We start from the raw sequence: 72,089 nt of genomic DNA, 5'->3' as shown, positions 1-72,089 counted from the left end.
TGCCATGGGAGAGAGTGTATCACAATTGTTGTGGATGATCCACACCCTAGAAGATTATGGGCTTTCGTATAAGGGAGTGCAAGTGCTGTGTGACAACATCAGCACAATAAACCTAACGAAAAATCCAGTCCATCATTCAAGGACCAAACACATTGAAGTGCCTCAATCATTAGAGTTGAAGAGACATAAATTGAGATATGTTGAGTCAAAATCAAACCTAGCTGATATTTTTACCAAACCTCTTCCGAAAAATAAATTTAGTCATTTAAGGAGAGAATTGGGAATGTGTTTGGCTCAATAGGCCATTAGGACTTCATCATGATCGATAAGGACATTAAAACGACAAGAGGAATTGGGAAATTAACTTGGGCAACTTGGGGACATCTCACACAAACTATAAGGTTTAACAAATTATTTTTGTTTGCTAGAAATGGGGTGAGATGCTAGGATCAGCCGAATTATTCAAAATGTATCATGCATCCCTTGAATAATTAGGTTGAAGAGACATAAATTGAGTATGGGGAAGACCATTACATAATTCATGTGTATTTGGTTCCTAGATCTTACTCATATATTCCAACCAAGGAAACTTGGTTGGACCTTTACCTAGAATTTATCTAACTTTGGTTAATGTGTTGATTTATATCTTTGATCGATACCTTTCATGTTTTTGATTGAAACTAGGACAAGTCCTTGAAATAATGATAGCAATTTGGTTATATTTTGACAAACTTGAAACTGAACATAACAAGGTCGAAAATTTCAGTTTTCAAGCCTTGAGTTGTCTGTTTTTCTAAATGTCTGAAACTTTTGGGCTATAAATAATTTCAGACCATAATCTTTAGAAAATAGTTATGCTTGTAGATTCTTCAGGTTATAGGTACTGAATTTGAAAGTTTTACTAGAGAAACTTCTACGAATTATCGAACACCTCTACGAATTTCAGTTACTGAAATTACTGGAGAATCTTCAGTATCAGACACTGATCGATCTACAGCCCGATCAGGAGAAGGTGGATCAGTCTGTCGACCGATCCAAAAATCTCTCCAGACCCTCCTGTTTGTAATCTGATCGGTCTAGGGACCGATCAGGTTCGTTTTGTACGCCAGGAAGCCTACTGATCGGTCCAGGGACCGATCAGGTCAGTCTGGTACGCAGAGAGGGCTATTAATCATTTTCTGATTGGTCTACAGACTGATCAGGAGGTTCCCTGATCGGTCCAGAGACAGATCAGGAGGTTCCTTGATCGGACTGGTGACCGATCAGGAAGTTTCTGATATCTCCTGATCGGACAGCCGTCCGATCACTTCAACACCTGGACCCTAGCCGATCTCTCTTAAATCTTCCCGATCCTTTCTCTTCTCCTTTCACGCTGAAGCCCTAGCCGACACTTTCCTACACCTCAACTCTTCTCTTCTCTTTGCACGCCAAAGCCCTAGCTAAAGCCCTAACCAAAAGATACTTCAATGGCACCAAGGTAACTCCATACTTCCCTAGAACTACTCACCTTGGCATTTCAGTTTCATTTCTCACCGTATCTGTGCATTTTGTTTTGGCTTTCGGTTGTTGGTGGCTCCGGTGCTCACTTATTTACCCCATTGTATCACATTGTTAAACCTTAGGAAGAAACAAGTGGGTGAAGGAACCTCTAAGTCGCCTGAGAAGTCTAAGACTAAGGCTCCCTCCCGACCTCAACCATCTGTCTCCGGGAGATTCCCAAACCACCATTTTGAACAAGCCTTTAAACAACGAAACTTCAAATTGCTCCCTTGTAGGTCTGTGGATCGAAAATTCATGGACGAATTTTGTCCATCTATGTCAGAAATCATTGCCTATTACAAACTTGATTCATTTGTCTATTTAGAATGAGATATCAATTATGACTTAGTATCTGAGTTTTATAACAATCTTCATCAAACTAATGATGTAAGTTATAAAACAAAAGTTGCTAAGCAGACTCTTGATTTCAGTTTCTCAGCCTTCTTTGATTATCTAGCTTGTCGTAGGTGTTCAGGAAATGTCTTTTCCATATATCCTGACTTACCAGACCCCTTATCTTCACCCTTTGATGTCTCATCTGACTCCATTTATGAGTATTTCTTCGGACATCCTAGACCGGGTGGGCTAGATGAATTAGATGTTGATTTTTCTACTTTTGCAGCCTTGAGATTATCTGCCCCAGATTACATTCTCTTTAAGATTGTCACAAACTGCCTTCTGCCAATCACATCTAAACCCTTGTCTGAGATCCGACCATATCATTGCTTGATGCTTTATGGATTGCGTCGGCGTCTCGACTTTGACATCATGTCTAGCATCTATTCTTCGATCATCTCCTATAGTGAGCCAAACAGCTTCACTGTTTATATGCCTTATGGGCATATAATTACAGATTGGCTCGAGACCCTTCAAATTGATATCTCCAAGGGTAGAATAGTCAAGATGGTCAGGCAAGACTGCAGACTTGGGAAACGGGCATTTTCCAAGTCTGGTATCATAGGACAGAATGGGGAGGTTCGGTGGAAGGATGGGAGAGCACTAGGTGAGTTACCACGGGCACCTCCACGACAGGTTGCGGCTGTTCCTGTTGCTGCTCCTCCTCCTGCTGCTGCTGACGATGGAGAGGCAGATCCTGATCTGCGCTGGCAGATCGCCGAGCTGGAGAGCCGCATTGATCAGCATGATGAGGTGTTGGTTGCTGAGCTCCACGGGCTGCGCGTTCGGATTGACCAGCGCTACGATGATCTACGCAGTCAGCAGTTGGCGACACATCAGGTGATTATGGGATGGATGGCCAGATACCCACCTCCGCAGTATTTCCCGGGCTATCCATCCTCGAGCAGCGGCATGCCACCTCAGGGACCCACTCCTCCAGCTGATGATGCTGATGCTCCTCATGATGAGGAGGTTGATTGATACACATTGTTCTATGCTGTCATTTTGATTATCTATGTTTTGGATGTTGTTTGTTGGATACTTATGTCTGACCTGGATACTTGCTGATTTCATATATTTATGCTGCTCATTTTCTTATTTTTCTTTATGTTTCACTTCCTATTGGCTATTAATATGCTGTTCATATGCCATGTCTTGTATGTCTCTTATTTCTTTATCACTGTCTTATAATACACTTAGAGGGCATTCTAGGTGGATTAAGAAAAAGACAGTATGGGTTAAGGTGGAGTCATTTAACGTTTTCTTACCTAATTCGCACCTTTTCGGTATTTGACAAAGGGGGAGAAGATAACTAAGTTTAGAGATAAATGAAAGTTTGGCTTTAGGGGGAGGATCTTGATTCCCCTATCCTTACATGGTGTTGTATCTATCTTAGGGGGAGGATCTTGATTCCCCTAAAATTAGGGAAATATGAACATTTCTGATCTAAACTTAAATCGTGTTGTCAAACAATAAAAAGGGGGAGATTGTTAATACAGTATGACCTGGCTGTTGTTTTGATGTTGACACTGATTTAAGTCTGTATCAGATATTAATTAAACTCAGACTGATTAATGATCAAGGTTGATCATGTGGAGAGGAAAAGTTCAAGTACGGATACTTGGCACACGAAGTCGGAGAGGGCTCGGTAGCTCATTCTCCGGACTAGGTCAAAGAGGGCTCGGTAGCTCGTTCTCTGGACCGGACGAAGTCGGAGAGGGCTCGGTAGTTTGTTCTCCAGACTAGGTCAGAGAGGGCTCGGTAGCTCGTTTTCTGACCCGGACGTGGAAGTCGGAGAGGGCTCGGTAGCTCATTCTCCGGACTAGGTCAGAGAGGGCTCGGTAGCTCGTTCTCTGGACTAGACGAAGTCAAAGAGGGCTAGGCAGCTCGTTCTCTAGACTAGGTCAGAGAGGGCTCGGTAGCTCGTTCTCCAGACTATGTCAGAGAGGGCTCGGTAGCTCGTTCTCTGGACCAGGAAGACGTTAGGGTTTAGGGCTGGGAAGCTCTAAAACCAACAGAGGCATTGGATCGGTCTGTTGATCGATCCGGATACTTGTTATCTCGATCGGGTCCGTCGACCGATCCAGGATACCAGTTATCTAATCGGTCTCGTGACCGATCGGAACTACACAAGAGTTTCAGGTTATCTCGACGGCCCGTGACCGATCAGTAAGAAGCGATGTGATTCTTAACAATAGGGGGATCGGTCTGTGGACCGATCCACCTATAGGCTGATCGGTCCACAGACCGATCAGCATCATCCCAGACCAATCAGGATGTGTCCTGATCGGTCCAGAGGGCTATGGATAGGTCTGTTGACCGATCCACAACGATGTCGTTTGTCTTCTGCTGTTTCTCTGCGATTTCTGATTCATCTAACCATATGCTGTAAGCTTTTTGAGTTACAGGTTGCAGGTGTCGTGCCAATGCTTAAATTCAAATTAAGCTCCATCAGAAGAATAAGACCAAGTGCTCTTTCTGCTGTGTTTCGCTGCAAATGGTGCAATTGGAGCGTCAACGTTCACTAGTTGTGATCAATTGGCAACAGCTTGACTCTTGCTTATTGGTTCGAGCTCAGAGACACCAGTGAAGACCATGGATGGTATTGGTGTGAGTTCAGAGAATCAGATGAGGAGGAAGAGTGATTGGCGACGCCTGAGTTGGTCGCAGTGATTCGATACAGGTGACAGTGATTCGGCTCTGGCTGAAGACAGTGAGAAAGCAGAGGAATAAGAAGAAGGAAGAAGAGAGGTTTGGTAGAGGATTTTCAAAAACTCTCTGTCGATCAAGCAAGAGTGATGTGTTTTTGAGCTCTTGGCTGAGAAACTTCTTCTGTCTTTGCGCTTTGCTTTCATCGTGGCTGTAAGTTTATTGTTCATTCCTTTTAGCCACTAAACTCTGGAAGTCTTGTGCTTCATTTCAAATCTTTTCTGAGACTTTGTGGAGAGGTTACTCCACCGAGAAGGAGAAATACTTAGCCGGAATCTATCCGGGGTGTGACCTACCGAAAGATCACGGGATCGTCCACCTTACGGATGCGCCGAGGAGTAGGGGCAAGTTATCCCCGAACCTCGTACATCCTTGTTGTGTTAGTGGTGGGTTGTTTCTTTTCCTTGCATCAGTTTTCCTTTTGCTTATTTCCGCTGTGCTAACAAACTTTTGTGAGGAGATTAATTGAGTTTTTAGAGGAGGCTATTCACACCCCCCCTCTCTAGCCATCCGAAGGTCCTAACACAACAACACCTTCCCCCTATCCCCCTATCCCCGCTTCAGGCGACATTAGAAAGGATCCGATTTTATGCAAGACCTTAGAGAGGTTGTAAGGTCTGAAGTTTAATCTAACTGAGCTGCTTCTAGAAGGATTGTTATACATCTTTGAGCGTAGTCCTACGGACCTTGGGCTAAGCTCCACTTTTGGTAGGTAATGTTTTCTCTCTCCTTCGATTATTTATGACATCTTTTCTTATGATCTTTACTTATTTTTATAGCGGAGGCTATTGCCCCAACATTTCTTTTCAAGAATGCCCGAATAAAGGAGGATGTTCTAAACCAACTAGGTGAGGCCTTGCTAAAGGAGTGCAAGGTTGAGAAAGCCTCGTACCCTACTAGCTGCCTTCCCCTCATAGAAACCTCCTCCTCTTAGTCCTTTGACTCGAACACTCCCCTCACGTTTAAGCGTAAAAGGCCCCAATTGAAAACTCTGGATTTACCCGAGCAACCCTTGGATGAGAGGACTTCAATTGATATGACCAAGGTTTTTTCCGCTCGAGGAAAAGAGTCCATGACAGTGAGACATCATCGATCTAAGCTTGTTATGAAGTCAGCCATCTCTATACCCGCACCCTTTGCAGCTGCACAGGATTTTGATCCGGTTGAGACAATACCGGACCCTTTATCTGCTTATCCGGCATCGGCCAAGGTTCCTAGAGTCCCTCCCATCTTAGTGGGGTGTTCTTCACCAAAGTTTGTTATGAGGTCGGCCAGTTCTACACCCGTGCCTTCTAGGGTACCGCGGGATTCTGAGCCGGTCAAGACAATACCATAATCTTATCCATCTGCTCATTCGGCATCACCAAAGGTTTCTGGTACACCTCCCTCAAGGCCTAGTTCTCTAACTGACTCTCATCATTATTTCAAACAATCCTGTGTATTACCATCTCAACAAGAGATGGGGGTCATTGCCCAATCCTCCTACGCGGTATTGAAGATAATAGTCCACTAGCCGAATCTTAGGTAAAAGCATGAAGATAGTCAAAAGGGTCCATAGTCAAAAGGGCCCAACCCTTGGATGAGAGGACTTCAATTGATATGACCAAGGTTTTTTCCGCTCGAGGAAAAGAGTCCATGACAGTGAGACATCATCGATCTAAGCTTGTTATGAAGTCAGCCATCTCTATACCCGCACCCTTTGCAGCTGCACAGGATTTTGATCCGGTTGAGACAATACCGGACCCTTTATCTGCTTATCCGGCATCGGCCAAGGTTCCTAGAGTCCCTCCCATCTTAGTGGGGTGTTCTTCACCAAAGTTTGTTATGAGGTCGGCCAGTTCTACACCCGTGCCTTCTAGGGTACCGCAGGATTCTGAGCCGGTCAAGACAATACCATAATCTTATCCATCTGCTCATTCGGCATCACCAAAGGTTTCTGGTACACCTCCCTCAAGGCCTAGTTCTCTAACTGACTCTCATCATTATTTCAAACAATCCTGTGTATTACCATCTCAACAAGAGATGGGGGTCATTGCCCAATCCTCCTACGCGGTATTGAAGATAATAGTCCACTAGCCGAATCTTAGGTAAAAGCATGAAGATAGTCAAAAGGGTCCATAGTGTTAGCATGCATAGATGAGCACGCTTAGAATGTTACGCGGTAAGCTCCTAACTTAGCCTACCTTATGAATTAAGATCTTATTGCTATTCTTTTTAGCTTTACTCTTTTGGGCTGAACTTAAGTCAATTGGTTGTGGACTTGGTGCAAGATAACAAAATGTTGAGAGAACAGGTGGAAGAGTTAGAAGCTACCATGTCCGCTCTAGACACTGAGACAGCTAACTTACAAGAAGAGGTAAAGGCTCAGGTCGGGCTTCTGTTAAGTATGGGGCAGACCCTGAAGGAATTTCAACAACTGGTGGAGTTTCAATAGGTGGATAGGAAAAAATTAAAAATCTTGTTGTAGACCAGTGAAACCAAGCTCTGAACAGAAAGTGCTATAAAGGCCAAGGTCACTTCTGACCTGGCTCAAAAAACTGCTCTGCTAGAGGAGTTGAGACTTTCTCATGCTTCCGGATCCTCTAAATTAGCCAAGGAATTATCATCCAAGGACTTATTGATATTAGAACAATAAGGAGAATTGGACACACAAGAAGCCCAATTGGAATCGATGCAGGCCGAGTTAGACTACAAAATCTGAGCTGGCGACTTGCAAGGCTAGAGAGGACGGGCTTTGAGGTTAAATGGAGGGCTTATCTCGACTCCCGTGAATGTGGTCAAAATTCACCAAGCATATTTCAAAAACACTCACCCTTACGGTCAAAGGAGCTGGCCAACAATTATGGGAGGGCACTTATCTATCAGCAGAACTTCCTCCACGAGTCATAAATCATCAACAACTTCTCAAAGAGCTCCCGAAAGACCTCTTGAACATATTTGACTAAGTGTATGACAATACTTTTCATGTTGTGTAATCATTGAAGGAAACAAAAATTAAATATCAAGATACGCATGGAACCTTGTTAAATAGCACATGTTTTCTTGTATATCTTCGAAATTATCAGTATTTCTTGTAAAATAGATTCCAAGTGTGTTCTTCATGAAATATGTATTAGTTTGCATAATAAACTAGACATGCTAATAATGTTGAGCAGAATAATTAAGCCGAGCGAATGAATTGTATTATAAGGGGTCTCCAGGCTAAATAATATGCTAGATAAGATACTGACACCGAGCGGAATAGTGAGGTCAGACGACCATAACCTTTTAATAAATTTATGAGATAATCTCTGAATGAATTCTTCATAATTAATTACAAGACTGAATAATAAATTGGGCAAGATGATGATGCTGAGTGGAGTAACCATGCTGGCTAATATATGGAACCCTTATAATTAGAATCCATACGGCAGCTCAAAGTTTGGAATATAGAGGCGCGAGAGCATGCTCACTTATAACCTTGCCGGAGGCTCGGGAGTCTAGAATATAAGGCACGAGTGCATGCTCACTTATAACCCGACCGGTGGCTCAGGAGTCTAGAATATAAAGGCACGAGAGCATGCTTGCCTATAACCCAACCGAAGGCTCAAGAGTCTAGAATTTAAAGGCGCAAGAGCATGTTCGCTTATAACCCGGCCGGATGCTCGGGAGTCTGAAATTTAAAAGTGTGAGAGTATGCTCGTTTATAACTCAGCTGGATGCTCGGGAGTCTGGAATTTAAAGGTGCGAGAGCATGCTCACTTATAACCTGGTCGGATGCTCAGGAGTCTGAAATTTAAAAGCACGAGAGCATGCTCACTTATAACTCGGTTAGATGCTAGGGAGTCTAGAATTTGAAGGCACGAGAGTATACTCACTTATAACTCGTTTAGATGCTCTGGAGTATGGAATTTAAAAGAATGAGAGCATGCTCGCTTATAACCAGGTTAGATGCTCGGGAGTTTGGAATTTAAATGCGTGAGAGCATGCTAGCTTATAACCTGGTTGGAAGCTCGGGAGTCTGAAATTTGAAGGTGCGAGAGCATGCTCACTTATAACCTAGTCGGATGCTTGGGAATTTGGAGTTTAAAGTTTAAAGGCGTGAGAGCATGCTCTCTTATAACCAGGTCGGATGCTCAAGAGTCTAAAATTTGAAGAGGCGAGAGCATGCTTGCTTAATACCCGACCGGATGCTCGGAAATCTGGAATTTAAAGGCACGAGAGCATGCTCACTTATAATCCAACCGAATGCTCTAGAGTCTAGAATTGGCTAAGACTTTTTAAGCTAAAATCGCCTGCACTTTCATTGAGTAAAAAATATTTAAAGTACTACATTGATGCATTACAAGCGTATTGTTAAGTCCTATAAGGCTGTAGGTGGTTGGCACTCCGAGACCGCTCTAAATTTTTCCCATCCGCATCCTAGAGATAGTAGGAGCTCAAGGTCATCTTTTGCACCACCTTATATGGTCTTCCCCACTGTGGCTCCAACTTGTTAACATTCCCGACCAACTTAACCCGCTTTCAGACCAGATCGCCAACTTGAAAAAAATTTGAGGATAACCCTTCTATTATAATTTTATCTCATCTTTTGGTGGTATGCCATCAGTCGAGCTGCCACTTTGTTTCTAACTTCTTCTATCAGATCGAGCTCCATAAGGCACCAGCTGGCATTGTCCTCATCGTATAGGTGCCTTCGATCTAATTCCACACCAGTCTTGATCGGGACCATTGCTCGACCACCATAAACTAGATGGAAAGAGGCTATACTTATCACTTCTTGTGGGATTGTATGATATTCCCATAGTACGCTAGGTATTTCGTCGACCCAGGTTCCTCCAAAGTGATCTAATTTGGTTTTAAGTCCTCTGATGATTTCTCTGTTCATCACTTCTGCCTGGCTATTACTCTATGGGGCAACCACATATGTGAATGCATGTGTGATACCATAGGTCGAACACCATTCTCAGATTTTTCTGCCCTGGAATTGTCTTCCATTATCTGATACCAATTTGTGTGGAATTCCGAACCTATAAATAATATGCTACCATAAGAATTAAATAAGCATATGCTTGGTTATCTTGGCCAATGGCTCTGCCTCCACCCATTTTAAAAAATAATCTACCGCCACTAGCAAGAATCTTTTTTGAGCAAGTGCTATGGGAAAAGGCCTCACTATATCCATACCTTACTGATCGAATGAGCAGGAGATAATAGAGATTTTTAGCAACTCTGTGGGATGATGCGGGATATTTTGATACTTTTGATATATAATCAGGTTTTTACTAATCGAGCTACATCAGATTACAGAGTAGGCTAAAAATATCTAGCCAGTAATATTTTTCGAGTGAGAGACTGATTGCCTATATGACTTCCACAGGAACCTTAATGCACTTCTTGTAAAATGTATTACACATCGCCCAATCCTATGCATTTGAGTAAAGGACATGAGAAAGCATGTTTATAAAGATGGTTCTCGATCATAGTGAACCGACCGACTCTTTTATTGATCATGCGCCCTTGCTCTCCCTTTGCTGGTAAGACGCTCTACTGGAGAAATAAAATGATTGGTCTTCTCCAATCACTCTATAATTTAAGGTCGGCCTGTCATTTAATGCAAGCCACTAATAGTATTTATTCTATAGGTTTGTCTAGGGTCCATGGAACTATGGAGGAAGCCAATTTGGCCTATATTCTGCTTCATTATTGGTAGCCCAATAATTTAGCTAAACGTATAATTGCATTCTGTCCTCCCTGAGTGATATCATAAGAATACCTATTCCGCTGCCCTGCTAAGTATATGATTCATCCACGTATATCTTCCAAGTTTTCTCAAGCTCAGGGTTTTGCACCTCTGTTATAAAATTAGCTAATACTTGATCCTTGATGGCCGCTTGGGGTTGATATTACATGTCATACTCACTGAGCTTTGTTGTCCACTTGATCAGCCTCCCGGAAGCTTCAGGATTTACAAGCACCTGACCCAAGGTGCTATTGGTTAGCACGATGATCGGATGAGATAAAAATTAAGGACACGACCTTTGAGCAGCTAAAACCAGTCCGTATGCTAATTTCTCGAGTGTGGTGTAGCGAGACTCAGCTTCTCTTAATAAATGGCTAAAGAAATACACAGGTTACTGTTCATTCCCCTCTTGCCTTACCAATACTGTCCCAACAGCATGCTCATTAGCAGACAAGTAAACCCACAAAGATTCTCCTACTATTGGCTTAGCTAATATAGGCAGGGTAGATAAATAACTCTTTAGCTCTTCGAACGCCTTATCGCAGTTAGCGTCCCACTGAAAATTAGTTGCTTGATAGAGAATCTCAAGGAAAGGTAAGCTCCGATCGATCAATATTGAAATGAAATCTAATAATGTTGTGATTCACCCGATCAGCCTCTGTGCCTCCTTTAAATTACGTTGGAGAGTCATATCTTGTAGCGCTTGGACCTTGTTGGGATTGGCTTCAATTCCTCATTCTATAACTATGTAAACCAGGAAGCATCCACTCTTAGCTCTGAATAGACATTTGTTAGGGTTGAGTTTAAGCCCATACTGCCTTACAGTTTTACAGCTTTCTTTTATACATGTGCACAGATTCGCAGCTTGGAGGGACTTGATGAGGATATCATCTACGTAAACCTCCATATTCCACCCAATTTGCTTCTAGAATACTTTATTCATGAGTCTTTGGTAAGTTACTCCTATATTCTTTAGTCCGAATGGCAAAACATTATAACACTAAGTGCCTTCAGCAATTATGAAGCTAACTTTTTCTTGGTCATCCTTAGAGAGTGGGACTTGATGATACCCTTGATACGCATCCATCGTATAGATCAACTCACAACCGGAAGTGGTGTCTACCACTTCATTGATGCGAGGTAAGGATAATAATTCTTGGGATAAGCCTTATTAAGGTCTCGAAAGTTGATGCAAACTCGCCACTTATTTTCAGAGTTGGATACCAGGACCACATTAGCCAACTAGCTAGAAAATTGAACCCACGAATATATCTAGCATCAAGTAATTTGTCTACTTCTGCCCGGATGATCTTATTCTTATCGATCCCAAAATCTCGCTTTCTTTGCTTGATCGAACAAGCATATGAATAAACATAGAGTACATGCTCCATGACCATTGGTGATATACCTATCACTTCTTTGGGCATCAAGGCAAAAACATCGCTATTATGCGCCAAGCATTTAACCACAGCTCATCTTTAAGTTTAGGACCCAGGTATGTAGCTATTTGGGTGGTGGCCTCTAGATGCCCGAATTGAATCTGCACCTCTTCTTTTTCTTCATAAACTAAGGTAGGGGTGCTTCTCGAATAGTGATAACCTCTATCCGTTGCATCTTTCGAGTGAAGTTGGCTTCAGTTTTGATTATATCCACATAGCACTTGTGTGCTGCTAGTTGATTCCCTTTAACTTCTCTGACCTGATCATCCACAGGGAATTTTAATTTCTAGTAGAAAGTTGAGACGATTGCTCAAAATTCAATTAGGGCTAATCGACCCAAAATAACGTTGGTTGCTGAGGGTGTATCTGTTAGAATTTAAGGGATGTCCTAAGGCAATCACCTTACGATTTTTTCTATTTATTTAATAAGTATAGATTCACTATTTGAGTACATATTATATATTTGATTATCTTAAACTCATTTACTGAATGCCCATAATATAATTCATAGCATGAGAGAATTTGTGATTGAATCACAACTAGTGATTATCTCTACATGTGCAATTATGAATATATTGAAATGTTTCTAGTCATCAAATTGATGCATTCAGATATCATCAATTCTATAAGACTAGCATAGATTATACTCCTTGGTTCAGCCAAGCAGCTATTTTCTCACTGGCCGGAGACATTGGGATGTCGAGAGTTAAACGTGGATGCTGGTTATGGTAACTAGTTCATTGGAGTGACTCGCTGTAAGACTTCATATGATTCTCTACATATATATAGATATGTCTGTGAAGTTCTTATTGCAGTACAAGTGCAAATTTCCTTCGACTTGAGGTATACAAGTCATCTTGGTCATGGAGACTTATACTTTGACATCTTAAGCAAGCATCTCATTGAGGTGTCGACCCGGGATGATTGGGTATAAGTTGAAGTGTCCAAAGGTATTTAGATAACCCATAGAGGATTCACTGCTTCTTGCTAAGAGATGTATACCCTATGACCACTTGTTAGGATTATTAGTCAAAGTCTTTAGCCAAAGTATCATATGTTAAGAGTGCGGGACTCTTATACACATGTACGTGTAATTTGAATCCGCAGAACGAGAGAGTATTACTTGGACTAGGTGTGACGTAATCAGCCTAGTGGAGACAAGACACATAGACAATGTCCTGAACCAAGTGGGTATAAGATGACTGAAAGAAATAATGCACGACTCACTATAGCTGCTGAAGGGTTTAGAATTAATTCTAAGATCAATTATGATTTTCTGGCTAATTGGGGATCATGATATATTACTAAGTGTCACTCATGATCATTCTATAATTAAATAGTTAATTATGGATGACCAAGATAAATCGGGAATCTATTGGATCACACGAACTAACAAGCCTCTAAAAGACGTAAAATAAGTTAAAGAATAAGATTCTTAGATTAAGAGATAAATGTTTAGTTGAACCATACATAAGACAAATATGCAAATATTTGTCACAATGGAAGCACTGATGGGTCACATCTCTTATGGAAGAGTTAGAGCATATTTGGTTTAATCATGAATTAGTCATGAACTAACTTAGTTTAGTTGTGAACCAAACCAAGAGGTTAATGAGCTAATTTTTGGTCAAGGGATAATGGGTTGTGATCCGGTGATAAGGACGGGGGACCCTCGTGGGCAGAAGGTCAACAGCACATAGAGGTCAAAGGTCAGGAGATTCAACCCTGAGACATAACCGACCGGACGAAGAAAGCGACCGACCGGACATTTCTGGCCTACCGACCGGATGAAGTAGGCCGACCGGCCTGGAATCCCTCGTGGAATAAAAGACAACCCGACTAGAGGTCGGGTTTCCGATGCTCAAGGTAAAATGGATTCAGGGCCGATCGGGCTATCCGTTCGGTTGGGGCACAAGACAACAAAGTCAGGCAGGAGCAATCTCATCCGAGCATACGATCGAGGCAGAGTGATATGCCCGCCAAGCGGCCTAACCGCTCGGCCCGGAACAGACAAGAAGCATAAGAGGACAAAGGAGGCAGGGGATAACATCATCCTCGAGACATCTGTCGCCGACAAACAGCAGAGTTGGCGGTCGAGCCGTACACAGGATCATATGGTGGAAGCTTCCACCGTCACATCCAGGATATGCTCGGACGATTGCGGAATGATGCCAAAGGTACTTTTCTGTCACAGGCTCGTTAAGGTATGTTTGGGGAAGCGTGCACGCATCGGAAAGCGTGCCCGCGCTTCCCCGGGGTCCTATATAAGGACCCCAGACGTCGACGAAGGTATGCGTAAATCTTTACTGTAGCCACATTACGCTGCCTCTCTCGTTGCCTTACTTGAGCGTTGGAGGGTCGTCACCGGGAAACCCCTCCAGGCTCGGCTTCTTTGCAGGTTCGCTGGAGAAGCTACGCCACCAGTCGGAGACAGCGGAGCGTGCCACGTCCCCAGCGTTCGTCGACTCAGCGCTCGGACAGGATCAAATTAGCGCCATTTGTGGGAACACACCTGAATCGGAGTCGAGAAGATGGAAGAAGCTGGACGTCAACTTCTGGTAACGCTCTCTCCCGAAGAGCTTGAAGCACTCGTCCAAGCGCGAGCATCAAATATCGTGGAGCGGCAGCAAAAAGCTCAGGCCGAGCGGGCAGCGCAGCAAGCGACATCAGCCTCGGGGGGCCGAGCACCGCCCGAAGACAGGCAGGAGCAGCTCTCAATATGGGGGCAAAACAAGGGGTCGGCCGGCACTCAGATGGGGGCGCCGCCCGCCCCAATACCTTTTTATCGGGCTCTGTTCCAGACGCCCTCGGAGGTAGCGCAAGCTAATCAAGACAAGGGATCTTCATCGGACGAAGCACCCGTCCAGGACGTCAGAAAAGGAAAGGCGCCTTGAACGGACGCGTCACCTGAGCAAATCAACCGACAGTTTTCAGACGCTATTCTTCGCGATCCGCTGCCAAAGCATTATGTGCCCCCTGCGATCGGGGAGTACAACGGGACAACCGACCCAGACGACCACCTGGGTAAGTTCGACAGCACTGCCACTCTGCATCAATACACAGATGGAGTGAAGTGTCGAGTATTCCTCACCACGCTGTCGGGATCGGCGCATCGGTGGTTTCGGAGACTGTCGGACGGATCCATCACAAGTTTCAAGGAATTCCGAACGGCGTTCCTCCATCATTTTGCAAGCAGCAGACGCCATTAGAAGACACGCGTCAACCTGTTTGCCATCAAGCAAGGCGCGAGGGAGCCGCTCCGAGCGTACATTCAGCGCTTCAGCCAGGTGGCCATGGACATTCCAACGGTCACCTCGGAAACAATGATGAACACGTTCACGCAAGGGCTCGTGGACGGTGACTTCTTCCTCTCGCTCATCCGGAAGTCGCCTCGGGATTACGACCACATGCTACACAAGGCCAACGAATACATCAATATGGAGGAAGCCCAGGCGGTGAGGAGGAAAGAAGCCCTGAGTGACCAACCAGCTTCCGCCGAGCAGAAGCAGCCCATCAGTCACTAGTCACCCAGAGGACCGCGAGCCGAAGCCGCCCGTCCTCATCAGCACACTCGGCCGCACGTCGTCCAGCAAGTCGCGGCTGATCGGCCCAAGCCCAGGGGGAAGGTATGGACCCCGATGTTTTGTTCACTCCATCAGTCGGCTACTCACAACACCCGCGACTGTCGGAGCCTCCCCCCCATCGCTCATCCCACGCCGAGGAGTTACCGCCGCCGATCGCCTTCACCAGATAGGCAACATCGACAATGGAGCCCCGTTCAAAGGATAGAAAGGAGATCCCCCGAGCGGCAGCATCATCAGCAGCCTGGAGCTCACCATCGGGCATCACACGAACGACCTCGACCTTCCGCTCGGGAGGAGAAAAATAGGGGCAACGCATCTCGGGGAGAGATCAACATCATCGTCGGAGGCCCGACCGGCAGAGATTCCAATAGAGCCAGAAAGGCACACGCAAGGCAGCTGAGGATCCACGCGGTCAGCTGCAGCCAGGAAAGGGCGAGCAGACCCGAGATCAGCTTCGGGCCCAGGGACCTCGAAGGAGTTGAAGTCCCTCACGATGACGCTCTGATCATTCGAGCGGTAATAGCCAACTATACTATTCACCGCATTTTCATTGACACAGGCAGCTCGGTCAACATAATATTCAAGAAGGCCTTCGACCAACTACAAATCGACCGAGCTGAACTACTGCCAATGACGACCCCCCTCTACGGATTCACGGGGAATGAAGTCTTGCCGGTCGGCCAAGTCCGGCTGGCTATATTGCTGGGAGAAGAGCCGCTCAGAAGGACGAGGACCACAAGCTTCATTGTGGTTGATGCTCCTTCGGCGTACAACGTTATCTTGGGACGACCGGCTCTCAACGAGTTCCGGGCGATCGTCTCTACCTTCTGCCAGAAGATCAAGTTCCCGGTGGAAGATCAAGTAGGGGAGGTGCGGGGAGACCAACTGGCCGCTCGAAGATGCTATGTGGAGATGGTCCGAGCTGAATCCAAGTCCGCTCGGAAAGTGCTGCGAGTCGAGGTAAATACTATAACCGAGAAACCACCTTCTTTGGTTTATGAAGAAAAAGAGGAGGTGCAGATTGACTCTTCCCGACTGGAGGCCACCACCTTCATAGCATCCGATCTAGAGGAGAAGCAGAAGGAGAAGTTGATCAAATGCCTACGGCGAAACTACGACGTCTTCGCTTGGTCGACCCATGAGCTGTCAGAGGTCTCGCCAAGCGTAGCGCAGCATGAACTTCACGTCCGACCGGACGCTCAGCCGGTGAAGCAAAGGAAGAGGGACTTCAGCGCGGAGCAGAATGTAATCATCCGGGCGGAGGTAGAGAAGCTTCTGGAGGCCGACCACATAAGGGAAGTACAATTCCCAAGTTGGCTCGAAAATGTGGTTCTGGTCTCCAAGCCGGGCAACAATTGGAGAGTCTGTATCGACTTCCGAGACTTGAACAATGCATGCCCGAAGGACTTCTACCCCCTGCCTCAGATCATCAGCTGGTGGACTCCACGGCCGGGTGCGAGCTGATATGCATGCTGGATGCATACCAAGGATACCATCAAGTGTCGCTCGCCCGAGAAGACCAGGAGAAGGTTAGCTTCATCACGGCGGACGGCACCTACTGCTACAATGTAATGTCGTTCGGGCTGAAGAATGCAGGAGCCACCTACCAGCGTCTGATGAATAAGATCTTCAGGGAGCAGATCGGGCGCAACTTGGAAGTGTACGTGGATGACATACTTATCAAGTCCTTCCGGGCGGCCGATCTCTATGCGGATATGGAGGAGACCTTCCAAACATTAAGAAGATATGGTGTCAAACTTAACCCTCAGAAGTGCCTGTTCGGAGCGAAAGGCGGGCGCTTCCTGGGTTACATTGTGACCGAACGGGGCATAGAGGCGAACCCCAGCAAGATAAAGGCATTACAAGACATGCCGCCTCCCAGGAATCTCCGAGAGGTACAGCGTCTCACCGGTCGGATAACGGCGCTGTCAAGGTTTATCTCTAAGACCGCCGACCGGAACTTGCCATTTTTCAAGATTCTCCGTAAAGCCACCAAGTTTCAATGAGACGAGGAGTGCGATCGGGCATTCGAGGAATTGAAGACTTACCTGAATTCCTTACCCGTGTTGGCGAAACTAGCCGTAGGTGAGCCGCTCCGTATTTATTTATCTTCAACTGAGCATGTTGTGGGCTCAGCATTAGTAAGGTCGAGCGGCGAGGAACAACCAGTGTACTTTTTAAGTCATATCTTAAAGGATGTTGAGTCTCGCTACACCGGTCTCGAGAAGTTGGCTTTCGCCTTGGTCCTTGCCGCTCAGAGGTTGCGCCCTTACTTTTTGGCGCACACCATTATTGTGATGACGAATAGCCCACTAGCAAGGGTACTCCTGAACCCTGAAGCATCCGGACAACTCATCAAGTGGACGACGGAGCTAAGCAAATTTGACATCCAATACCAACCCCGCTCGACGATCAAAGCACAGTCCTTGGCAGATTTCGTGACCGAGGTACAAAAGCCCGAGCCTGAAGCTACATGGAAAATATATGTGGACGGATTGTCCACTCGGCTCGGAAGCGGAATTGGGATCATGCTACTTTCGCCTCAAGGAGAGCGGATGCATTTATCCGTCCAGCTAGACTATCGGGCAACAAATAATGAGGCAGAGTACGAAGCCCTCATAGCCGGATTGCAGGCCGCACGGCATGTTGGAGCCAGTCGGGTGGTGATCCACTCGGATTCCCAGCTTGCCGCTCAGTAACTCATGGGCGCTTTTGAGATAAACAATGCAAGACTCAGATTGTACACGGAGGCCTTTGAAAAACTCAAGACCGGCTTCACCGAGGTAGTGGTCCTGAAGATACCCCGAGCGGAAAACCAAGCGGCAGATGAGTTAGCCAAACTCGCAAGCTCGATATCGCCGGTCGTCATCCAGCAACCAATCGAGCAAGTATCTTTGGTAGCGCACGTGGACCGGATGGATGACCTCACATTCCCGAGCGATTGGAGAACAACCATCACGGAGTTTCTGCGCTCGGGTGCCACACCGTCTGATCGGGAGGAAGCCCAGCTACTGAGGAGGAGAGCTGGCCGGTTCACGCTCATCGGAGATCAACTTTACAAAAAGGCGTTCTCCTGACCTCTGCTGAAGTGTGTCAGTTCGGAAGACGCCGAGTACATTCCCCAGGAAGTGCACCAAGGATCCTGCGGAGGTCATCCGGGCGGACGGTCTTTGGCTAGGAAGATCCTGCTGGCCGGATACTTCTGGCCAACGCTACACGAGGACGCCGCTCGAACCGTCGCAACGTGTCTTTCCTATCAGAAGTACCACAGTTGTTTTCATAGGCCGACGGAAGAAATGAAAGCGTCCACAGTGTCCTGCCCATTCGACCAGTGGGGTATGGACATCGTAGGACCCTTCCCTATGGCGACCGGACAACGGAAGTTTCTATTGGTGGCAGTAGATTACTTCTCCAAGTGGGTGGTGGCTGAGCCATTGGCCAAGATAACCGAGCACATGGTCAAGAAATTCATCTGGCAAAACATCATCTGTCGGTTCGGCATTCCACGTCAGCTCGTGTCGGACAACGAACGACAGTTCGTCAGAAATCAGCTCGAAAAATGGTGCAAGAGATATGGCATTGACCAGCACTTCACGTCTGTGGCGTATCCCCAAAGCAATGGTCAAGCCGAAGTAGCCAACCGAGAGATACTCCGAATTCTTCGGGCTCGGCTCGACCACATGGGAGGAAGCTGGGTGGACGAGCTGCCGGGAGTCCTATGGGCAATCCGCACGACCCCTAAGGAGGGAACGGGAGTAACATCGTTCCACCTAGTGTATGGAGGCGAGGCGGTCGTCCCAGTCGAAGTCGGCGTAGAGTCCGTCCGGATCAAGAACTACGACGAAGATAATTCCGAGCGGAGGCAGCTAGAGTTGGACTTGATCGACGAGGAGCGAGCCAAAGCGTTCGTTCGGCTGATGGCCTACATGCAAAGAATGAAGCAGAACTACAACCGCCGCGTGATTCCTCGAGCATTCCAGGTGGGCGACTTGGTCTGGAAGAAAGTGAAGCCGGTCGGGGACGTAAGCAAGCTGGAGGCTCCCTGGGCGGGACCCTTCAAGGTCATCGAGAAGCTCCGATCTGGAGCCTACTACTTGGAGGATGAGGATGGACGGCGGCTGGATAGGCCATGGAGCACAAACCACCTCCGGACCTATCGGGCCGGATGAAAGGTGCGTCGATGTAATATATTTTCATGAATATTCTGTTTGAATGTATCTTTTGGCTGCAAGAATGAAAGTTATAAGAACAAAACAAAGGCATGAGCATTGTGTGCCCATCGGATAGTTGTATAAAGGCATGGTGAAGACCCCGTGTCGTTCGGCCGGGCATATATTATCCGAGCCAAATGCTCGATGGTGAAGACCCCGTGCCGTTTGGCCGGGAGTATATTATCCGAGCCACAGGCTCGATGGCAAAGACCCCGTGCCGTTCGGCCGGGCGTATATTATCCGAGCCAAATGCTCGATGGTGAAGACCCCCGTGTCGTTCGGCCAGGAGTATATTATCTGAGCCATAGGCTCGATGGCGAAGACCCCGTGCCGTTCGGCCGGGCGTATATTATCCGAGCTATAAGCTTATTGTTGAAGACCGTTGAGCAGCGACGTTAAACCCTAGAGTTGAACTGACGACTATAAACCCCCCGGTCGGAATACCATCGAGCTTCGACGTTAAACCCTAGAGTCGAACCGGCGACTATAAACCCCCCGGTCGTAAGACCGTCGAGCTCCGACGTTAAACCCTAGAGTCGAACCGACGACTATAAACCCTCCAGCTTGAAGACCGTCGAGCTCCGACGCTAAACCCTAGAGTCGAACAAGCGACTATAAAACCCCCGATCGGAAGATCGTCAAGCTCCGACGTTAAACCCTAGAGTCGAACTGGCGACTATAAGCCCTCCGGCTTGAAGACCGTCGAGCGGCGATGTTAAACTCTAGAGTCGGACCGACGACTATAAACCCTCCGGCTTGAAGACCGTCGAGCTTCGACGTTAAACCCTAGAGTCGAACCGGCGACTATAAACCCCCCGGCCTGAAGACCGTCGAGCGGCGACGTTAAACTCTAGAGTCGGACCGACGACTATAAACCTCCCGGCTTGAAGACCGTCGAGCAGCGACGTTAAATCTTAGAGTCGGACCGGCAACTATAAACCCTCCGGCTTGAAGACCGTCGAGCGTCGACGTTAAACTCTAGAGTCGGACCGGCGACTATAAACCCTCCGGCTTGAAGACCGTCGAGCTCCGACGTTAAACCCTAGAGTCGAACCGGCGACTATAAACCTCCCGGCCTAAAGACCGTCGAGCGGCGACGTTAAACTCTAGAGTCGGACCGGCGACTATAAACCCCCCGGCTTGAAGACCGTCGAGCGGCGACGTTAAACTCTAGAGTCGGACCGACGACTATAAACCCTCCGGCTTGAAGACCGTCGAGCTCCAACGTTAAACCCTAGAGTTGAACCAGCGACTATAAACCCCCCCGGCCTGAAAACCGTCGAGCGGCGACGTTAAACTCTAGAGTCGGACCGTCGACTATAAACCCCCCGGCTTGAAGATCGTCGAGCAACGACGTTAAATCTTAGAGTCGGACCGGTGACTATAAACCCTCCGGCTTGAAGACCGTCGAGCAGCGACGTTAAATCTTAGAGTCGGACCGGCGACTATAAACCCCTCGGCTTGAAGACCGTCGAGCAACGACGTTAAATCTTAGAGTCGAACTGACGACTATAAACCCTCTGGCTTGAAGACCGTCGAGCTCCGACGTTAAACCCTAGAGTCGAACCGGCGACTATAAACCCCCCGGTCGGAAGACCGTAGAGCTCCGACGTTAAACCCTAGAGTCGAACCGACGACTATAAACCCCCCGGTCAGAAGACCGTCGAGTTCTGACGTTAAACCCTAGAGTCGAACCGGTGACTATAAACCCCCCAGCTTGAAGACCGTCGAGCTCCGACGTTAAACCCTAGAGTCGAACCGGCGACTATAAACCCCCCGGTCGGAAGACCGTCGAGTACCGACATTAAACCCTAAAGTCGATCCGGCCGGTGACTATAAACCCCCCAGTCGAGACAGCGCCTCGCAAGAGCACTTCAATGAGTTGCTAGCGGAAATTCCATGTAAAATGGAAAGTTGTTAGACCGGGCGACGAAGTTGAGAAGTTAAGAGAGACCAGGCATAGTAAGAAGTCGTTCGACCGATCGACCGAGGTAAGAAATGCCATATGTGAGAAAGGTTAACTGGATAACGCAGTCACAAGGAGCACCAAAAGAAGGACTAACAGAGCAAAAGTTGGCATTCCAAGTTACATTCAACTGTTCGCCGACCGGGAGCACACTAACGAATGTTACCCGGAAAGTATGGGCTCAAAAAGTAGCAAAAAAAATAAGTTTTTGATATTGATTAATTGCCTAGAAGTGCAAAAAACAACAGATAATAGTAACACGCTGAACGGTAGGCAGATGAAGAAGACGAAACAGACAAAGAACAAAGGCGCTCCTCACTCTATGGGCTCGAAGATGGACTCTGGAACAACTTCCAGCAGGCCGGCCATGTCTTGAGGAGGAATAGAGGTATCCTCAGGGAGATGTCCCTTGGCCTTCAGGTAAACAGTTGTCGCCCGGATGGCCCCTTCGAAGGACAGAACTAGCCGATCGCTAAACTTGTCGCCAAATGCGTCCGATCGAAGGTAGTTCTATTTCATCACCTTGAAGCGGTCAGCTTCTCCGTCCTGGTATTCCTTTAGTGCCGCTCGGGAGGCATCGAGAGCTCCTTGGAGATCTTTCTTATCTGCCTGCAGTTTAGCTTCAGTGGCAGATCGGCCCTCTTTCTCAGCAGATAGCAGGTCGGTCAATTTTGTAAGGCGCTGCTCCAGCGCTCGGACCTGCACCTTCATCGCGTCCAGATCAGCAACGACCCTATTTTTTATGTTGGTGGCCACAATGATCTGGTGGTCATGGGACTTGACTTGGACTTCGAGTCCAGCTACCCTGGTTTCCAGGCCAGAAGACTTGTGTCGCTCGGTCGCTAGCAGTTTTTCTGTCTGGGTCAGCTCGGACCTAAGCGTAGCATACGAGGGCCCCTCAGCCGGCGCCCCTCCAGAAATTTGGAGTTTCTTTAACTCCTCCTCCAGTTTGGCTAGACGATTGCTGACCGCAATGTTCTCCACCCATTGCTGCGTTCGGATGGGATAATGTCAGGAACCTGGTGAAGTCGTCGTAATAGCGTGTTAAGAAACATACCCCAGTGGCTTGCTGCATATGGCTGCCCGCTAGCTGACCGGGAGTCATCAGGGCAACTCAAGCCCTCGCATCTTCCCACATCTTGGCAAGCGGCCCTCGGATGGTAACTTGATGCTCGGGAGTAGTAGGCTGATCCGCCGCCAAAAGGAACTCCTCGGTGGGAAGACGGAGGACGAACCTGATCACTCGACGACCGCTCGGATCAGATTGGGAAGAAACGGCTCGGCTGGATGACTCGCCGAGTGGCGCAGAAATAATGTCCGAGCGCTTGAGCCGAAGGCGAACCCGAGGCAAAGAACTAACGGGTTGCGCCCCAATTGAAGCTGCTGGCTGGTTGAGCTGGGAGGGAGTCCGATCAGACAAGATGGCCTCATGTGCAGCGGGTAGCAGGTTGATTGCCTCTAAGGGGGCGTCGACTGGCCCAATCACCGGCTCCGCATGCGTAATGGCCGTCCGGCGTCGCTTGCGTATTATCAGTGGGGAATCGCCTGCCGACCACTCTACGTCCTCTAACGTAGGCTGCTGACTGGCCGAAGAGATAGCATCCCCGGTCGCTCCAGTTGTAGGGACCTGAGCGGCATACTCTCGGGCCTCAGTTGGAGTTCCTCCGCTTTCGCCCTCATGCGAGCCAACCAGCTTGATGCCTCGATCAGCCATCTCCTTGGCTGTCACCGCCTCAATTTCGGCAGCCTTCAACTTCAGCAGATCATCAACCTTGGCATGCCACATGATGTCAGCTGCATAACAGAAGAATAAATCAGTTAGACCAAAAGGAAAAAGGACAAGGAAAGTGCTTACCTATGTTGCTCAGAAGCTTCGTTCGGATCGGGCTCAAACCGAATATGTACAACACCCCCTCGTGAAGTAGTTTATCGATACTGAACCTCTGGCCGCCCAGTAGATTGGCTGCATGAAGATAATCCGGCTGGCTCTTGTATTTACCGAGGTCAAGCGGGCTCGGCACGGTGGTCTGCCATTGGGTGCGAAAGGATGGCAGTTCGGGAAAGCGAAGGTAAAAATAATTTTCCTTCCAGTGCTTGTTCGAGGTAGGCATCTTATCGAAGAAGACGAGGCCGATCCGCAATTGGAAGAGGAAAGTACCCCACTCAGACTGTTTGGGATAGTAAAAGTAATGGAAAACTTTGGGGACTAAGGGAATGCCGTGCAGCTTGAAAAGGATTACTACGCCACACAGCAGCCTAAAAGAGTTTGGGACAAGTTGGCCGAGCGGGATGCGGAAATAATTACAAACCTCCCGGATAAAAGAATGTAGAGGGAAGCACAGACCGGCCACGAATTGGTCGCGGAAGAAGCAAACAGTGCCGATCGACGGATTGTGGGGCCGATCGGAAGAGGTGGCTAAAACTAGTCTATGGTCAGGAGGGAGTTCAAATTCGTTAAGGAAGTGTCTCGCGTCAGTCTCGTCAAACCGGCTTACCATGGTCATATATCATAGGCCAGGAGGAGGGTCAGAAGGTTGCGAGGTGCTAGCCATCGCCGGAACAGTAGCGAGGAAGGAAGGACCAAGGAAAGAAAAATGAAAGGGTTGACAGAGAGGATCGAAACTATATCGAATGGGTGTGAAGGCCACCAGAAGGGAGAAAACGGAAGAAAGCAGAGATAGGAGAAGGCTTACTGGGAGTGAAGCGTGAAAGAGGGGGCAGAAGTTCGTCGGAGCACCGAGACAAGTGAATGCCGGGAAGCTGAACACGGGAGGAAGCACCAAAGGCACGAAGGTAGGAACGATGGAAGAGAAACCTGCGTCGGCGCTTCATAAACTCCGGGCTCGGTCCACCACAACCGTCCGATCCAGGTCATCGAGAGGAGCGATAACATCGGACCGTCGGATTTGAACCGACGCCTGTCCAATCGAAGCTGATGCCCTCGCCGTACGATGACGGCGGACTTGCCAGGTGGTGATCAGCGATTGGGCGGCATTTAATGAGCGCCATTACTCGCGCGTGGGCAGCTTAATGAGGATTGGCACGAATTCCGAGGAGACCCGACGACTCCGACCGCCCCCAAAACAGTAGCGCAACAAGCAGCGAATGGAAATCAAAACTACCAAGGCATAGCCATCAACTCGTCGATCGGCCGAAGGGGCCTCCTAGAGCCGATCGGAAATACACTTTCAGGAGCGGCAAAGTGAATGTCGCTCGACCAAACTCATAGTCCAGTCAGTCGGACTTAGAGTCTCCTTCGACTAGACTTAAAGGGGAGGCATGTGATCCGATGATAAGGACGGGGGACCCTCGTGGGCGGAAGGTCAACAGCACGTGGAGGCCAAAGGTCAGGAGATTCAACCCTGAGACATAACCGACCGGACGAAGAAAGCGACCGACCGGACATTTCTAGCCGACCGACCGGACGAAGTAGGCCGACCGGCCTGGAATCCCCCGTGGAATAAAAGACAACCCGACTAGAGGTCGGGTTTCCGATGCTCAAGGTAAAATGGTTTCAGGGCCGATCGGGCTATCCGTTCGGCCGGGGCACAAGACAACAAAGTCAGGCAGGAGCAATCTCATCCGAGCATACAACCGAGGCAGAGTGATATGCCCGCCGAGCGGCCTAACAGCTCAGCGCGGAACAGACAAGAAGCGTAAGAGGACAAAGGAGGCAGGGGATAACATCATCCTCGAGACATCTGTCGCCGACAAACAACAGAGTTGGCGGCCGAGACGTACACAGGATCATACGGTGGAAGCTTCCACCGTCACATCCGGGATATGCTTGGACGATTGCGGAATGGCGCCAGAGGTACTTTTCTGTCACAGGCTCGTTAAGGTATGTTTGGGGAAGTGTGCACACATCGGGAAGCGTGCCCGCGCTTCCCCGAGGTCCTATATAAGGACCCCAGACGTCGACGAAGGTATGCGTAAATCTTTACTGTAGCCACATTACGCTGTCTCTCTCGTTGCCTGACTTGAGCGTCAGAGGGCCGTCGTCGGGAAACCCCTCCCAGCTCGGCTTCTTTGCAAGTTCGTCGGAGAAGCTACGCCACCAGTCGGAGACAGCGGAGCGTGCCACGTCCCCAGCGTCCGTCGACTCAGTGCTCAGACAGGATCAGGTTGGATTCGGGCTTTCTAATCCATATTAATGAGGGCTATATCTTGATATGGTTGAGAGAAGATTATACATATGAGATTATTAATTGGCTTTAAGGTTTTTGGAAAACTTTAACCCAATTTCTCTTCTCCTCTCCCCTCTCTCTTTTCCACAGCCAACAATGACCACCACAAGGAAGAAATATCTTCCTTGTGTGTTTCTCATCTTCTTCCTCTTGATCCCTCTTCTTCGTTCATGGCTAGTAACTTCCGAACGAGAGGCTTGTACTGAAGGAGTTGTCTTGAGGAGCTCAGCGTGGATACGAATAGAGGCGAGGCTCGACAACGTCACTACAGTTGATGCCCTTCTCGTTGCCAGTCATCCATAAGGTACACCTAGCGTAAATTTACTTTCCGTAAAAATTTAATTATGCAATCATATTTGGCATGCTATATCCTTGTATGTGTGTGATATAATAATTTAGAAATTATTATTGTTTTACTTTCTACTGCGCATGTTTACAAAACGTGTTTTAGCACACACTACATCGACATATCCCAACAGTGGTATCAGAGCCTGATTGTGCTTCGACATGATTGTAAAATTATTTTACAGTTCATAACTTGTGTTAATTAATTTTAGAATTTTTCTGTAATTATTAAGATTTTTTTATTTTTGGAAAGCTTCCTAAATTGTTAGGAAATTCTATTTTTGGAAACTTTCTGATATAATTTCATAAAATTAAATTTAGAAATATTATGTTAATTTAGAAATAATCATTTCTATAATTTTCTGAAATTTTAAAAAATATTCTATTTTTAGAAAATTTCTTAATTTGTTAGGTAATATCAAATATAGAAAGATTCTAAAATTTTTAAAAAGAAAATTCATATCTGAGATATTCTAAGTTAAATTATAGAATTAATGTTTTCTAAAATTTTTAGATTTATTTAAATATTCTATTTTTAGAAAGTTTCCTAAATTGTTAGGAAATACCAAATTTAGAAATATTTAAAAATCATAAAAAGTTTAGATTTGAGATATTCTAAATTAAATTATATAATTAATATTTTCTGAAATTTTTAGATTTATTAAATTATTCAATTTTTTTAAAGTTTCCTAATTGTGAGGAAATACCAAATTTGGAAATATTTAAAAAATTACAAAAAATCTATATTTGAATTATTTTGTAATAAATTAAGAAATATTAATTATTTATTTCTTAAATCAATAGGAAATTAATTTAGAAATTTATTTCCAAAATAATTAAAGATTCTTGATTGATAGAAAGATTCTAGATGAGATATGTTAATTAAATTTAGAAATTTATTCCCTAATTTTTATTAAAATCAGAGTTCTAATATATTTTTATTTCTAAAATAGAATTATAATAAATTTATGTCATGAATATACCATATTGTATAGATGCATTAATTATGACATAATTAGTTTTTGCCATGCGTGTGATATGATTAGATCTTACTATATGTATGATGTGTCATGCTATATCATGCGTGTGATGTATCATGTCACCATTTATGTCATGTGTGTGACGTGTCATGTCATGTAGATAGAATTTTGCATGATGTAGATGAGGCCTAAATCCCTTACTCAATATTAAAACCTACACCTTCCGTTAATATGGTAAGAACCAGAGTTTAAGTTCTTGTTTGAGTTGTTGGCCAAAGTCAAGCTCAACTTGAAATTAAACATATTCAAACTATAGAGATGCAATCTCATGATTGACGGGTTGGTTTAAACTTGAAGCGTTGATTTGATGTGTCAAAGTCATGATCAATGCGGATAGAGGTCAAGTTGGGTGATGTGCATTTGATGTATACTTGTTAATGTGTTAACAACCTGATGTTTATGCGAAGTTCAATTAGTTGTTAGTATAATGTGATAGTTGCATATAAGTGATATGTAATCGGTAAATATGTTATCTACCGCTATAGTTGAGAATGGCTTGTCGGCCAAAGTCAAGGTTATTCTTATATATGGTGGATATCAACCCACTTGGAGAAAACCTACCATCTCCTGAATTCAAAATAAGGTTATTTGAATTTGATAAATAAGTAGATTTTTATGTAAATTATTTTCATAAATAAAATCATATCTCTTATACATTCTCGTTTTTGTATTTCTAAGTTAATCATTTAATTATGACTTATGTTAATCTGCGTTAGCTTTTGGACTCAAACAAACTGACTGGGTCGAACTTCTTGGACTGGTTTGGAAAATTGAGAATTGTTCTCAAAGCTGAGAAGCTAGCTTATGTCCTTAATCAGCCTCTTCCCACCAGTCTTGATGTCAATGCAACGGCGGACCAACTGTTAGCCCTTCAAAAACATAAGGATGATTCTGTACTTACTAGTTGCATTATGCTAGCCGCTATGACTCCTGAATTACAAAAATACCATGAGCATTTGGATGCTTATGATATTTTCTATCATCTTCGTGAGCTATTTGATGAGCAAATAAGATCCGAAAGGTTTGAGGTCTCCAAGCTTCTCTTTTGCTCAAAGATGCAGGAGGGTTTGTCTACAGTACAATGCGTATTAAAGATGAATGGCTACATAGAGCGTTTAGCATCACTCGGTTTTACGATGGATCATGAGTTAAGTATTGACTTAATTCTATATAATTTACCAAAAAGTCATTCATAATTTATGATGAACTATCAGATGAACAATTTAGAATCAACCATCCCTGAGATGATAAATATGCTCAAGACTGTGGAGCCTTCTGTTAAGGGTGAAATGAAAACTGTGATGTTAGTAGACTCCTCCAAGAAAGGTTCTAAGAGGAAGCTAAAACATCAGGCTAAAAGGAAGAGCAAAAAGACCAAGATAGTAGAACCGGCATAAAAGGGCCCATGCCATCATTGTGGCAAGATGGGATACTGGCGAAGAAACTGCAAGATCTATCTTGAGTCCATGAAGAAGAATAAGGCATCTGATACCCCGTCCTCTTCATGTATTTTCGTTATTGATTGTCATGCTATTTCCTCAAGCATTTAGATATTGGATACTGGGTGTGGCTCACATATATGTAATGACATACAGGGGTTAAGGAATAGCAGAAGACTCGTCAAGGGAGAAACAAGTCTGCGAGTTGGGAATGGAGCAAAAGTTGTTGTAGTCGCCATCAGAACATACTTGTTAAAGCTTCGTAGTGGACTTATCTTAGAACTAGATAATTGTTATTTTATTCCAACATTAATAAAGAACATTATTTCTATTTCTTGTTTAAATAGAAAAGGTTTCCATTTAACTTTTAGTAACAATTGTTGTTATATAACCTTAAATGACGTTCTTTATGGCACTGGAACTTTATGCAATGGTATCTACGCATTAGATATATCTAGTGGCGTACTCAATATCGAAAAGAGCAATAAACGCACCCATATATATAATCAATTAACCTCTTACTCGTGGCATTGTCGCCTTGGCCATATAAGTAAGAAATGCATGTCCGAATTACAAAAGATTACAGTTCTCGAATCATTTGAATTGGATACATTTGATACATGTGATTCATGTTTAAAAGGCAAGATGACAAAGTTACCTTTTTCTCAAAAGGGTAAACGAGTTGATGAGTTACTTGGACTCGTACATATCGATGTATGTAGACCAATGACAACTCATGCATTAGGAGGTTATAGCTACTTCATTACTTTCATTGATGATTACTCTCATTATGGGTATATGTATCTAATAAAACACAAGTCTAAAGCCTTTGAAAAATTTAGAGAATTCAGAAGTGAAGTAGAGAAATAACTTGGTAAAAATATTAAGATACTTCAATTCAATCGAGGTGGTGAATATTTAAACCAAGAGTTTCTAGATTATATAAGGGATAATAGTATATTATCTCAATGGACTCCGCCTTATAATCACAATATAATGGTGTATCAGAAAGATGTAATCGAACCTTGTTAGACATGGTTAGATCAATGATAGATCGTGCAGATCTTCCCAAGACCTTTTGGAGTTATGCACTCATAATGGCTGTTTACTTGCTAAACAGAGTTCCAAAGAAGGCAATCTCAACTACTTCATATGAGATATGGACTAGTAAAAAACCCCTCATATCTTATTTGAAGATATGGGGATGTCCTGCTTATGTGAAGAGGACTATATCAGACAAGTTGGACACCAAGTCTGATAATTATTTATTTATTAGATACCCTAAGGAAACTAAGGGTTACCCATTCTATCACCGCTTGGAACAAAAAGTGTTTGTTTCAAGACATGCTACCTTCATAAATAAAGAATTTCTCTTGCAGGAAGCAAGTGGGAGTATGGTTGAACTTGATGAAGTTCAAGAGACTCTAATAAAAACTAATGAGATGTCTAGTCAAGAACCACAACCGATTATAACACAACCTCCTCGTAGATCAGGTAGGACACGTAATATTTCTGAGAGATATGGATCTCTTGTAAGAGAATCGAATGATATGTTACTCATTGAGGATGAGGAACCTACTGATTATGAAGAGGCTCTGAATAGTTCAGAAAAGGACAAGTGGCTTACAGCCATGAAGTTGGAAATGGATTCCATGTACGAAAACCAAATTTGGAATTTAGTGGACCCACCTGAAGGTATTATGCCTATAGGGTGCAAATGGATTTTCAAGAAGAAAATTGACATAGATGGTAATATTATTACCTACAAGGCAAGGTTGGTGGCAAAAGGCTATCGTCAAAGGCAAGACATTAACTATGACAAAACTTTCTCACCTGTAGCCATACTGAAATCCATTCGGATACTCCTGGCCATATCAGCTCATCATGATTATGAAATATGATAAATAGATGTGAAAACAACTTTCCTTAATGAAAATCTACTCGAGGATATGTATATAACACAGCCTGAAGGCTTCACATCTATCAACAAGAATAAAGTATGCAAACTTTAACGATCCATTTATGGACTAAAGAAAACATCCAGGAGTTGGAATATCCATTTTGATAAGGCAATCAAACAGTTTGATTTCTCACAAAATCCAAATGAACCTTGTGTGTATCAAAAGGTTAGTGGGAGTGTAGTCGTATTCCTAATATTATATGTTGATGACATATTACTTATAGGAAATGATGTGCCAGTTCTATAGTCAGTTAAAGTTTAGTTGTCCAATATGTTCTCCAAGAAAGACATAGGAGAAGCAACTTACATCCTCGAGATGAAAATCTATAAAGATAGATCAAAAAGGTTACTTGGTCTTTCAAAATTGACATATGTAGACAGAGTGCTAAAAAGGTTTAGCATGTCTGAATCTAAGAAAGGTTTCATACCTATGAAGCATGGAATTCAGCTTTCAAAGTCTATGTGCCTACGCACAGAAGACGAGAGAATTTGCATGGATAAGATACCTTATGCGCCTGCAATAGGATATATCATGTATGTTATGTTATGTACAAGACCCGATGTATCATATGCTCTGAGTGTTACGAGCAGATACCAATCTGATCCAGGAATAGATCATTGGGTGCTTGTCAAGATGATTCTTAAGTACTTAAGAAGAACTAAGGATATGTTCTTAGTTTATGAAGATGGTAATATGACCATATGCGGATATACAGATGTTAGTTTCCAAACGGACAAGGATGACTCCAAGTCCCAGTCTAGATTCATATTAAGGTGCAGTTAGTTGGAAAAGTTCCAAGCAAGACACTGTTACAGATTCTACCTGTGAAGCGAAATACATTGCAGCTTCGGAAGCAGCAAAGGAAGCAGTTTGGATCAAGAAGTTTGTTACTGAACTTGGAGTAGTTCCATCCATTGTTGAATCATTACCTATTTACTGCAACAACACTGGAGCCATTACACATGCAAAGGAGTCGAGGTCTCATCAGCGATCAAAATATATGCTTCATCGTTATCATCTGATCAAGGAGATCATTAGTAGGAAAGAAATACAACTCGAGAAAATCCCCACTGAAAGGAATCAAGCAGATCCTTTGACAAAGGCTCTACCACAAAGCAAGTTTGAGAGTCACATCTGTGTTTACAATTTAAGACACCATGACGATTGGCTTTAGGCTAATTGGAGTGTTAGAAATTGAGGGATGTCCTAAGGCAATCGCCTTACGATTTTTTCTATTTATTTGATAAGTATAGATTCACTATTTGAGTGTATATTATATGTTTGATTATCTTAAACTCATTTATTGAATATCTATAATACAATTCATAGCATGAGAGAATTTGTGATTAGATCACAACTAGTGATTACCTCTACATGTGCAATTATGAATATATTAAAATTTTCCTAGTCGTCAAATTGATGCATTCGGGCATCATCAATTCTATAAGACTAACGTGGATTATACTCCTTGGTTCGGCCAAGTAGCTATTTTCTCATTGGCTGGAGACATTGGGATGTCGAGAGTTAAACGTGGATGCTGGTTATGGTAACTAGTTTATTGGAGTTACTCATTGTAAGATTTCATATGGTTCTCTACATATATATAGATATGTCTGTGAAGTTCTTACTGTAGCATGAGTGCAAGTTTCCTTCAACTTGAGGTATACAAATCATCTTGATCATGGAGACTTATACTTTAACATCTTAAGCAAGCATCTCATTGAGGTATGGACTCAGGATGATTGAGTATAAGTTGAAGTTCCTGAAGGTGTTTGGATAGCCCACAGAGGATTCATCACTCCTTGCGATGAGACGTATACACTATGGTTACTCATTAGGATTATTACTCAAAGTCTTTAGCCAAAGCATCACATGTTAAGAGTGCGAGACTCTTGTACACATGCACGAGTAATTTGAATCCGTAGAACGAGAAAGTATTACTTGGGCTAGGTGTGACGTAGTTAGCCTAGTGGGGACAAGACACATAGACCATGTCCTGAACTAAGTGGGTATAAGACGAGTGAAAGGAACGAGACACGACTCTCTGTAGCTGCTTAAGGGTATAGAATTAATTTTAAAATCAACTATGATTTTTTGACTAATTAGGGATCATGATGTACTACTAGGTGTCACTCATGGTCATTCTATAATTAAGTAGTTAATTATGGGCGACCAAGATAAACCGGGGCAAATATGGAAATATTTATTGCAATGGAAGCATGGATGACCTACATCTCTTATAGAAGAGTTGGATCATATTTGGTTTAATCATAAATTAGTCATGAACCAACTTGGTTTAGTTGTGAACCAAACCAAGGGGTTAATGGGTTAATTTTTGGTTAAGGGATAATGGGTTGGATTTAGGTTTTCTAATTCAACTTATTAATGAGGGCTATATATTGATATGATTGAGAGAAGATTATACACATGAGATCATTAATTAGCTTGTAAGATTTTTAGAAAACCTTAACCCAATTTCTCTTCTTATCTCCCTCCTCCCTCTCTCTTTATCGCTGCCAACAAGGGGAAGCCTTTCCCCTTGTTGCCATGACCACCACAAGGAAGAAATCTTTTCCTTGTGTGCTTCTCTTCCTCTTCTTCTTCGCTCGTGGCTAGTAACTTCCGAAGGAGAGACTTATACTCAGGGAGTTGTCTTGAGGATTTGGCGTAGATATGAATAGAGGCGAGTTCGACAATGTCGCTACAGTTGATGCCCTTCCCATGACAGGTCATCCGTAAGGTACATCTAGCATAAATTTACTTTCTGTAAAAATTTAATTATACGATCATGTTTGCCATATTGTATCCTTGTATGTATGTGGTGCATGTGATGTAATAATTTAGAAATTATTATTTTTTACTTTCCGCTGCGCATGTTTATGAAACATGTTTTAGCACACACCGTATCAGGTATATCCCCACAGTATCTATGACTATAAAAGTTGATCGGCACATCCTCGTCAAGGGCTCCTCCTCTAATGATCTGGCCAGCTTGATTTGGTCGAGCGATTGAACTTCATTACTCATGAAACCATAAAGAGGTGTCATCATGGATTGGAGATCGCTCAGATCTATCTGCAGTTGAATGCATACCTAATAATGATGTTGACAAAACTGCCCATGTCAACAAAAGTCTGGTAGATGTTGTAATTGGCAATGATAACCTTGATTACCAGTGCATCATCATGAGGCACCTTGACCCCTACTAAATCTTTAGGACCGAAGCTAATTTTAGGCCCAGTTTCCTGCTCTGTATTATAGTCGACTGCATGGATCTCCAATCGGTAAGCATACGGTTTTCTTACTCGGTTGGAATCTCCATCGATTGGACCCTTGACTATCATGTCGATATCTCCCCAGGTGACAGTATTGTGATTTTCATCTCGCCGTGTTGGGGGAACTTGTTGGACCCGAGTAGGAGCATGTTCCCAGTTTACTGGTGGTTGGGATGTCCTTTGGTGTGGCTCGGCCTCTCATCGTTCCCTTCTGGGTGAGTCATTCAACCATTGATAAGGGTGACAATTAGGCTACGGGGTGCATCAGTGGAATCATTGATTGGTGTTTTGGCAATTTACTAAATTATAACACTCTCGAGTATCGTGGGTGGTTGACCGGTGGTATGTACACCACCTTCGTGGGGCTTCCTGAGGGGGCTTAGGATATCCTTTTCGCTCAGCTTCCACATGCTATACGACCTGGGGTCGTGGTTCATGATGATGAAACTGAGGACCCGTCCAAGGTCCTTTATATGGAGGAGCCAGCAATGCCTTGTGCTCAAGAGTTGGCTCTTGAGCAGGTGTGGTGACCTCCTTCCTCCGAGTGGATTGTGCCTCTTCGACATTAATAAACTTGGTCACCAGGTCAAGAAGATGGTCGAAGTTCTATGGAAGTCTTCTGATTAAGGAGCGAAAGAAGTCATTATCGACAAGCCCTTGGGAAAAGACACTCACCAGAATTTTAGTGGTGGTTGTAGGGATATCCATAGCTACTTGATTGAATTTTTATAATATAGGCTCTGAGTGTCTCCTTGGGCCCCTGTTTGAGCGAAAAAAATCTCAGGGGGTATTGTGGTAACGATGAATGCTAGTGAAATGATGTAAGAAAGTCTTGCAGAAATTCTTAAAACTGCAAATGGACTTGGCCGACAATCGCTGGAACCATCTTTGTGTTGGGCCCACAAGTGTAGTGAGGAACACTCGACCCTTCATATTGTCCATATATTGATGGAAGGCAACATTTTTAAATTTAAGGAGGTGATTCTCAAGGTCAATTGATCCTCTGTATTCTCCTATTGTCAGGGACTAATAACACTATTGTCAGGGATTGATAATGTTTTGGTATCTTGTCTTCTAGCACCCCCCCCCCCCTCCCTAAGAGATAGCACCCCTAAGAGAACTGGGTACTAATCTACTCAGGAGAGATGCAAGTTACTGGGGTTTTTCCCTTGCGTCCCTCTCGGACAGGTGCTTCTTCGAAAGATTCTTGAGGTAGTCCTTCTTGGCCCATATATTTGGGTAGCGTACAGAAGGGTGCTCGATGATGTGCGATTGGGGAGTGAGGCGCAGAAGGAATATGGGCTAGCAGAATATAAGGAGGATCTAATCCAGCCACCAAAGGAATGGGATGATGTTTCACCAGACCTCCCTCTCGAGCTCCTCTTTCCCTCTGATGTGTTGTCGTTGATGCGATGGGAATGGGTGGAAGAGCACCACCAGTAGCTGCTTGTTATTATTGTTGTACTAGTTTTTATGCCTAGCATTGATCAACAATTCTAGCTCATCTAGAGTCAATATGACAGTGGTGAGTTATCCAGCTTCTTTCATCTCTAAGCTTCAAATTTAGATGAAAGTTCCTATAGATAGCTCCAAATATGATCCTGTCAGAAAATTGATGAGTTGTCCTCGATGTTAACCAAGTCGTCCAAAGACCTCTGGTAGGCGCTACCTGTAGGTAGCAACCGAGTTGGCCGGGTCGCTGGCACCCCGATACTCGAGGTGAGTCCCAATAATATATAAGAGCAGGCTAAATAGTAGAATAATGAAATCCGTGAAGAATAAGTATGGTAAACATACCCTAGCCCAGGGGGCACCCTCTAGTAGACCTGTGAGCTGGTCGTGACATTGATCGGGCCGTCGTGACTCGGAAGAGTAGATGAATGTGAGACGGATGAGGAGGTGGATCTAACGGACGAAGCCGGCTACAGTAGGGAGTCGAATTACGACAGCAGCACGAAGGCTGAAACACAATAGTGGTGCGAAGGCTAAAACACAACACACAATAACGGCTCACAACCTGGATAGTAACAACGGTGCAAAGGCTGAAACACTACATCGGCGCAAAGGTCAGAACATAGCAATGACACAGAGCCAGAACAGGGCGGAGTCGGCACGTGGACTGCTGACACGTGGGTTGCCAGCACGTGGAGCCTGCTAGCTAGGGGGATGTGGTGTGTGGCGCTTGTCGGCAAGGGGGGTTGCGGTGCATGGGGAGGTAGAAGACGAGGAGGTAGCAGTTGCGTGCGCCCTTGACAGCGGTGGTCGAAGGCGGCTGTGTGAGAGAGAGGGGAGGAGGTTGTCGGCATCGTGTGTAGTGCGTCATCATGGTCGGCAGCGGCCGGTGAACGTGGCGGGATGGCGTTAGCTTGGAGAGGTGAGTGCAGCGTTGGAGGTTGACCAAAGGACAAAGGAGGCATGCCTAGTGACGAGGAGGAGGAGGGAGGAGGCGACGATGGGAATGAACAGGGAGAAGAAGAGAGGGCTCTAGGAGTGTGTGAGGGTAGTCGGGTGCTGGAGCTTGCCGGTCATGGCCAAAAAACCTAGACCCTCTCATGAATAGTGCCCCTCTCCTTTTCTGAAACCTAAAATAGTCAAATGACCCTAATGGCCACTTTGCCCACCTGTCCTCTTCTTACCACATCACAAGCCTCCCCTTCAAGTTTAGTCGAAGGAGACACGAGTCCGACTGACTAGATAGTCTATCACAAAGGTTGAATCACTTCCAAGTACAAAGTCAGATCGCTAGGTTCATCATATAACGTCGAGCTCATAGCTATGACGATGCCAATCAAACGATGGAAGTGGTGTCGAGCAAGTGACAGTAGCGGTGTCAATCGAACGACAAGAGCGATGCAGAGCGAGCGACGAAAAATACTATTGAACGAGTGTTAACTGAGATGAGTATCAACGAAGCAACAGACGATACAAGTGTTGACCGAGCGACGAGTGTCGGGCATAGCAATGTAAGGAATGTCGAGCTGAGCAATGTAAGAAATGATGAGCTGAGCGACATAAGGAGTGTCGAGCGGAGCGACAAACGGATACCAAGTGGATCGATCGAGCGAATGTCGAGCGAGTGATTGGGCGAATGCCGAGCGAGCGATCTGACGAATGTCGAGTGAGCGATCATGTGAATGCCGAGCGAGCGATCGGGCAAATGTCGAGTGGGCGACCAAGCAGTGTCGAGTGGGTGACTGAAAGAATGCCAAGTAGGCGGCCAAGAGGTGTCGAGCGGGTGACCAAAAGAATGTAGAGCAGGTGTTCAACCGAATGCCGAGCTAGTGATCGAGCGAATGCTGAGTGGGAGATTGAGCGATGTCGAGTGGGAGAAGAGCCTGTGAGTTATACAAGAGTGGGAGCAAAGCCCATAAATAAACTAAGCAGGCTCAAAGCCCATGGGATACTCTGGTCCGAGACTAGTGGCGATACTTCGATCTAAGACCAGTGGCAATACTCTAGGCCGAGACTTATAGCGACAGCTCGACCTCAACTGGGGGAGGTTAAGCCCTGAAGTCAATGGAAGCAGAGCCCATAGCAATATGAGGGAGCATAACCTTTAGCATACCTGATCGTGGAGTGGTGTCTACCTGCTAAGGATATGATTTGATCCCTTGACTCCCGAATGCCTATGGAGTCGAGGAGAGAAATAGTATCAATCCCTTGACACCCATATGTCCACAGAGTCAAGGAGAGAATAATCTGAGCCATGACCATCAAAGGGAGTGAAACTCATAGCAATATGAGGGAGTAGAGCTTTTGTCATACCTGATCGTGGAGTAATGCCGACCGGTTGAAGATTTGACTTGATCCCTCGACTCCCGAATGCCCGTGAAGTCAGGAAGAGAAATAGTGTTAATCCCTTGACTTCCAAATATCCGCTGAGTCAGGAAGAGAATAGTCTGAGCCCTAACCATTAAAGAGAGCGAAACTCATAGTAATATGAAGGAGTAGATCCTTTATCATACTTGATCATGGAGTATTGGGTACCAACTAAGGATTTGACTGTAAGTACTCCGTGATAGTTTTAATGTATTTAACCAAGTCAAGTTAAGTCCTATTATGTTTTGATACCCTGTGTCTGAGTGTGCAGGAACTTAAGAGTATAGGAGGTCAAGTGAAAGACGCAGCTAGCGAGAAAGACGACAAGGAAAAGAATCGATGGGCTCCATTTGTCCGAGGGACGAGGTGCTGCGGAAGAGTACGTTGGCGGATGAGAAGAAGGCACGCGGTGTTTCCAAAGGACGAGAAGCCAGAGCAGAATGTTATTTGAGAAGATCGAAAAATGAGTTTAGGTGAGCCCTATTCCAGATCGCTAAAATCACCCAAGCGAACGGAGTTGGAGTGAACGAAGCTAAAGAAAACAGAGCTAGAACGAGAGGCAGTCAACAAGGCTATTGACTTTCCATACTGGTCCTGGCGCTCGAACCCCCCGAGGCAGCCAAGGCGGGGCTAGGATCCACGGGCTGATTTAGCTCGGTCTGGGCGCCTGGACCAAAAACCTTATCACTTCACCAATTGTCTCGATCTGTTGCAACGCGGATAAAGTTTTATCCATGCCCGGAGCCCGAAACCCTTCCAGACACCCCGATCAAGGTTAAATACAATCCTAATCCTAGTAGTTAAACAGAACACTTGTAAACGATCTACTCTCAATTTAGCTTTGTAATTGAGTGTTTTAACTACTGTAAGAAGCTTTTCCACCTGAAGGAGATTTATAGTGAACTTTCAACATCTTAGATTAACAATTCCCTTATTGCAAACCAAGTAAACGGTTGTGCCTCTTTTTCTTTTGTTATTTAGCTTTTTAATTCTTTTGTACAAGTGTTTATTTTTATTTCCAAAGTCGAGAAAGGTATTTTTTTTATTTTTATTGTGCTGAAAAATTCACCCCCTCTTGCCGGCTACAAGGGACCAACACTGACTTGATCCCTCAACTCTCGAATCCCCGTGGAGTCGGGGAGAGAAATAGTGTCGATCCCTTGACTCTTAAATATCTACTGAGTCAGGGCGAGAATAGTCTAGGCCCTAACCGTGAAAGGGAGAAAAGCTCATAGCAATACTAGGGAGCCAAGTCTTTATCATACCTGATCATGGAGTTATGTTGCACTTGTAGCCGTAAGACGATGCTGAGCCCCATGGGTAGAGGGTGTAGAACCTATAGCAGTAAAAGGGTGCAAAGCCCCATGGGTTGAGGGTGTGGAGTCTATAGCAGTAAAAGGGTGCAGAGCCTCATGGGTGGAGGGTACAGAGCCTCATGGGTAGAGGGCGCAGAGTCTGTAGTCGTAAGAGGGTGCAAATCCCCATGGGTGGAGGGTGCAGAGCCTATGACAATAATAGGATGCAAAGCCCCATGAGTGGAGGGTACAGACCCCGTAGTCATAAGAGGGTGCAGAGCCCTATGGGTGGAGGGTACAGAGCCTATAGCATACTGGACCAAGGACCTGAGCCCCTAATTTTTTATCGGAGAGCGAGGCCCCTAGTCTGTGATCGGAGAGCTAGCCCCTAGATCCTGATCGAGGAGTTATACCGCTAGTCTCTGATCGGGGAGCTGTGTTCCTAGTCTCTAATCGGGGAGTTGTGCCCCTAGTCTCTAATCGGGGAGTTGTGCCCCTAGTCTCTAATTGGGGAGTTGTGCCCTTAGTGTATGATCGATAATCTATGGCCTTAGTCTTTGATCATGGAGTTATGACCCTAGTCTCTGATCATAGAGCTAGACCTCTACTGTCTGATCAAGGAGTTGTTGTAGATCCTATTACCAAAAGAAAAAAAATATATAATAGAAAAGTGACCTACTGACCAGCTGCAGATTTAACTCGATCCCTCAACTCTTGAATGCCCATGGAATGAGGGGGGAGAATATAATATGTTCATCGAAATCCTCCTAGACCATGATGAGGCAGAGTTTTTTGGCGTCGCCCATCTTCACGTTCCAAATCAGGCGAAGAGGTTCTCATAGATGACGCCAAATATGATCTTGTTTGAACATTGAAGAGACGGTGCGCTGGCAATGGTGGCTTGGTTGTTAACGGGGAGAAGACTTTTTGCTCCGAGGAGAGGCTTCCATTTGATCTTGTGTACACTAAGACGAGCCAACAAAACGTTGGCGCCTAGAAACCAAGGAGATCCCTAACGAAGGTCCTCCGACGCTCAAGTTAGTACGAGTTTCGGCCGAACAAATGAAGAACAGTAGAGAACGTGCGCCCGAGAGTAAGCTTGAGATGTTGGCAAAAACGTACCTTGCCAACGAAGATGACCCCTATATATACCACCTCTCATAATCACCGTAATCATAAAATGATGAAGAATATCATATGTTGTTGGGTAATGGAAAGTGTACAACTTGTGCAATAATTATCCGAGGAATATTCTCTTACCCACATGTGTACCTCTTTTGTTGTTATAGCTTTTGTCATTGATGAGGTAGTTAAAGGAATATGCTGTCATAAGTGGTTGGCTGATGAGAAACATGATAATCTCCGAGGAAGGTTCTAGAAGAATATTCTCTGACATATGGTTATTATTCTAACAGGTTATTAAAATTCTCTGCTCATGTTATCTACTAAGTATATTTCATCTGGCCTCTAAGGTCGACCTTCTTTATGCTTGTTCTCACATTAAGCTGCTTAGTTATATGCTGAATGGTGCTAGTAATCTGTTCAGATGCCTTGGGAATGTTGGAAGTCTATTTGAAAAGCAATATGATAACCTTTGTATGCTATAAATTCATCTGGGAAGTAATATGAAGCTAAGTGTCTCAGACCCAGTCGGCCTTTTATCTGACCGGGCGTGTAAGTTCCTCAGGCCCAGGTTATGGGGCCACCTAAACCCATCCGATTCTATTATCGAACGAATTCACAAGCATATTGTCATGTGGAAACACATAAGGATGACCAGTAATAGGGTCGACCAGACATGTGTAGAGAGGTTCGTACAAAGTAAGGAGTTTGACTTTTCCTCGACCGGACCTATGGTCGATCGATTGTGAGGTGGATTGAACATCACCTAAACTTGGTCGGTTATTAAATGATCAGGCATGCTATTTTTCCAATTCAAGAGTAAAACATTAAATCCTCTATGTCTAACCTACTTAACGATCGGTCGGTTATATTCTGAGCGACTTATAATTTAGTCATGTTGGCACGATCGGTCGGTTATATTCCGAGTGACATAATTTAGTCATGTTGGCATAGCGAACTTTAATACGGGATAAATAATAAAGTCAATTAGAAAATATTTTGTTTTCTTGATTTTGACCATCAACCCACTTTAACTTTAATCTTACATGAGTTTATCCGTTACATCATGTATCAATGGACATTCTTGAGAAATGACTCTTAGAGCATCCACAGTGGGAGCTCTTTCTGAGCTCCCACTGTGATGTGGACTTGGCGAAAAACCTCCCTCCCATAGTGGAGGGAGGTTTTTTGATTAAAACGAAGAAGCGGCTCCGTCGCTGCGGAGCCGCTTCTTCGTCTTTTCATTTTTTTTATTTTTTTAATAATTAAAAAAAATTCAAAAAGTCCGGTAATTAAAGTCTGCTTCTCATTTCAGTGAGAACAAACGTTGTATGCCATTGAGCAACGACTAATTTTTAGCCATTGTTCAACGGTTATAATTTAATTTTTTAATATATAAAAAATCTATAAATATGAGATCTATTTCATTCATTCCATTGCTATCTTTGCTCTCAACTCAATTCTTCCTTTTATTCCCTATTTGTATTCGAGATGGATGAAAATCTCAATACTTCCTTTACGAATCTTTTGAATTCTTCAAATACGGAAGGAAATACATCTTCTCAAAATACTTGCATTCCTCCAAATATCCAATATCCTCATTTTTTCTCTCAACCACAATATCCTCCAAATTTTTAAAATATTTCATATGTTCCATAATATTCTCCAAATTTTTCAAATTCCCAAAGTTCTCAAAATTTTTTGCAGCCATGGAATCCAAGTAACACCGCCTCAGCTCCATTTGGTATGTATCCATCCCAAGACTGGTCAGCAATGGGTAGCCAACTTGGGATGCCTTATCCTTACGGGGTTTCTCCTAATCAACCACCTGTCATACTTTCGAATGAATCTAGAAGGACGACTATTGATCCATCTATCAGCGACAAAGAATCTCTAACGCTATCTTCTGTTCCAGCAACTCAGGTGCCACCACACTCATCACAAGAAGAGCGTGAAGTTGAGTCGGAGGAAAATGAATCGAAAAGAAGATTTTGGTCTCCCGATGAAGATGTGGTCCTTGCGAAGTCATGGGCAACTATAAGCACTGATGCAATCATTGGTAATGACTAGAAGGATCAAGCTTTTTGAAAACGTATTGCTGATTACTACAACAAACATCGCCCCACTGGATCTATGACGAGAAGTTATCAGCGTCTGAAATCACATTATTACAGGTTTGCACCGATGGTAAATGAATTTTCTGCAACTTATAATAATTTTTATACTCATCGGCAAAGCGGTTGGAGTGACGAGAATGTGTTGGAGAATGCACTGAATATGTGGAAAGCCAACAACAATAACAAGGATTTTAAATATATGCATGTGTGGAGGGTTCTCAAAGACTACGAGAAATATATTCCACAATCAGTTGCTCGTTACTCTAACAAGAAGACAAGGACATCTGAGTCAGGAGGAAACACTTCAACATCAAATCCAGATACAAGTGTTGATTTAGATGACTCTAAAGTCTGCATTCGTCCGATAGGACAAAAGGCAGCGAAGAGGAAGGGCAAATCTAAAGCCAGAGAGGACGATATAATGGAACATAACATCGACAAAGAATGGCAAGATATTAAAGAATATCAAATACAAAAAATGGCTCTGCGAGAAGCCGAGATCTTTCATAAGGATTATGAAATTCTTATGAAGGATATCAATGAGATGACACCAGGACAACTTTATTTACATGAGAAAATGGTGGAAAAAATTAAACAGAGACATGGCCTAGTGTAAATGAGTTTACGTTTATTTTTATATATTAATATAATGTATGTCTTTTCATTTGATGCACTGTAATATTTATGTTTTTTTTTTTAATTATTAATGGTATTTCATGTTAGCAAGTGGTAAATTTAAATTTTATAAAAATTTAATGGTGTATAATATAAAATATGAAGGAGAAATGAGAATTATATATAATGAAAAGTATGGGACCCATGACGAAATTGTTGAAAAGTTTTTTGATAGTGAAAAGAGGTGTGAGATTTTTAATTTTTGATGTGACGTAGATGTGATAACGAAGAAGTTCATAGTGAATTTTAACCACTGTAGATGCTCTTAACTCTCAGTTTTTTCACTGAGTAATCATAGAAACATAAGAATGAAGAATCAGTTTCACTTTTTTAATTTCTCTAAAAGATGGCACTGCAAGTTCCAATCAAGAGCTAGAAAGTAGCAATGGCAACAAGTGAGTCGGAATTCTGTAATTATGGGAGCATTTGCTGCAAAGTAAGCAAAACATCGCCATGCTGCATGCCGATCGTACTGACGTATAGGCACAGCTACAGGGCATGAGATGAGGAAACAGGGACTGTGACAGACGTGGAAATGAGCCAGAGATAGATAGCACGTAGCCCTCAATCAGTTCTTGTCCCTCTGGATATTCATTATGTTGAATGCCTGTCAACTCACCACCATCCCTATTCCCTTTCCCTGCTCATGGTCTCGAAAGATTCATCCAAGTTTGCACCCTATGCCACCAATGAGCTCGATCGGCTGTCTAGCTAGATTCCCGTATCTTAGTATAGATACTTACCAAGATACGGTCCTCTCGCAATACATCTCATCATACAATAGTTCGAAATGGTTTAGTTGAATCACTGAAACCACTCGACAAATTTCAGCTCGGTGGTTAATCTGCTCCACGCTCTCCGCGGTATAAATAAAGATCAGTTCGAGTCTCACCGATCCATCAACGTCTTGCCGGCCGGTGAACTCCCAACCCAAAATGCCGCGCCACCACGTCCACCCTCTCCATCGCCTCCCCGCCGCAGCAGGCACGGCCAGTTTGGGCGCGGCGGCGGTTGCCTTCTTGCTGCTGTGCGTGTTCGCGCTTGCAGCCTGCGCGAGCCACAGCAGCCGGTGGTTCTTCCGGCGCCGGCGGCACTCTGAGCCGGTGATTAGCAACCACCAAGTTCAGCCAGGGGCGGCGGAGTGTGTCTGGCAAAAGAGCATACTGATGGGAGGCAAGTGCGAGCTCCCCGACTTCTCCGGAGTCGTCTCGTATGATTCCGCCGGAAATCTCGTCGTCGCCGGCCGTACCCAGCCCACAATGTCCTTAAAATGAAGCAACTTTGAGCTACTACTGTTCTATTTGTCATTTATCTATCATCTATGACATACTCATAAACTTGCTGCTACATCTATTTGCAACCACGAATTCAATTGAATCAACACAAGTACTCAATCTTACACTCAAAAAACAAAGATTTACTTCATGGATGGTTCAATTCACAGTACGAGCTAGAACTAGACTTGATTGCTCGAATTTTCTGCCATAGCCCAGCCGTCCTGGATTTGACCTGAATACTGAAGATTCCAGAGAACATCGTCGATCGAAGGACGCTGGCTCGGATCCACCGATAGACATTTGAGTGCTATTTCGGCGGCTGTTCGTAAGGAGTCAGCCGCGAAAGTGCCTCGAATAGTAGGGTCAGCAAGCCCTTTGAGATCCGCCGGGCTATCTAGTAAGCTCCCATGGAGCTGCAGAGAATGACAACGAATGGATCATCAGGCATGAATATCAACTACCATTAACATTCATGAATCAGAAAAAAGCATCTACCTGAGATCTAAGAGAATCGGCATCCCTATCGGATCCAGAATGTTTCCCGGTGATAACTTCCAAAAGAACGAGGCCAAGCCGATAAATGTCTTCTTCTTCACCATGATCCAAAATGTCAACGCTACAAGCATAACAAAAAGATGTATCAGTGTGTTCTAGCTTGGAAAGTATTCAACAGTAAAGGATGATCTTGCCTGCCATCATCTCTACCATCCAGAGGAACAAAAGGCCTTTCATAACCAGCCTAACATATATCCATAGTAGAAACTTGGTTAAAATTTTAAAGATTGGAAATGCTGAAGCCCTGTGATCTTAGGAGTACCTTGTTCTTACTCTTTGGCAGAACGGGAAGATCATACCGACTTATTTTTGCAGTGAGAGTTTTATCCAACTTTATGCTATCAGTATCCAGATGATTGCCAATGATCCCAGGGACTGTTACAGTATGTAGAAATTGGATTCCTCTAGCAACCCCAGTTACAGCTGCTAACCGCTGCGGCCACTTCAGCAGCTCGCGTTTTCGCCACTCTGCCGATCACGATAAGCATCAGATATAGGAATGTATTCAGTAGGAAAACAAGCAAAATGCTTGACATTGTCATTACCAGTAAGATGACTCCTAAGAGTTCCATTAGTAACATGTTCAGAAACAATATGAACTATAGTCGTAGTGTTAACCGAGTCCTGGCTACTGGTAATGCAGTGGCCAAGAATGCTAGCAAGATGATGGTGCCTGAGCTTGGCGATGAGTTCCAGATACTGATGTAGGTTCTGATATAGCAACTTTGGATTCAATTTCAGAAGTCTGACTACTATCAGGGATCCCTCTTGGAACTGACCTTTATAGAACTGATCAATTATCATACAACCACAAGCTAGTGAGTCACAAGTTCTTCAGCATAAAGAAGATGCTTTAGCATAAAGAACTAGCAATTGTATAGGACTATTATACCTGTCCTCGTGCACTATCCTCAAACAAGTTCGAGGGGTCAAAATTATTAGTTGCCTGCTTAAGCTCCTCAATACTGAAAACTCTGTACGGTGTTAGCCCAATACTTTCCATTCTGGCAGATTGAAACTTGAACCCTTCATCAAAAAGGATGATCTCTAAGTATAAGATTGAATCAAGCAACAATCATTCAAACTTGAATATCACTTACTCTAAAAGTAAATCTCGTGAAAGGAGCCTGATTTATGTATTATGGTGTAACAAAGGATTAGCTTGCTTACCAGCATCGATAGGACTTCTTGGGGTGTCTTGTGCTAAGGATTTTGCTGCAATTGGTTTGTGCAAGACAATGGCGTTGGATTCATTGGTTCTTGTTCTCCTGAAGACCAGGAAGATCAGCAAACCTAACAGTGCAGCGCCTCCGATGACGCCGCCAACAATGCCCAAGATAACGCCTACTTTGCTTTTGGATCCACTGATCTTGTTTGCGGGAGGCAAAACTGCAGCCAATGCAGCACCATCACAGTAAACATTAGGATGCTGGTTCCTTAGATCCCCTGCATTTAGACAGTTCCCTGAAGTCAGCACCACTCTGCTTGAAGGATTGGAGCGCAAGCATGAAGGAAGCCCGCCGACCAAGTGATTGTTTGAGAGATCGACGAATTCAAGCACATTGCTACAGGGAACATTGCCGGCAATTTGTCCGGTGATCTTGTTGTCGGATAAGTCCAAGTGCTGCATCGATCTTAGAGAAAACAGAAATGGAGGAATCCTACCAGAAAGATGATTGGAAGATAAATCAAGCATAGCGAGCTGATGAAAGGCTCCGAGATTGGCTGGGATCTTTCCCACTAAGCTGTTGTTCTTGAGAACTAGGATAACGAGGCTGTTGCTCAGGGAAGGGAACTCGGGACCGAGGCGATTTTCACCGATGTTTAATTCGAGGAGAGAAGAAAGGGGTTTCAGGTCGGGGACGGAACCGCTCAAGTAATTTCCACTCAAGACGAGATTTTGGAGGCTCGTCATCGTCGAGATCTCCAGCGGAATCGACCCGGAGAAGTAGTTCGAGCTCAGATTGAGAACTTTGAGCGAGGGGAAGCGGTCCACCTTCCCAGGGAGCGGTCCCCAGAGGCCGAGGGCGACGAGAGAGAGCCTGGTCAGGCTGGGGAGCCGCGACAGGGTGGTGAAGAGTGAGTCGGAGGAGAACGCCGGCGAGAGAGCGTTGCGGGCGCCAGGCGACGCGAGGCGATCGCCGACGATGACAAGCTCCACGATGCGGTTGCCGGAGCAGGCGACAGCGAGGGAGGCGGAGGGGGGCAGGTAGCAGAAGGGAGTGCTCCTGGACCAGCCAGCGAGAGCAGGCGGGTACTCGAGGAGGCCCTGGAGGCGGAGCAGCGTCTTGGACTGCGAAGGGGACAGCTGCTGGGCATCAGAGACGACGAAGAGCAGCAGCAGCAGCAGCAGGCTGGCGCCCATTGGCGGCGATAAAAATCGCATTTTTAATAGGATTTGTGGAACAAAGACTCGACTTTTCGGAGTTAAACTTCAAGAAACTCTCTGTTCAATGGTCCTCACGCATTCCGCTATGATCTGCCTGCATCCATGGCCATGAGCTCTGCAAACACAAACAGTAGCAGAGGAGAATCACGGCGAGAAGAGAAGGGAGGAATGATGAGAGTTTGATTTGTCGATGCGATAATATGTGAATTAATTATTGCCAAGTTTGAATTCGGTAACATGAAAAGGAGAGCAACCGGCAGTGGAAGAAGGTGATGCTTGTCGGCAGATAGTAGCAGGAGGAGAAGACAGAGAAAATCTTTAGCCGATTATCAAAATAGCACACCAGGTTTGATAACTTTTCATACGCCCCTTAAACCTTTACTAATATCAAAGGTTCCCTTTTACGTTTTTTTTTTGTTGAGACAAAAATCAACACCCAGCTCAGTTACTTATTTATAAAAAATAGCCATTTCTGATAAAAATATTAAACTGTATTTTAATATTAATGACAATTTTGTTCTTATTTTACACTTGTAATCATTATCCAAATTATAGGGAAAAAACTAAGGTAAATACACTTTCAGGTAAAATGAAAACATATGAAAGTCTACGGGCTGAAATGGAATTTGTGAAGAATTAAATGGAGACGAAGAATCTGGCTTGGTGACCTGTTAGTTATTGCTAGTAATTGGTGTACAGCCTGTGAATATATGGAGTGACAAAATAAATTATTATTATTATTATTACTATTTAAAAATAAATTTCAATCAAATATTATTACGAAGGAGAAAATAATTAGGTGTGGCGTCATTGTTGACGTGTGAGTCATCTTGAAACGGACGTCCACGAAATCATATCATCAACGCGTTGACGTGAACAATTCGCGTATGCTCTTTTAAATAAAAATCCAGATAACTCTCAGACGCCCGATTCATATCAGTCGTGAAAATAAGATGTCAACACACCAAGGTATCAAAGTTGGTTATTCTTGGTCTCCTTTTTATCATCTCGTAAGTACTCTTGATCTGCTGTGGGTTATTCTTATATCCGTATTTGATCCTTCTTAATTACTCAGAACCTCTCAATAAATATCTAATCATTCTTGATTTACTTTGAAGTTTCTTTCAACTTTGCTCAAGATCATCCCACGTGACATCTGATTTGAATCATGATTTTACTATCATTTGTTAGGATCAAAAAAATTCATATAGTATGATATAATCCACTTTAAGTCTAAACTCTAATGATTATATTTTTGAACTTTACTCGTATTTGATCATTCTTGATCTACTCTGAGTCTCTCCGTAAATATTCGATCACTCTTAGTCTACTTCATGTCTTCTCTCAACTTTGTTCAAAATAATCTCATATGACATCCAGTCCAAACCATAGTTATGAAACCATTTGTTAGAACTAAAAAAATTCATAAATCTTCATAATCATATAATATTATTCATTTTGAATCTAATTTCTCATAATTTTATTTGTAAATTCTATCCGAATAGTTTCATATCAATAGAAATATGTTTGTCCTTTAAAATTCAAGATCTTTTTTTTTTTTTGTATTTTTTTTAATATGAGATTCCCAACCTAGTTATCACCAATACTATGATCCATCTCATATTTTTGTATCTTTTAAATTTGTTAAAGCTTAACATGCTGAGCATCTCGATATTGCATGTGTTTTCTTAAGTAGTCCTCTCTTATTGCATGTGTAATCAGCTTCTGATCTTCCTCTAAGATCAAAATTGCATAACAATTATTAAAAATTTAAAAAGATAGTCACTAAGTAACATTCAGAATAATAAAAGGTTTCAAAATTGATCAAAACTGCTAAATTTCGATATTTTGATTTGATTTGCTACATTTATGTAAGATTAAAAATTATTGATCTAGTAATTTTAATCAATATATAAATATAATATTTTAATTTATTTTTTTTTTAATTTTCACTATATATATATATATATATATATAAGGCATAGGCCATTAAGGTCTATGCCTAGGGCCCTATTATATTGAGGTCCACCAAATTATATATATATATATATGAGAGAGTTTGAATATTAAATATTTAAAATTATGGTTAAAATAAATTTTAAATAAAATTTATTTTCAATAATTTTAATTTTTTACTAGTCAAATTATATTTGATCAATAATTTTTATTTTTTTAGATTTAACCAATAATTTTAATTTCTTATAAATTAAAGTTAAATTTGATCGAATTTATTTTTTTTTACATGTGTTAGATTTGATTGATAATTTTAATTTTTTAATCTTAAAGTTAGATTTGGTTGGTAATTTTTTTTATTAAAATTTGATTTATAATTTATAATTTTAAATTTTAAATTTTTTATTTTTAATTTTTTGTTGATAAAAAATTAATTTAATAATCAAAATTAAGTTTAGTTAATAAATTAAAAATATTTATTAGTTATACTTAATTGATAGTTTTTTATAAAAATATTTTAGAAAGTTAAAAGTATATTTCTCATTTATTATCATTTTTATACCATTATTATTGTGTCTATATTCTTTAACAAGTTATTATACACCTTTTTTTAGTAATTTATTGTCGATGTTTACTAACTAAATATTTTTGATTAAATAAATTTAATTTATAATTTATCAAAGTTAAAATTTATAAAAATACAGTTTGATTCATGAAGGTCCTACTAATATGCAATCCTAGGGAAGAATTTATTATATGCAGTGTCTATATCTACTACTTAAATCTATTACATATAGGTCATACAATAATACATCAAGGCTTTCCTTCATTAAAATTAAAATTGATTGATAATTTTTAAAAAAATAATAATTAAAATGTATATTAATAATATTGTAATAATTTATTACTCATTGTCAAATTAGTTAAAATAAAATATTTTTATTTTTAAAATTTTATTAATAAAGAAGTAAGATTTGACATAAAATAAAGTTACCATATATATATATCATTGAAAAATAATATAAAATCAGTACAATCAACTCTTAATATAAAATCAGTACAATAAACCCTAATAATAAAATCACTCTTAATACTCACAGGGCTCACGTTACGACATATCAACTAATACAAACAAATCAGTACAATTAAATCATTGAAAAATAAAAGACCATGAAATAAAATATGATTGGGCCCATCATTTCTCAAACTAATCAGGTCAGTTTGTCCTTGTGTTTTCTATCAAATAGGAATTTATCTCTCTGTATTTAAAAAATAATATTTAACCATTTTTTATCTTAAGTGAAAAAGAAAAAAATAATAAAGGACTAAAATAACGGTGAATTAGAGAAAAACTCTAAATGTAACTTCAACTTTACATATAGTACTCATCTTTAAAAAATTTTATTTTCACTCCCCACATGTAAAATTTTATTTGTTTCAACTCTCTGATGCAAATATTGCTATCTAATTGCTCCTCATATTTTTTTAGTATAAAAAAAATCTAAAAATTAGTATAATTCCTCTTAAATTCAACACTTTAAATTAGAATCGTGTATATTTTCTATCTAATTAAGCACGTTTTTTTCCCCACTTAATATAATTCTTCCTAAATTCAACATTATTTAAAGAGATCTATTATATTTTTCATTCAATTGAACACTATTTAAAAAGAATCTAATATGTTTTTCATCCAATTGAGATGGAAAAGAGTCGTACTCAATTTGATAGAAAATATACTAGATTCTAGTTTAATGTGCAAAATTTAAGAAAAATTGTACTCATTTTTAAACTTTTTATACTTAAAAAAATATGAGAGACAATTAGATAAATTGGTATCCATTATGCTTGGTTAGAGATTGAAAAATTAAGCATAGTTTTTTGCTCGTTTAATATAATCCCTCCTAAATTCAGCATCATTTAACGAGAATCTAGTATATTTTTTTTCTCCAATTGAGCACTATTTAAAGAGAATCTAGTATATTTTTTTATCCAATTGAGGTAGAAAAAGAGTAATGCTCAATTTGATAGAAAATATAGTATATTCTAACTTAATGTGCAAAATTTAAGAGGAGTTATACTCATTTTTGAGTTTTTTATATCTAAAAAATATAAAAGATAATTAGGTAAATTGGTATTCATTATGTTTGGTTAGAGAGTGGAAACAAAGATTTTTGGCAATGGGAACTGTATGCAAATTAAGTTTTGTTTGTAATTGGGGACTGCATGCAAATTTTCTCCTAAAATAACTTATTACTTTAGTAACTTAAATCTTAATTCTAAACATTAAAATTATTCTAATTGAAACACCCCTATTAAAAAGTAACCTCAAACTTATAGACAAAAAATGAATAGTAAAAAAAAAAAACTCACATGATCGGTAAAAGCGTAACTTTAACTTGAACTTTTTGGAATGTGTTGAAGTATTATGCTTCTTTTTCTATTTTATCTATCTATCAAAAGTACTCACATCAACTAGTTTTCTGTATACAAATAGTAGTTAGCACCTATTAAATGTTAGTGGTTTTGGGTTTATATGATATATTAAGATATCTTATCACTAACTTTGTAGTTACAATAGTCTATAAATTTCTTTTTTGAATTTTGTAATGTCTTTGATGTACATATTAGTATAATTTTATCACATCAACACTTCACTTTTATTTCGTTGTATGCCACATTTGATAATGCGGAGATTTTTAATGATGGATTTTTTTCATCTTTATTTGATTTTGATTTATTAATTTACAATTCTGATTTTTTTTTTGTTTGGTAAGAAAGGTGTAATGAGTGTTTGGATGATTACCCTTTTCAGAGTTATTGTTTTTCTGTTGTTTATGCTGGTGTGTATATAAATTTTATAAGGGTTTTTCTTTAAAGAACTAGTGAGATTTTTGACACACACACACACACACACACACATATATATATATATATATATATATATATATATATATATAAAAGATTTGATTAACATTAAGCTTTCAATGATCATGTGAGATTTTTTATTTTTTAATTTTTGTTAGAAGTATGAGTTACTTTTTCAGTAAGGATATTTCAGTCAAAATAATTTTAACATTCAAAATTAAAATTTAGATAAACAAATTAATGAGTTATTTTGAATATTTATTATTATTTTTTATTTCAATTAAAGAAAGTTAAATATTATTTTTTAAATATAGGGATAAATTACTACGGGATATAAAATAAATAGGACTTAAAGTTATTAGTCTAAAAATTAAATACCTAAATTATAAAAAAAAAAATTAAAATATGCAGATGCAATATTAAGGAGATCATGTAAAATAATGAGTAGTTGCCTTGAAATAATAGATCATTTTATATATATATATATATATAAAATGATGCATTATTTCAAGGCAACTACTCATTATTTTACATGATCTCCCAAATATTATATCTGCATATTTTATTTTTTTTTAAATTTGTTTTTTTAAAATTTTTATATTTGGTGAAGTTAATTGGCATCTTCCTGCTGCTGCCCAACACTCTGCTTCGGTGGCTGTCAGAAGTGAACTGGCGTGGGGCATTTCTGAGATATATGAATCTTGACCAATGACTGTTACACTTGATTTGGTCAGGTACTATCTGATCCTTGCTCTTTTTAATTTTCGATAAATTTGTATTTAAAAATGTCCTTTTTATTAAAATAATCTAAAAGATATTATTTTATCGATAAATTATTTTAAAATCTCTCATCGTACCTTTAACTTTAAGTGCAGTCTTCATATTAAAAAAAAAAATTTATTACAATTATCTATATGTAAAATTTTACTTACTTAAACTTCCTTATATAAATACCCTTATCTATTATCTTTTATATTTTTTTAATTAAAAATTTAAAAAATAAATATAATTTTTCTTAAATTTAGCATTTTAAATTAAAATCAAATATATTTTCTATCAAATTGAGCATAATTTTTTTACTGCTTAATATAATTTCTCATTAATTCAGCACAATTTAAAAAAAAAATATAGTATATTTTGTTGGATCGAGACGTACGTGAAAGGGGTGAATCATGTGGTTTTCAAAAACTCGTCTTTTAGATTTTGAAATCAAAGTATAAGCAACGGAAAAAGAAAATAAAAATAAAAAATGCAAGAAAAACACGGACGATTTTACTTAGTTCGGAGCCTTCGGCGACTCCTACTTCAAGACCCAAGTCCCGTAGATCTATCGATGAGTAAATCACTATAAACCTCTTCCAGTACCTCCGGAAGAGAGAATCGAGCACAGAAAAAGAAGGAACAAGTGCAACACTCTGCACTCGTCATATTGCAAATAATTAAAACTTAATTACAGCTCGTTACCCAACACCTTCGAAGATTGTTAGCTTTGGCTTGGTGTCGGTTGGTTTCTCAACAATAGTCGAGTGCAATAGCATCGTAGCAGGGCCACAGCAATAGGCTGGAGCAGTTAGAACCTCAATCGGACACGTAAAAGCTTATATATCAATTGTTGAAGAAGCTTTGGACGAGCAACCTTAAATAGAGCATGGAAGGCATCTTTCATAGGTGTTGAAGGTGCCTCCAATGGAATAAATTTTATCCCACAAATTCTGTGCATTATCTGCTCCGAATGCCAAACTTCATCCCTTGGAAGGCACCTTCCATAGCCATTGAAGACACCTTCCATGAGCAGTACGACGGCGCCTTCACTGCTTGAAGGAGCTTTCAGACACTATTCATCTGAAGGCTTTTGTTCCTTTTTACCCTGTAAAATGTGTTAGTCTAATAACTAAAACATCTACCCTACAAAATAAATTTAGCACAATAATAAGTGGTAGTAATTAGTTTTTGTCCTCCCAGGACCAAAAACTAGTCAAGGTCTCAGATTAGGGATCTGAAATGGACCTAACTTGGACCGACGCCTACTGTCCCCTCGACTGGGGCGCGCCCTCACGTAGTCACTCTCCTTTAGTGACTTACCTTTTACCATTTTGCCAGTTGTCCGGTTCGCAGACCCAACTGGACTTCCTTGTTAGAGTGTATACTAAAAGCCTAGCTTTTTGTAAACATTTATTTTTGAAATAAAGAATCACATTGGTCAAATGTCTACATTTATATGATAAGTGTAGTTGTTCAAATAATTTATATTGTAGATAACATAGTGTGTGGTGTCACACACAGAAGATCATGTTATCAATTCCTTATAAATTATAAACAGTAGCTCACGACTAAGATAGAAAGGAATAAACCATTGGAATAGTCGTAGTGTAATTTGGTATTAGTTTATCTTAACTATAAAATTACACTAGTACACTCAGAGTGTATTGAGCTGGACCATTTAAGGTAAGTTCTTTTTATACTGACTGAATAAAAGAACAAGACCTTTGTTATTATGGAAGTGTGTGCTCTTAATCCTGATATAATAACAAACACATATATCTAGTATTTATTTCTTTGACTTATCAATGGGTGAGATTTAGTTCGATAAGTCAAGAGGTCCGATAAATTGGGAAATGATATTATTTATAGTGTGTTGTTGATTATAGAAAGAAACTGTGTCCTAGTAATCTAGATTGATAATGTCCCCAAGAAGAGCTCATAAGGATGGTCATATAAATCCTGCAGGTGGACTTAGTCCAACATGACAATAAGGTTGAGTGGTACTACTCTTGGAGCTAGATATTAATTAAGTTGTCAGTAACTCATTTAATTAGTGGACATTCTATATCTTAAACACAGGGAGACTAACACACTCATGATAAGAAAGAGCTCATATAGTAATATGGGATTGGTGCAGTAATTCAATAATAGTTCTTTAGTGGTATGAGTTATAATTGATGAACTTGAGTTGTGTGTTCAAGGCGAACACGGGAAGCTCAAGTTCATCGGGAGACCAAAACCAATTCCTCCTCTCAGTCCCTGTCGTAGCCTCTTATTTATAAAGTATTATACCCACTCATACCCACCTTCTTACCCACCTTAAGGTGGCCGGCCAAGCCTAGCTTGGAGCCCAAGCTAGGGTTGGCCAAACCAAGGTGAATTGGTTCCATTGGGTGGTCGGCCCTAGCTTGAACCTAAGCTTAGGTGGCCGGCCAAGATAAAATAAAAGGAATTTTATTTTTAAAATTTTTCTTATGTGGAAGCCATGGGTTTAAAAGAGAGTTTAAAATTTAAATCTTTCCTTTTATAGCTTCCTACAAAAGATTAAGAGAAATGTTTGATATCTTTCCTTATTTGTAGTTAAAAGGAAGATTTTAATTTTTGATAAAACTTTCCTTTTTGTAACCATCTTCATGATTTAAAAGAGAGTTTTAAAATTAAATCTTTCCTATTATAGTTTCTACAAAAGATTAAGAAAAGATTTGATATCTTTCCTTATTTGTAGATTAAGAGGAAGATTATAATTTTAGAGAAAACTTTCCTTTTTGGAAATCATCCACATGTTTTAATAGAGAGATTTTAATTTATAAAAGTTTCCTTTTATGACCAACCATGAAGGAAATTTTCAAAAGAGAATTTTTTATTTCCGAAAACAAATTAGGAAATTTTAATTTTGTGTTTAAAACTTTCCTTGTTTGAAAGGATTAAGGTGGCCGACCATTAGAGGTTTAATAAGGAGATTTTAATTAAATTTTCCTTCTTAAACAATGGCAAGGAATATAAGGAAGTTTTTATTTATAAAACTTTCCTTATTTACCAAGACCAAGGAATGTAAAAGATAGGGTAGAGGTGTCTCGCCTTACAACATATCATCTATTATTCCTCTCTCTTTTCTTCCTTGGTGTGGCCGGCCCTATTCCTCTTCTGCTTTCTTCTTCTTGTGGCCGAACCACATCATCTCTTGGAGCTCTTGTGGTGGTCGGATTTTTCTTGGAGAAGGAGAGAAAGGAGGTTTTGTTTCTAGCATCCCTTGGAGCTTGGTGGTGGTGGCCGAACCTCATCCTTTCTTGGAGTTATTGAGGTGGTCGAATCTTGCTTGGAGAGGAAGGTAGCTTGGGTGGATTCTCATCTTGGTAGATCGTCGCCCACACGACGTCCGAGATAAGAAGAGGAATACGACAGAAGATCGTGAGGTCTATAAGCTATAAAAGGTATAACTAGTTATTAGTTTCCGCATCATAACTAGTTCATCTTTTATTTAGATCTTGAAATACCAAACACAAGAGGCTAATGAATCTAGGTAATCAAATTTATGTTTTCGATTTTGTGTTTCTTTTGTTTTTTCTAATTTGTAATTCGATTGTTCTTTTTGGTTAAACCTAAGGTTACTAGAAGGAAATTAAATATTAAATTTCTTTAAAAGGCTTTGACTAGGCGGTGGTGGATGATCCCATACCCAAGAAGGTCTAGTACCTCGCCATGCAGTCCTGGAAGCCAATTTTAGAAATTAATATTTAATTGAATTTATAACATGGGTGGATTTGGATCAATAATGTTAAGCATCGTTTGCGATCCAAGTCTAAACCACCAAGAACAGATAAGTTAAATTTGGAATCAATAATGTTAAGTTTCATTTGCGATTCCTAATTTAATTTCTAAAGAACACAATAGGTTGTTAGTAAAGGTTCAGGACTTGTACAAAATTTTTGTACAAGGGAAGCGGTATGATATTCCGCATAGCAACCAACAATTGGTATCAGAGCTAGGGTTTGCCTCTGTGTGTTTGGTTTTCATTTTAATTATGCATATGTCATACATAATTTAGGCAGGACAATAGTAGGATGTGTTAACTTTGTAGTTGCAGGCTCAAACTATTATGGCTTATAGATATTATGTGTGATTGGACCCTTGGATATGTCAAGGGTATTTTATTATGTGTGCATGATTGTAATATTAAATATAGCAGGAACTGTATTAGTTATTAGGATTTTATATTTTTGTTTCGATCTAGATTACATGTACATTCCTTTGTGGAATATAGGATCGATATATGTAAAATTCTATTTTTATCGCAGATCGTATCCTTGCGAGGCGTGGTATTATTTGTGGACCAGAGGCGCAGTGGAAAAGGAAGCAAGATAGATGCGACGACTAGACCCGATTGCGGTGGCTAAAGATAGAAGCAGCTAGGGTTGGCAGCACACAGAGGACAGTAATGGAAAAGGCCATAATAGTTGGAAAATTAATTTCCATATTTATTGCTTTTATTTACTGTGATGTGTGTGTGCTTGCATAGTTAAAATTCCTCACCTTAAACAACTAAGTGGGAGAGGGATTAGTAAATAAATTCCACGGTCTCCATTACTGGTTTATAAGTGATGCGACAAACTTGCGTGTTGGCTCTGAGTGCCTCCCTCCCCATCGGATGAGTTTGTTTGCAGATCATTAGATCAAACTTTCTTTATGGATGGTTATAGGAAATTATTTAGGAGCGTGTGATCTTCTCTATCTGAAGGGGCATAATCCTATTTAATGGACTAAGTATCAAGTAATGGTATATACACTTAGGCACAATTAATAGTATCCTCTCCATCGGAGTCACTGCTATTCTTTGTGTGACCGAAGGAAAAACCAACTATTAATTTTATTTGTCATAAAATTAGGTTGACAAGAATAAAATTAATGGGTAAAACCTCCTCTTACAAATGTTTAATTTTGTATACGTCCACACTATCGTGGCATGCAAAATTCATGGTGTTTGAGGTGTTGGTAAATTTGAATAATATTATTTGAGGAATCAATAATATTCTAAATTTAGACTCTTGACCAAAGTTTATTTTGTGATTCTTAGGATGACTTTCAACCCACTGGCCATTATACTGAAAGAGAACAAACTTACTGGTCCAAACTACATAGATTGGAAAAGAAACCTGGACATTGTCCTAACTGCTGAAGGTTATAAGTTTGTACTGTTAGAGGTCTCCTCTAATGTGCCTAATAGCGATTCTAGTGAAGAGGGAGATTGAGTATCATAGGAAATGGGTCAAGGCAGATGAGATGGTGCGAAGTTACATTTGGCTTTTATATCAAATGTGCTGCAACATCAGCATCAGACCATGCCTATTGACCAAGACATGATGTACAATCTCAAGGAACGTAACTCTTCGGACACTAGAATCGGGCTGACAGGCAAGACTGTATGATCTCTGGGTACTAGACTAAAAGCAGGAATGAAGAAGCCGAAATGCAAGTGCTTCATTTGCAAGCAGTTTGGACATTTGTAGGCAGACTATCCTCGTAGGAAGAGAACAATATAGGTATATCTTATTCTCTAGTAGTTGGAACATGATTAGTGGTGTTATCTACTAGTACCTGGCGTGTAGATATGATAACCACTGACCATGTCTGCAAATCATTGCAGGGGTTCCAAGAAACTCGACAACTACATGAAGGAGAAATCACTATTTACATAGGCAATGCTACAGAAGTAGCAGCTATTGCAGTGGGAGATGTTTATATGAATAAAATATTGATTTTAAGAAATTGTCTTTACGTATCAAGTTTTAGAAAGAACTTGATTTCAATTTCTAAACAATACAAGGATGGATATTCTGTCTATTTATGATAGCAAAAGTATTATCAAGAAAAATAGGGAAGTTATCTGTTCTGGTACATTGGTTGGCAATTTATAATTCAATAACTCCCACGATGCAACAAATGGAAATTAATAACACATCCTCTAACTCTATTAATAAAAAGCAACCTTCGGAAATGAACCAATTATATCTTTGGCATATAAGGTTAGGTTATATTAACTTGAGTAGGATTCAAAGGATTATAGCCGATGAACTTTTGGGTTCATTGGTAGTGGAAAACTTTCCAACCTACGAGTCTTACTTGGAAGGAAAAATAACCAAGAAGCTTTTTAAGTCGAAGGGGTATGGAGCCAAAGATATGTTGAAACTAGTTCATTCTGATTTATGTGGTCCTATGTCTATCTAGACAAGAGGTGGTTTCGAATATTTTGTCTCTTTTATATATGACTATTCGAGATATTGGTACATTAACTTGATGCACCACAAGTCTAAGTGCTTTGATAAGTTCAAAGAGTACAAGACTAATGTGGAAAAATATCAAGGTAAAAGTATCAAGACTCTACGGTGAGATCATAGTGGCGAGTACCTCTTAGGAGAGTTTAGGAGTCACTTATCAGAAGTCGGGATTCAATCCCAACTGACTGCACCTGATACACCCCAACAGAATGGTATGGTAGAATGAAGGTATAAGACTCTTATGGAAATAGTTAGATAAATGATGAGTTATTCAGAATTACTAAATTCGTTTTGGAGATATGCTTTGGAAACAACAGTGTACATTCTGAATATGGTACCTTCTAAGTCAGTACCCTCTACTCCCATAGAATTATGGAATAGGCATAAGCCTAGTCTGAGTCATATTCGGATATGGGGTAGTCCAACACATGTGCTGAAGGGAGATACTGAGAAGATGGAATCACGAACAGAAGTTTGTCTGTTTGTAGGATATCCTAAGGGAACGAAAGGTGATTTGTTTTATAATCCTAAAAATCAGAAGATCATTGTTAGCACCAATGCTCGATTTTTAGAGGAAGATTATGTAATGAACCATAAACCCATGAGTAAAATTGTTCTAGAAGAAATGTGAGAGGATACGCCTACTTTAGTACCAACAGTGCAAGATGAAATATCACAAGAAACTGCAACACGTATCACAAATAATACACAACCACAGACAGTGTCCCGTCGTAGTGGGAGGGTTGTAAGGCAACCTGAGAGATTCATGTTTTTGGGAGAGTCGTCGTACTTGGTCCCAGGTAAACATGAACCTGATCCCCGAACATATAACGAGACACTCCAAGATATAGATGCAGAATCTTGGCAAAGAGTAATTAATTTGGAAATAGAATCTATGTAAGTCTGGGAGCTTGTAAAACCACCAAATGGTGTAAAAGCCATTGAGTTTAAATAGGTTTACAATAGAAAAAGAAGGACAGACGGGAAGGTGGAAACTTTCAAAGCAAGGCTTGTTGAAAAGGGTATCAATTATAAGGAAACCTTTTCACCGGTAGTCATGCTTAAGTCTATCCGAATTATTTATCTTTTGCTACTCATATGGATGATGAGATTTGGCAAGTGGATGTCAAGACAACTTTCCTTAATAGAAGTCTTGAAGAAAGCATCCATATAAAGCAACCATAGGGGTTCATTAAAAAGGGCAAAGAGCATCTAATATGTAAGCTCAATTGGTCTATTTATGGACTAAAGCAAACCTTCAAGGTCTTGAAACATCTGGTTGTAATCCAGTCTAATAGATTTATTCAATGTCCAGATAAATCTTGTGTATACAAGTGTAATGGAAACGTGGTGGTATTTCTTGTACTATACGTAGATGACACTTTTGATAGTTGAAAACAATATCAAAATGTTGTCGGAAGTAAGGGTATGGTTGTCCAAGCAATTCGATATGAAGGACTTAGGAGAATGTGCACATATTCTTGGGATCAAAGTAAAGAAAAGGATGTTGTGCTTGTCCCAAGCTTCATATATCGATACAATCCTTACTCGTTTTAGCATGCAAGACTCCAAGAAAGGTTTTCTACTTTTTAGGCATGGAGTAACTCTATCTAAAGAGATGTCTCTGAAGACATCAAAGGAGATAGAGGACATGAAGGCAGTTCCTTATGCTTCGGCTGTCGGAAGCCTAATGTATGTTATGCTATGCACAAGACCAGATATCTGTTTTGCCATGGGCATAGTTAGCAAATATAAAAGTAACCCTGGACAAGAACATTTGACTGCTATAAAGCATATATTAAAGTACTTGAGAAGGACTAGAGATTATATGCTGGTTTACCAAGCAGATGATTTGCTTCCTGTGGGTTACACGGATTTTGACTTCCAATCAGATAGGGACAAATAGTAAGTCAACCTCATGGGTTTTGTGTTTACTTTAGAAGGTAAAGCCATAAGAATGGAGGAGTGTTAAGCAGAGATGCTTTTTCGGACTCCACCATAGAAGCTAAGTATGTGGCAGCCTTTGAGGCAGTCATAAAAGTTGTATGGCTCAGAAACTTCATGATGGACTTAGATGTGATTCCTGGTTTGCCCAAAATTATTACAGTGTATTGTAATAATAAATGGTGCAGTAGCAAACTCGAAGGAACCACGAGCCCATAAAGCAAGTAAACACATAAGAGCGCAAGTACCACCCAATACGAGACATCGTATAATGAGGAGAAGTTGTTGTTGCCTAGATTACATCAAATGATAACCGGAAGATCCTTTCTCTAAGACCCTTAAGGCAAGAGCTTTTGATGGGTATGATGAAGGAATGAGAATCAGATGTATGGCAATTTTTATGGCAGCATAGGTTTTTAGTATAAGAGGGAGATTGTTAGAGTGTATACTAAAAGTCTACCTTTTTGTAAACATTTATTTTTGAAATAAAGAATCACATTGGTTAAATGTCTACATTTATATGCTAAGTGTAGTTATTCAAATAATTTATATTGTAAATAACATGGTGTGTGGTGTCACACACAGAAGATCATGCTATCAATTCCTTATAAATTATAAACAATAGCTCACGACTAAGATAGAAAGGAACAAACCATTGGAATAATCGTAGTATAATTTGGTATTATTTTTTTTAACTATAAAATTACACTAGTACATTCAGAGTGTATTGAGTTGGACCATTTAAGGTAAGTTCTTTTCATATTGACTGAATAAAAGAACAAGACCTTTGTTATTGTGGAAGTGTGTGCTCTTAATCCTGATATAATAACAAGCACATATATCTAGTATTTATTTCTTTGACTTATCAATGGGTGAGATTTAGTTTGATAAGTCAAGAGGCCCGATAAGTTGGGAAATGATATTATTTATAGTGTGTGTTGTTGATTATAGAAGGAAACTGTGTCCTAGTAATCTACATTGATAATGTCCCCAAGAGGAGCTCATAAGAATTGTCATGTAAACCCTGCAGGTGGACTTAGTCCGACATGACGATAATGTTGAGTGGTACTACTCTTGGAGCTAGATATTAATTAAGTGAGTTGTTAGTAACTCATTTAATTAGTGGACATTCTATATCTTAAACACAGGGAGACTAACACACTCATGATATGAAGGAGCCCATATAGTAATATGAGTTTGGTGCGGTAATTCAATAATAGCTCTTTAGTGGTATGAGTTATTATTGATGAACTCGAGTTGTGTGTTCGGGGCGAACACGGAAAGCTCAAGTTCATCGGGAGACCAAAACCAATTCATCCTCTCGGTCCCTGTCGTAGCCTCTTATTTATAAAGTATTATACCCACTCATACCCACCTTCTTACCCACCTTAAGGTAGTCGGCCAAGCCTAGCTTGGAGCCTAAGCTAGGGCTGACCAAACCAAGGTGAATTGGTTCCATTGGGTGGCTGACCCTAGCTTGAACCCAAGCTTAGGTGGTCCAAGATAAAATAAAAGGGATTTTATTTTTTAAAATTTTTCTTATGTGGAAGCCATGGGTTTAAAAGAGAGTTTAAAATTTAAATCTTTTCTTTTATAGTTTTCTACAAAAGATTAAGAGAAAGGTTTAATATCTTTCCTTATTTATAGTTAAAAGAAAGATTTTAATTTTTGATAAAACTTTCCTTTTTTGTAACCATCTTCATGATTTAAAAGAGAGTTTTAAAATTAAATGTTTACTATTATAGTTTCTACAAAAGATTAAGAAAAGATTTGATATCTTTTCTTTTTTGTAGATTGAGAGGAAGATTTTAATTTTAGAGAAAACTTTTCTTTTTGGAAATCATCTACATGTTTTAATAGAGAGATTTTAATTTGTAAAAGTTTCCTTTTATGACCAACCATGAAGGAAATTTTCAAAAGAGAAATTTTTATTTCCGGAAACAAATTAGGAAGTTTTAATTTTGTGTTTAAAACTTTCCTTATTTAGAGGGATTAATGTGACTGACCATTAGAGGTTTAATAAGGAGATTTTAATTAAATTTTCCTTCTTAAACAATGGCAAGGAATATAAGGAAGTTTTTATTTATAAAACTTTCATTATTTGCCAAGACCAAGGAATGTAAAAGAGAGGGTAGAGTTACCTCACCTTACAACGTATCATCTATTATTCCTCTCTCTTTTCTTCCTTGGTGTGGTCGACCCTATTCCTCTTCTGTTTTCTTCTTCTTGTGGCCGAGCCACATCATCTCTTGGAGCTCTTGTGGTGGCCGAATTTTTCTTGGAAAAGGAGAGAAAGGAGGTTTTGTTTCTAGCATCCCTTGGAGCTTGGTGGTGGTGGCTGAACCTCATCCTTTCTTGGAGTTATTGAGGTGGCCGAATCTTGCTTGGAGAGGAAGGTAGCTTGGGTGGACTCTCATCTCGGTAGATCATCGCCCACATGACGTCCGAGATAAAAAGAGGAATACGACAGAAGATCGTGAGGTCTATAAGCTATAAAAGGTATAACTAGTTATTAGTTTCTACATCATAACTAGTTCATCTTTTATTTAGATCTTGAAATACCAAATACAAGAGGCTAATGAATCTAGGTAATCGAATTTATGTTTTCGATTTTGTATTTCTTTTGTTTTTTCGAATTTGTGATTCGATTGTTCTTTTTGGTTAAACCTAAGGTTACTAGAAGGAAATTAAATATTAAATTTCTTTAAAAGACTTTGACTGGGCGGTGGTGGATGATCTCATACCAAGAAGGTCTAGTACCTTCTTAGAAATTAAAATTTAATTAAATTTGTAACATGGGTGGATTTGGATCAATAATGTTAAGCATCGTTTACGATCCAAGTCTAAACCACCAAGAACAGATAAGTTAAATTTGGAATCAATAATGTTAAGTTCCGTTTGTGATTCCTAATTTAATTTCTAAAGAACACAATAGGTTGTTAGTAAAGGTTCAGGACTTGTATAAAATTTTTGTACAGGGAAACCAGTATGATATTCCGCATAGCAACCAACATTCCTGCTAGATATCTGGTCGGCCATTGACATATTTGGACTTCTAGTCAAATATTCGATCAGCCCATTGAGCTATCTAGACTTCCTCAGACCTGTCAGCTCATGCACACTGGGTTAGTATAATAGATAAAATAGCAAAGTAAAACAATGTCAACATATTTCATGATTTGCTGGTCCGGTCGACCGCGCGCGGTTGATCGGAAACCAGTCAGTCACACATTGCCTACGGTCACCTCCCTAGGGTTGTCTAACTTCACTTACTAGGACTTTCATTGTCTGGCTTCACTCACTAGGACTTCTCCACTTAGCTTCACTCACTAGAGCTCGATTTCACTCACCAGAACTTCCTCCACCTAGCTTCACTCACTAGGGTTCAACTTCACTCACCAGGACTTCCACCACCTAACTTCACTTATTAGGGCATGACTTCACTCACCATGACTTCCACCACCTAGCTTCACTCACTAGGGCCTAGTTTCACTTACCAGGACTTCCACCACCTAACTTCACTCACTAGGACCCGATTTCACTCACCAGGACTTCCACTTGCCTAATCTCTAGTTAGGACTTCTCACTTGCCTATCCTTCAGTTAGGACTTACCATTCCTAGTCATCTAGTCCTAAGTAGACTACTCTCTTCCAAATATCAAATCCTGTTTGGATTAACCCTTAGTCAAACTGACCAAACTTGGGTGCATTGTCAAACATCGAAACCCTAGAGGTCAATTGCACCAATAATCTCTTCATTTTTGATGTTTGACAATTTTCTTAAGTTAGGCTTAGGTCTTTAAGGGTTGATTCTCAAAATTTGAGAGATTAGTCACTTTCCCCCTTAACTTTTCTAATTTAAGATTACTCTCCCCCTTTGGCACACATCGAAAAGATATAAACTTAAGATCACTCTTGATTAGGTTTTGCACCAATAATAACATTTGAAAATCATAATTAAGTGTTTCAAAAACATATTTTTTCAAAGTGGTGTGGCAGATTGATTTTTCAAAGTTGGTTGACAAGGTAACTTTTGAAAGTTTAAGCAACTTTTAATAGTGATTTTTTTCAAATTATTTTTCAAGGTGTTTTCATAAAAACTTGTAAATCGAAGAGTATTTCGTAAAAGATTATGAAAATATTTTTTCAAACTCAGTTTCAAAGATTTGCAAAACTAATTTTTGAATGTTTTTTTTAAAATTACATTTAATTTTTCAATCAGGACTCCCCCTTAACTTGACACATTCTTAGGAATTCTTGTTAACTACAAGTAAAACTTCCTATGTGTCGAGAGGGTTAATCCAAATTAAAAGGACACTAAGTTTGAAGGTGAATTTTCAAAATATTTTCCAATACACTTGCCAAAAAAAAAAACAAATTTTCGGGTGATTGTGCAACAAAACCTTTTGAGAAGAGCTTGTCAAATTAAAAATGTTCACAAAGTAACAAATTAATTTTTCAAAATATGTTAAGAATGATTGTCAAAGTACGAAAAATCCATAATTCAAAATAATTTTTGAAAAGTATAGAGTATTTTTTGTTTTGTTTTAAACAAGTTTGGAAAGTAATTTGTAAAATAATTTTCAAAACGATTAAAAAGTAGTTTTGAAAATATTTTAAGAATATTTTTCAAATAAAGTTTGAGAAGGTTTTTCAAAATATTTTTACAAAAGTAATTTTTCAAAAAAAAAAATCAAACATATTTATCAAAAACACCTCCCCTTAACCTGACATACCCTGGTATCCTTGTTGACCATAAAAGATTCTACCTAGATGTCTAGGAGTTTATAAGTTTACGGTTGACTTTGAAGGATTTAGACATTAATTACATGCCTTTGAGACCTATATAAGCAATAGTAGTTGACTTAATTTTCTTTTACTAGCATCTCAACCATTTTAGATTTTCAAACATGGTAATCTTAAGTGTTTAGAGAGATGCTTTAACACGTATTTTCAAAATTACTTAAGTATTCTGAATTTTGAAATAGAACTTCAGATTAATCTTGTGTTACATTAAATTTACAATAGTTTTTGCATTAAATGATTTAGTTAAATAATTTTTAGAGTAAATTAATTGATTAGTTATAATGTTAAGATTGATTTAATAGCTGAATTTCCAATTAATTCGGAATAACTATAAGTTAATATAATTTAATCAATAAATAAGTAATAATTATTTTCAGATTAATACTGAATATTGAAAGTAATTAAGTTGAATAATTTATAATAGTAATTAAGTTTGATTAATTGATTAGAATGATTAAAATTCATATTATTGAATGAATTATTAAATTAGGACTAACTAATTAAAATTTGAGTTAATTGATTATTAGTTAACTTAATTCAGATAAGTTAATAGATTTTGAATTAACTAAGATGAACAATTATTAAATTTTTAATACAAAGTATGTTTGAATTTAAATTAATATCTAAGTTTAAATTAAGAATAAAAAATAAGGTAATTTTTTTGTTTTTAAATATAAAAATAAGTTTAAAATAATTTTTAAAATAATTTTTAAAATAATCTTTATATAGAAATTTTTAAAACAATAAAAATAAGTTAATTTTTTTGTTTTTAAATATAAAAATAAGTTTAAAATAATTTTTAAAATAATCTTTATATAGAATTTTTTAAAACAATTTTTTTTCAAAGAATTTAAAAATAAATTTTAAAAGAATTTTAGCATAATTTGTAAATAATTGTTATGTAATAATTTAATTAACATATGTTTAATTAAATTTTGAATTCAGGGTTTTGATTAAATCCATATTAGTTTTTATCTAACTTAATTTTAAGTTAAATTTAATTTAATTTCAATTTAATTTTAAGTTTAATTTAATTTAGTTTAATTAAGTTTTAATTTTAAGTTTAATTTTTATTTTTATTTTTATTTTTAAGTTTAATTTTTAATTTTAGGTTTAATTTTATATTTTAATTTTAATTTTCAAGTTTAATTTTAAATTTTAAGTTTAATTTTAAATTTTAAGTTTGATTTTGAATTTTAATTTCAAATTTATTTGTAAATTTTAAATTTTAATTTTAATTCTAAAATTTAATTTTTAAGTTTAATTTTAAATTTTAAGTTTATTTTTGAATTTTAATTTTAAGTTTAAGTTTAATTTTGAATTTCAATTTTAAGTTTAATTTTTAATTTAAATTTAATTTTAAATTTTAACTTTAATTTTGAATTTTAATTTTAAATTTAAAGTTTAATTTTGAATTTTAATTTTTAAGTTTAATTTTGAATTTTAATTTTTAAGTTTAATTTTGCATTTTAATTTTTAAGTTTAATTTTAAATAAATTTTTAAGTTTAATTTTGAATTTTAATTTTGAATTTTAAATATTATATTTAAAGTTTAATTTTGAATTTTAATTTTTAAGTTTAATTTTAAATTTAATTTTAAATTTAATTTTAATTTTAATTATAAATTCAATTTTTAAGTTTAATTTTAAATTTTAAGTTTAATTTTGAATTTAATTTTAAGTTTAATTTTAAATTTTAAGTTTAATTTTAAATGTTAATTTTAAGTTTAATTTTAATTTTAAATTTTAAGTTTAATTTTTATTTTTAATTTTTAAGTTTAAATTTTATGTTTATTTTAAATTTACTTTTAATTCTAAATTTTAAGTTTTAAGTTTAATTTTAAATTTTAAGTTTAATTTTTTTTAATTTTAATTTTTAAGTTTAATTTTAAATTTAAAGTTTAAAGTTTAATTTTGAATTTTAATTTTCAAGTTTAATTTTAAATTTTTAATTTTAAGTTTAATTTTAAATTTTAAGTTCTTAGTTATCTCATCCGATCTACGTTTTCAATCAGGAAATCCTATAATTTTGTGAGTTGAATTAAGTTTAATTTCAGGATTTTGGTTTAACTTTATGTTAGATTTAGGTTTAGCTTTGGGTTCAACAAATAAATATTCTTTGGATAAAGTTCTGAGTTATGGTGAGTCACTCGGACATCATTAGAGTAACCATACCTTCGAGGTTTTCCAAATAGTCCTATCCACTGAACTTAGTACAAAACCTTGGTCTAACTAGTTAGGATCAGTAAAGGACAGCTTCAGTTAGTTCCACTAAGACAAATACACCAGGTCGAAGTCATATCTTCCTACACATGCATAGACAGAGTTCCCCCTAACTTACTATCATCCAAAACTTCACCAGTACTTTTGTCAAGTTAAACTGTTGTCCCTATTTAAGTTAGTCCTAATTACCCAGTCAAGTAAGTTATTATTTTGGAGATGTCAACTAATTTGGAGCCTCCCCTGAATTATTGAATATTTGTTTTAGTTTATTTAAATATTTAAGTTTTAAGTATTTTAATTGAGTTACATGTAGATTTTATATATTTTAATTTATGTTTCTGATTTAGATTCGGTTTGTTATTACATTTGTTGATTAATTTTATAATCAAGAGATACTTGATTATATCTTGGTTTTTTATTTAAATTTGGTTTAGACTTATAATTCAAGTCTAGATTTAATGATTTGGTGGGATTATTAATTATTTTTTTCTAGTTTATGAATTTTGTTTTTCAAAAGATTGATTTGTTTTTCTAATTTCCTAAACCTTGAATATGAAATTTTAAGAATTAAAGAATTGTTTTCTAAATTATTGTTTAGATTTTTGTTAGTTACTTTATTTGGTTGAGTATGCATATTTAATTATTGAGGTAAATCTAAACTAGAGCAATGATGATTATCTCATTTACTAACATGTGTAGAAAAAATTGGATTGTCATGTATTGTAAACTTACTAACCTTTGCTCCCCCTAGATTCTTGGGTCTTCTTTCTGTATATTGAAGTTTGTAGTGACCCATCTTTTTGCACTTGAAGCATTGGACATGCTCCTTCCCTTTTTAAACTTTAGGTGTAGACTTCTCTTTTACCTCTGGTTGTGTGGTTCGAGTCTTATAGGTGGGGCACCTACTTTTGTAATGCCCTCTTTCACTGCATTTAAAACATATAAAATGATATTTAAATTTTGAATTTACAAGATTACCTTTAGAATCCTTGTTAGGATTCTCCTCCTCGTCCACCGTCATCTCATATTCGTATTCTGAATTTTGTTCTAACTCTGATTCAGATCCTTCTACCTTCTCTTGTGCCATTAAAGCCATAAAACTGGTTTGGTTTTATTCTGAGAATAACTTTGGGGTTTCAGACTCGGATCCAGGCTCTGGTTTGACTTGATCCTCTAGCTCCATCGGCTCTTTATAAACCTTGGTTAGTCGAGTCCAGAACTTATAGGCATCTCGATGTTCTCTAATTCTGCATGTGATTTCATTAGGTAACAATCTTACAATTGAATTTATCACCTTTCTGTTGGCTTCTGTGTTTTGTGTTGATCTTCTCAATGCCATGATACCATCAAAGTCATTCATAAGGATGAAAGTTTTCATCTACATCCTCCACAAATTGAATTCGTGTCTCTTGTACATCTCATATGGAGGTGGTTCGTGAACGCTTCGTCTTTCACCTTGAGCTATTAAGCACTAAAGATAGAAAACTAAAGAAAGGTACCCAGACTTGATCTTGGATTAGCAGAGTTTAAGATAAAAAAATATAGAAGAACTCGAGAGGTATTGTACCAACTTCAAGTTAAAACCATACGAGCGAAAAGAAAAAAAAATATCTAAATAGGTAAAGTTTCACGAATTCAAATATATAAAAAAAACTGAAAACGATTCCCCTATCTTGATTGGTGGTTTCACCAAATCAGAGCAAAACCTACTCTGATACCACTTGTTGAATCAAGACGCATATGGGAGGGGGGGGGGGGATAAATCATATGGTTTTCAAAAACTCATCTTTTAGGTTTTGAAATCGAAGTATAAGTAGCAGAAAATGAAAATGAAAATAAAGAACGCAAGAAAAACACGGGTGGTTTTACTTCGTTCGGAGCCTTCGACGACTCCTACTCCAAGACCCAGGTCCCGCAGATCTATCGATGGGTAAATCACTATAAACCTCTTTCGGTACATCCGGAAGAAAGAATCGAGTACAGAAAAAGAAGGAACAAGTGCAACACCCTGCACTTGTCCTATTGCAAATAATTAAAACTTAATTACATCTCATTACCCAACACCTTCGAAGATTGTTAGTTTTGGCTCGGTGTCAATCAGTTCCTCGGCAGTAGTCGGGTGCAACAGTGTTGTAGCAGGGTCACAGCAGTAGGCCAGAGCAGTTAGAACCTCAATCGGACGTATAGAAGCTTGTATATCAATTGGTGAAGAAGCTTTGGGCGAGCAACCTTAAATGGAGCATGGAAGGCGCCTTCTATAGGTGTAGAAGGCGCCTCTAATGGGATAAATTTTATCCTGCAAATTCTGTGTGTTATCTGCTCCGAACGCCAAAGTTCATCCCTTAGAAGACACCTTCCATAGCCATTGAAAGCGCTTTCCATGAACAGTACGAAGGCACCTTCAAGCAGTGGAGGCGCCTTCAGACACTGTTCATCCGAAAGCTTTTGCTCCATTTTGCCCTGTAAAATATGTTAGTCTAATAACAATCTAATAACTAAAACATCTATCCTACAAAATAAAGTTAGTGCAATAATAAGTGGTAGTAATTAGTTTCTGTCCTCCCAGGACCAGAAACTAGTCAAGGTCTCAAATTAGATATTTGAAATGGACCTAATCTGGACCGACGCCTACTGTCCTCTCGACCGGGACGCGTCCTCACTTGCCAGTTATCCAGTCTGCGGACCCAACTAGACTTCCTGCCAGATATCTGGTCGGCCCATTGACCTATCTGGACTTCTCGTCATATATCTGGTTGGCCCGTTGACCTATCTGGACTTCCTCAGACTTGTCAGCTCCTGCACACTGGGTCAGTACAATAGATAAAATAGTAAAGTAAAACAGTGTCAACATATTTCAGGATTCGTTGGTCCGGTCGACCGTGCGCGGTTGACTGGAAACTAGTCGGTCACACATTGCCTAGGGCCACCTCCCTAGGGTTGGCTAGCTTCACTTACTAGGACTTCCATTGTCTGGCTTCACTCATCAGAACTTTCTCCACCTAGCTTCACTTGCTAGGGCTCAACTTCACTCACCAGGACTTCTTCCACCTAGTTTCACTCACTAAGGCCCCGCTTCACTCACCAGGACTTCCACCACCTATCTTCACTTACTAGGGCACGACTTCACTCACCAGGACTTCCACCACCTAGCTTCACTCACTAGGACCTAGTTTCACTTACTAAGAATTCTACCATCTAGCTTCACTCACTAGGACCCGACTTCACTTACCAGGACTTCCACTTGCCTAATATCTAGTTAGGACTTCTCACTTGCCTATCATTCAGTTAGGACTTACCCTTGCTAGTCATCTAGTCCTGACTAGATGACTCTCTTCCAAACATCAAGTCCTGTTTGGATTAACCCTTGGTTAAACTGACTAGACTTGGGTGCATTGTCAAATATTGAAATCTAGAGGTCAATTGCACCAACATATTTTTCATCCATCAATTAAAGAGAACCTAATATATTTTTCATCCAATTAAGGTGGAAAAAAATTGTACTCAATTTAATAGGAAAGATATTAGATTCTAGTTTAATTTGCTGAATTTAAGAAGAATTATACTTATGTTTGAACTTTTGTACCCGAAAAATAGGAGGAATAATTAGATAAATTAATATTTATTAGATTTAATTAGAGAGTGAAAATAAAATTTTTTAAATATAAAAAATATATGTAAAATTGAAATTATGATGGGAGATTTTAAAACAACTTTTCCTTATTTTATTCATTATCAAAATAGTATCTCATCTCATCTCATCTTCATCTTATTTTTAATTTTAAAAAAATAGTCTTAACAATCATTTAACCGGTATAAGATCATAATTACTACCTAGTTATAGCTGATCCGGTGATAAGGATTGGGGGCCCACAGATGAAGGGGTCAATGACATGGGAAAGTCAAATGTCCGACCGAGCAGGGAGGGAGTCTCCTGGCCGAGCAGCCTGAGTAGACCCCAGGCCGGCACGAAGACAGCTCGACCTTGGGTCGAGCTTCCGATGCTCTCAAGCTCCTTTATAGAGAAACCGCTATGCTGAGTAGCTAAGCCGCTCGGGAGAACTGCAGAAGCACTTGTCGGCGCCCCATCCGATCGTGTGACCGAGCGGTTGTGTCGCTCGGTTCGAGGTGCCTATACACCCGGGCGCCCTGGAGGCCAAGCGATCAGCCCGACCGGCCCAACTAGAGACAAAGGGCTTAGAAGAG

At 40.2% G+C, this 72,089-nt stretch overlaps 3 protein-coding genes across 3 annotated transcripts; 2 read left to right on the top strand and 1 right to left on the bottom strand.

The window, feature by feature from the left end:
* The first annotated feature begins 42,233 nt into the window (after positions 1-42,233).
* On the top strand, positions 42,234-42,782 carry LOC121994599. Its single transcript, XM_042548581.1, has one exon. The coding sequence runs from the start codon at positions 42,234-42,236 to the stop codon at positions 42,780-42,782; it is 549 nt and encodes a 182-aa protein (XP_042404515.1).
* Positions 42,783-43,455: 673 nt separating this feature from the next.
* On the top strand, positions 43,456-44,255 carry LOC121995759. The gene has a single exon (XM_042549523.1). It carries the CDS (start codon positions 43,777-43,779, stop codon positions 44,113-44,115), a length of 339 nt encoding a protein of 112 aa, XP_042405457.1. The 5' UTR covers positions 43,456-43,776; the 3' UTR covers positions 44,116-44,255.
* On the bottom strand, positions 44,193-47,328 carry LOC121995758 (probable LRR receptor-like serine/threonine-protein kinase At1g14390). The gene is made up of 7 exons (XM_042549522.1): positions 45,844-47,328; positions 45,566-45,699; positions 45,219-45,462; positions 44,936-45,141; positions 44,808-44,857; positions 44,614-44,734; positions 44,193-44,531 (listed from the first exon to the last, which is right to left on the bottom strand). Exons 1-7 carry the CDS (start codon positions 47,057-47,059, stop codon positions 44,298-44,300), a joined length of 2,205 nt encoding a protein of 734 aa, XP_042405456.1. The 5' UTR covers positions 47,060-47,328; the 3' UTR covers positions 44,193-44,297.
* Positions 47,329-72,089: the final 24,761 nt, after the last annotated feature.

The sequence above is a fragment of the Zingiber officinale genome, chromosome 6A (genome assembly GCF_018446385.1).
Source record: "Zingiber officinale cultivar Zhangliang chromosome 6A, Zo_v1.1, whole genome shotgun sequence".
Lineage (NCBI taxonomy): Eukaryota > Viridiplantae > Streptophyta > Magnoliopsida > Zingiberales > Zingiberaceae > Zingiber > Zingiber officinale.
Note: the sequence above shows the minus strand (reverse complement) of the source record. Positions and strands in the feature narration are given on the sequence as shown.

What these genes read in the sequence shown, in the direction of transcription:
- LOC121994599 (XM_042548581.1), top strand. Translation starts at nt 42,234, where the DNA reads ATGGTAAATGAATTTTCTGCAACTTATAATAATTTTTATACTCATCGG.
- LOC121995759 (XM_042549523.1), top strand. Translation starts at nt 43,777, where the DNA reads ATGCCGCGCCACCACGTCCACCCTCTCCATCGCCTCCCCGCCGCAGCA.
- LOC121995758 (XM_042549522.1), bottom strand. Translation starts at nt 47,059, where the DNA reads ATGCGATTTTTATCGCCGCCAATGGGCGCCAGCCTGCTGCTGCTGCTG. An exon ending in AAGAAGTCCTATCGATGCTG is followed by an intron (nt 45,700 to 45,843) that starts GTAAGCAAGCTA and finishes TTTTTGATGAAG; the next exon opens with GGTTCAAGTTTCAATCTGCC. An exon ending in CCGATTCTCTTAGATCTCAG is followed by an intron (nt 44,532 to 44,613) that starts GTAGATGCTTTT and finishes CATTCTCTGCAG; the next exon opens with CTCCATGGGAGCTTACTAGA.